Source organism: Polypterus senegalus, chromosome 7 (genome assembly GCF_016835505.1).
Source record: "Polypterus senegalus isolate Bchr_013 chromosome 7, ASM1683550v1, whole genome shotgun sequence".
NCBI lineage: Eukaryota > Metazoa > Chordata > Cladistia > Polypteriformes > Polypteridae > Polypterus > Polypterus senegalus.
The window spans coordinates 66,819,272-66,891,360 of record NC_053160.1 but is presented as its reverse complement, the minus strand read 5'-3'; the positions used below and the strand labels follow the sequence as shown (position 1 = coordinate 66,891,360).

General features: G+C 38.3%; 1 protein-coding gene across 1 annotated transcript; it reads right to left on the bottom strand.

The window, feature by feature from the left end:
* Nucleotides 1–32,352: 32,352 nt before the first annotated feature.
* On the bottom strand, nucleotides 32,353–32,694 carry LOC120532619 (40S ribosomal protein S28-like). The gene has a single exon (XM_039758779.1). The coding sequence runs from the start codon at nucleotides 32,690–32,692 to the stop codon at nucleotides 32,483–32,485; it is 210 nt and encodes a 69-aa protein (XP_039614713.1). The 5' UTR covers nucleotides 32,693–32,694; the 3' UTR covers nucleotides 32,353–32,482.
* Between the last annotated feature and the right edge of the window lie 39,395 nt (nucleotides 32,695–72,089).

Genomic DNA, 72,089 nt, shown 5'->3' with positions numbered 1-72,089 from the left:
TGCTTGTTTTTGCTTTCAATTTAGTGTTCTTCCTGTGCTGCACCAAACCACAGGTTACTTTTATTTAATAAGTTTAATAGATTTTCATTAATATAGATGAGGAGCTTCACTATGAGAGCTCCCCAATATTTATTGTCATGACAAAATGGAATTTATATACATGGCTCTTATTGTTTCTTATTATTCATTGGAATGACATCGTAAAAGAATATGGAGTAAAATAATTTTAGGGAATGTTAAACAGAAACTAACTAAATGACTAACCAACCACAAGCTAAATAACAGTAAGGTAAGACTAACTGATAGAAATGTCCCTACTTGAAAAGGAAATCACACTGCCACAGTACAGTACAATACTTTTCATCTCAGTCTTAAAGCAGGCTTCTTGCCTATAGGATTCAGACAAAAATGATGTCTTATATGTAACTAATGTATGACACATGCTTCTGTGCGACTGGCGCAAGCTCTGGCACAAGCAAGAGGACACAATTCAAATTATTTCTAAGGAGATATTATATTTTTTTCTAACATAACTATGGTGATGGGATTGTAATGAATCAAATAGCACTTCTCAAGTATGTGACAAGAATTGCAAGCATGATATGTGTCCTCTGGCTACGCTTGAGGCAGAGAGCTACAGAGATTAGAGAGATCAGGCTACCTGGCTAAATTTGTAGTGGCAGGCGGTAAAAGCGTTTGCATTTCTGAGGAAAAAAAAAAATCAGTCTATGTTATTCCTCTCCTACATTCAGCTAACAAAAAAGACTTCTGTCATTAAAAAAGTGATAAAATCAATTGAACTCCCTCAGCATTTCTAGATAGTTGATGTGCTTTTGTGTCGCATGCTTTTAAAAAAGGAAACACTAGACCTTGAGAGTGATTGGCCTTGGGCCACCAGATAAAGTCAGATTATTTGGCAAGTTAATTGCATTTTATAACAAAGACCTCAGGTGCTGAGCAAATGAATATCACTAGTCTTTCACAGAAGTACAGATATCCATCAAATTCATTTTCTGATCCCAGTCCAGTTTATAATGATAGTAATGGATGAAGCTCTGGGTGGGACAGCAGCTCATCAGAAAGCACTGTTGATACTAGCCCGTCATTTTGAAACTATTTAGAAATGCCATCCAACCTAACTTCTAATTTCTTACCTAAAAAATATTTGTTTTTGGGAGTACATGAAATTTTCTTTGTGCCTGACACTGTATAGTTGGTTTTTGGGTTGCTGGGAAGGGCTTTACAGCCTGGGAGTGTTTTAGTGAAACCTTTAATCATATGTGTACATGTATAACCTGAACCTTTCAGTTCCACCTGAAGGCTAGAGACCTCCTAAGTGATCCATTGGCTAATTTTTCTGTAAAGTTGTACATCTCGTTATTTTGGATTGTTGTCATCATTGTCATGAGTCCCATTGGTAACTTACTTACGATACAGTTTCACACTATGCACAATTTGCCCACCAAACAAAAATTGGAATTTTATGAATATTCATTTAAATTATAGTTTTCAGTGTTGAGTTTTTGAAGTTGATGTTGAAATACTTTTATTACTGTCATCTGGTATTTGTACTGCTCCTGCCTCTCCGGTCTCCCATGAGGGTCCATGGGTAGGTGGCCTTTAAAAGGAACAATATTTTAACTGCTGTCTCCTTCCTTTTTCGTGGCTCTTTCCATGCAGCTCCATGCACTCTCATTGGCCTCATCCACTGCCTGCTCATTCACACCTCTTTTTCTGATGAACGCCATTCACTTGGGGTCAATACTATCTGCACTCACTTTCCCAACTCTGTGAGTGGATCAGGGACATAGTCAGACTCTCAGATGGAATGGGTCTTTTTTTTTTCAAAAAACTTGCCATTTTTTTTGAGCTACCTTTCTTTATTTTCAATATATATATATTACATTTCCCTGGCTTTAGTGTTTCTTGTAAAAAGGTTAAAATAAGCGGAGATATAAGGTAGACCGAGATATTAAAAGAGAGACATTTATTTTGTATTATATTCAGTACATAGCTTTGTCTCTCGTTCTAATTCTTAAAACTGTAAAGTTAGTGTTTATTTCAAAGCCAATATTTTAGTTTTATACCTGAAGTAAATAATAAACCCTGTAAAATAACTGTAAAACAGTATTTAAAAATACGAAAACATTATACTTTCATAATTTCTGACACGTGAAGCAGGAGCAGCAAACAGAAAACCTAAACAATATTATAAATCATGAAGTCCACGTGTTGTTTCAGTGCTTCATCATGGTTGGCCAGTAATCTTATTAAAGACAGCAGGTTCCTTTGCTTTACAGATTCACTCCCTCTAAGACCTCTACACTGGTGGACACAGTAGAACATGGCCTCTGCCACTGAATTTAATAGATGTCTGCTCATTTTCTGTCCAAAGTGACTGTGACGAACTGTTTGGTTTTTCAGAATGCAGCTTGATAATAAGTTTTGTGTTCATGATTTCCAGTAACTTCAGGCATTTTTTGGTCACTTAACAAATGGAAAACTGATTAATACCACCATTTGCATGCTGTCACTTTCACTTGTAAAGAGAACATAGCAGACACAAAAGACAAGCCATCACGTTTTGTGCAGTACACCAACCAGGAACCATATGTATCAAACCAACTGAATCTGAATGCCCAGTTACATCCACCAAGAAAACATCTGGACATATGTAGTTTTCTGTTGGCTGGTTTTGATTACTCAGTAAATGTTATTTCTCACCATCATATATACATTGCACTCTTTGTACTAAACCCACCTGACTGTAAATCTAAACCATTTGGGTCACGAGGAGCTTCAGCTTTTTATCACAGATACTCAGATTCATTAGTGTTTGAATATATGATTAAGTGCCAAGTTGATGTGTAACCTTAATCTCAATCCTGTGCTATTCCCATTTATTCAATATTTAAAAATACACATTACAGCATTGATGTATTATAATCATCATCTCAAATAATACCTTTCTATTTCTATTTATTTTTATTCAACTTTCTCTGTAAGATAGCATTACATTGCAATCCAAGTGAGTTGCCTACAGCTGCTATGGCAAACAGTGTCAAAATATGAAATTAAAAAAACATTAATTATGAAATAAATAAGCACAGACAAAATTGCAGCAATATATATAAATGAATCATTAGCTTTTTAAAAAAATAGCAACTTTATATATAAAAGATGTATTAAATTGTGGAAAAAACTGCATGACTAAGTAAAAGTTGTCTAGTTATCACAGAGAGCTACAGTAGTATTTTTTTTTTTCCTGTAATGTACTTACATTTAATTTCACTTTTGCAGGTTTTACTTAAAAAAAATCATAGTGGGAGTTTTCTGAACAGCACATTTCAGAATTTCATGCCAGTGCAATTTATTTCTAGGGACCTCTTTTCATGCTGGATTTGTTGACTGTTTATCAATTATTTATTTTTATATTCATTGGTGCAGTTATTTATTTCATATTTTTTTATTTTACATTTCATTAGCTGCATTTTTATTAATTTAATTTTGGCGCAAACACCTTGCCATATGCTCCTGACCAATCGCAATTACCAGCCCTGACTCAGATATTGCAGAGTCAGACACACTATCAAATTTTAGTGAGTGACAAAGTCAAACAATATTGCAAATTATTACTAGATGTTAGTGGTTTTAGACTACTAGCAGTTTGGGGTATGCTGAATGACCTAACCAAATTCCCCCCAGCTATGCCCCTGTAGATCCAAGCTAGCAGCCATGGAACGAGGTCAGTGCAGATGAGAGGGTCTCACAAATGTTGTTCTTTAAGTGCTTGATCATTTCTCTCTCACACACACACACTAGGAATGGGACAGATACCAGTTTGTAAAATTAACTGCAGGAAGTTTCTTGATGGTTCTTACACTGCTTCATATTTTAGTTATGATTATAACTGTTGTCTGTTATAGTGTTTTTTATGTTGAAAAGCACTGTCAAACATTCACTAACAAACAAATAAGAACACATGCATATCATGAAAAGTAGGTATCTACCACTCTACCACTAACTATGGCAGTACGACTAAGTTTTAAGTACGGCTCTATTTTGATTTTTGGAAAAGTGTTGAGGGGAAACTGAAACTGAAGAAAGACTACCCTTTCCGCAGAAAGAAAGTTGCTGTGAAATGGGGAAACACATCAAATTTAATCAGTCATCTTTGACTCCATCAACTGCTATAAACAGCGACTTGAAGGTAAGGTAGCTGTTTAAATTGCTTATCACTTTATTGGTATGAAGCTTTAGAGTTACGTGCTCTAGTAAGTATTTGGCAGTATATGTATTGTCCTGTATGTGTTACCTGAGTGTCTGCACTGTTTAATGTAGAGGGTAATCCATCATATATATTTTGTTTATTCAAATCCCCTATATATATGTCTTAAAACAGGCTACGTTACATCAACCAAGAATTAAACTTTGATTAAAAACATTCACATAAACACGTACATTGGAACAGAGTGATCTGATTGAATAAGGTGGTTTCAATTTTAAATAACCTGTTATATCAGGACTTGAAATTCAATCTGGGTTGTGGGTATCCTGCAGAAGTATAGGAATTCGTGGTTTTAATGTGCAGCGTTCCTGCACATATTTATTTTGGTACACAATCTCCCTTGCTTGCAGCAAGAATATACAATGTGTTTTTTTTATTACTATTTTATAATTGTGCCTTATTTGTTACATTGGAATTACTTTAATTTACCATGGAGCGGCTGCTGCTTCACCACCTGAGGCCACAGGTCCGTCACGCCCTCGACCCTCTGCAGTTTGCATACCAGGAGAAGGTGGGAGCGGAGGATGCCATCATCTATATGCTACACCGATCCCTCTCCCACCTGGACAGAGGCAGTGGTGCTGTAAGAATTATGTTTTTGGACTTCTCTAGCGCCTTCAACACCATCCAACCTCTGCTCCTTAGGGATAAGCTGACTGAGATGGGAGTAGACTCATATCTTGTGGCATGGATTGTGGACTATCTTACAGACAGACCTCAGTATGCGCGTCTCGGGAACTACAGGTCTGACATTGTGGTCAGCAACACAGGAGCGCTGCAGGGGACTGTGCTTTCTGCGGTCCAGTTCAGCCTATATACATCAGACTTCCAATACAACTCGGAGTCCTGCCACGTGCAAAAGTTCGCTGATGACACTGCTATTGTGGGCTGCATCAAGTGTGGGCAGGAGGAGGAGTACAGGAAGCTAATCAAAGACTTTGTTAAATGGTGCGACTCAAACCACTTACACCTCAACACCAGCAAGACCAAGGAGCTGGTGGTGGATTTTAGGAGGCCCAGGCCCCTCATGGACCCTGTGATCATCAGAGGTGACTGTGTGCAGAGGGTGCAGACCTTTAAATGTCTGAGGGTGCAGCTGGATGACAAATTGGACTGGACTGCCAATACTGATGCTCTATATAAGAAAGGTCAGAGCCGACTATACTTTCTGAGAAGGTTGGCATCCTTCAACATCTGCAGTAAGATGCTGCAGATGTTCTATCAGACGGTTGTGGCGAGTGCCCTCTTCTACGCGGTGGTGTGCTGGGGTGGCAGCATAAAGAAGAAAGACGCCTCACGCCTGGACAAACTTGTTAAGAAGGCAAGCTCTATTGTAGGATTCAAGTTTGACAGTTTAACATCTGTGGCAGAGCGACGGGCATTAAGCAAACTCCTGTCAATCATGAATAATCCACTGCATCCACTGAACAGTGTCATCTCCAGGCAGAGGAGCAGCTTCAGTGACAGACTGAGGAGATCGTTCCTCCCCCACACTATGCGACTCTTCAATTCCACCCGGGGGAGTAAATGCTAACATTAATTTTATTTTAATTTTTTTCATTTTTTCATTTTATTACTATTTAATTTAATATTGTTTCTTTGTATCAGTATACTGCTGCTGGATTATGTGAATTTCCCCTTGGGATTAATAAAGTATCTATCTATCTATCTTTAATTTTTTTCATTGTTTATATTTTTTGTGTTTGCATGCATAGGATGTCACTACATGTTGCAGGAGTTGAAGACACAGCTGGCATGTGATGCACTCAGTTTAGACTGTGCCTTAAAAGAAACTCAAATAAAATTTATTAAAGTGAAGGCCAAAACCAGACAGAAGTACATACTTGTACTAAAATCAATACAAACATTCAAGAAATTGACTCTGTTTAGTGAATTTGCATTCAGTTTTTCTCCTTTTTATTTGATTTATTTTATTTAGCATTGCTGTTTTGTGGCTGCTTGTGACTAAACTTAGACAATCATAATCATCATGTCTTTAAATTGTTTGTGGTGGATTGACTGCCTTTAAACCAAAATCTAAAAAGCAAAATCAGTGAGACACACAAAAGATAAGCAATGTTCAAGGATAATGTTTGAAGAAAAAATTAACTGTAGCATGGTTAAGGCTGCCAATACTAAAACTCTGAAAAGAAGGAAATTTCAAGATAAAAATGAGAACTTTGTATAACGCCATTACCTGAGGTACCACATTTTACCTTTACTGCCTTTTGAGGTCTTTCAGAAATGGCCTTTGGACTTGCCAAATATGTATGGTAGTTTCAAAGCAAATATGTTCACTGGTAAGCTAGTAAAAATCGTATTCATTCTGAAACGCACTTACTCCAATTTGGAGGTGCATAGTGCAGGAGCCTATAATGGTAGCTCTGGATACAATGCAATAAAAGGGTCTGGATGGGGTACCAGCCAATCACAGGGTGTCCATTTATGTGCACACCCACACCAAGACTATCTAACCAAACCTACAAGGCTTTGAGAATTTGTGAGGTGCCTAAAAAACACCAGAGAGAAACAGGGAGAACATACAAACTCCATGCAAACAAAGCAAATGCTGGAATTAAACCTAATACTCTGCATCTGTAAAATGGCAGAGCTAATCAGTCTGCAGTACTGTGCCATCTGAGCTAATGATATGTTAACTATATTTTAACAAAGTATATAAAATGTCTTAAAATAAAAGCATTCAAACTTAAAGCCTTATGTTGTCTGCTCAATTGCCTTAAAGGACAAAAGACGCTGATGGAGAGGTGAGAAGTGATCTAAGGTGGGACGGATCTATGAGTTTTTTCATAGGCTCTGGTAATTCTAGTGTTAAAGCTCCAAATAATTTTACTGGTAAAATGGTATGAATGAAAACGTAAAAAAAAAATGTGATTTTTTCTCAGTATGTGTTATTTTACTTTCTTTGCGTTTTTTTACGTCTGTTTTTTGGCTAAATATGAGTGGAAATCACAACATGCAAAATTAAACAATTAACTTTTATTCCACCACAAAATCTGAACTGAAAATACATTTTAAGCTTAATACATAATAGAATATTAGCCATATATGTTGTTCAGTTGAAACCTGTGCAAGGTTGCGTGCTGCATGCCAGATGCTAAATGACTAAAAAAAACAGAATTTAAATGGAATAAGAAATGAAAATGAAAACCACAAAATGTACAGTGTCTATCGAATATATAATAAACACAAAACATTAGATGCTTTCTAGAGTGGTTGTTTTCATGCATTGAGTGGAGATTTACAGATAATCTCTGTATAAAAAGGGCATTTGGATAGACAATAGCATGGAAAAAAGCATCTCAACAACCATTGAAATCAAACGTATCTTGCTAAATTTAATTATGTATGTGTAATTAGTAGCTGTAAAGACAGAAGTGAAAACAAATTTCGGTGCGATTACAAGTCTCATATGTTTAAGTTACTTTTCACAGCCATCTACTCAAGCAGAAGAGAATCCTCTGATGAGATGGAAGGGCCACATATCAGAACTAGTTCATCTTACAAAGCTTACCAGGAAGATTTTATGGATTCTAGCAGCAAGTGTACCATCAGAAAGACTTTTCAGTGACATTTGGTACATTGTCTGTCCTCACGGGTTACAGATTAAACTGGACAAAGTAAATTTGTTGACATTTTACATTTTAATTTACAATGATGTAAAGTGAATAAATATAGGAGATCAAGCCAGAAGCATTTTATTTCTTTATGAATAGATATAAATCGTTGCTGCTTACTTGCTTACATATTTGTTATATTTGTGGTCTTTTAATGTTAACAATTGCATATCTGAGTGATTTATGAAGGTGTTTTGATATTTTTTAAAATCTGCATTTTGAACTTGTGGTTATTGCAAATGGCCACTTGAGAGAATAACCAAAGAGCACAGTGCTTGCTTTTCTATGTGGGTGCAGCAATGCGTTGTATCAGCGTGTGCTCCTAACCTCTCTCTCTCTTTCTGACCACGCGGTAATACCCTAACTATTCTATTCAACTATTTGCACTTTTTGTTGTTTTTGTATCTCACACCCTCATACACCTTTATCGTAAGAGCATCCCTTATCTACGATGGAGTGTAGAAAAAAAATATGAAGCTAGTTTTAAATTAAACATTGTTGAAGTAGCAAAAGAAATTGGTAACTGCGCTACTGCAACAAAATTTGATGCATCTAAGAAACTGGTGCGAGATTGGAGGAAGCAGGAAGATGTAAAAAAAAAAAAATTAAGTGTCGCATTTTTGAACGGGCGTGTAAGTTGAGGTTTGATTTTATGTTAGATTTTTTGGGTTTCAAGGCCCGGCTTATACGTGAGATATACGGTAGACTCAAATGTCCAAAGAATACATACTGTACATATATGCACATACATATATAAAATATATTTAATATGTGCATGTGTATCTGCCATGAACACTCATGGTGTCTTTGAATGCATGTTCAGTTTGGCTTGGATCGCTCCAGAGAGATCTGCATTAAAGTCTAACAAAGTAAATGTTCTGGTCTATCTAGCACAGAACTTGTGTAAAGGATTATGATAAACGGATGGGACTTTTGTTTTGATTAATTTTTATAAGTAGTTACAACTTGTAATCTTGTATTCATTTGTTATTTTTAGGCTATCATTTGTAATGAACTGTCTACTTGTGTTTGTTTAAATGAAAAAATTAACCTCATCAGTGCCTTACACCCCAACCCCAGCAGACAAAGCCATTATAATCGTGTGTATGTTGCCGTCAGAAATAATAATGGTGTTTTTACATACCCATGGGTGCTTTCTTTCAATTAAATCATACATCTCCATGTTGTCTGTTCTGTTTCATTATTAAAATATGCAATTTGCACACTTATACCCCAAGACAAGCAGCGTGTCATAGCTGAATTAGTCTGGTTTTATCAAATATCGCACCTAAGTCGAGCCACACGCAGTGAAAGACTCATTACTATTGGATAGGTGAAGTTCAGACCATTTTAATGATGTATTGTTGTCTGTGGTTGGTCATTTATACTACATGACACAGCTATGCGTGAATGGCAGCAAATATATTACGTATGTATTAGCTCATCTTTACACACTGTTACACATCGTTACACCCAAAGCTTATATCAGATTCTGAGCAAGGTTTTGACTTTATTGAGAATGGCATGTTTGATGAACGACTCGAAGGTGCACTTGATTTTTTAAGTACTGCTTAGCATGACTTTGAAGCATTGTGGCATGCAGTCTTACAGTTAAGGTATTATAGATTCTATTACCATACCCGACACTGTCTATTGCACATTCTCCCAATGTTAGTTTTCTGACCAGTGCTCTGTGAAGTGCAGCTTAGCATACAGGCAATGTTTCTTAGTGTAATATTGAGTAATTGTTATACTGTAGTTGTGCCTTTTGAAGTTTCACACAAGGACACCTCCACTCCCGCCAATCAAATGTCATTGTGTCATGCCTCTAATATCACTGTGTCGTGAGCATATGAGAAAAATAAAAAATTACAGTTTCAAATAGTGACTTGCTCACTGTAAAATCCAAACATATAAAGAGAGAGCGCCATGCGATAGTCTTCATCCTGTTTCTAATAGTGCTCACCCCATCCCTGACTCCCTCACCATGCAACCCCATGGGAAAGGAGAAATGAGTGCTATTACAAAAGGGAAATAAAACTAAACAGCGGCCAGGGGGTCAGGTTAGTTGGAAGGGAGCGGGATTAATCACAGGATTAAACAGTCGATCCCTTTGGCGGCTATGCAGGAAAAAAGTGGGGGCGGAATATACCGTGAACACATCTCATATGCTCATGAGCTGGCGACGGCCTCCTGTGATTCAAAAGTTGCTGAGAAACACTGGCTTAGTTGTATGTGTTTGTATGACTAGCTCTGTGCCCAGGGATGCCAGCATTATCCCAACCCCATTAACCCAGCACTAGAAAAAGGTAGCATAAAAATGTATGTATGTACTTAGCTTATTCAAGATATGATATGCAAGAAAGCAGCAAAGGCAACAACAACAAGAAAAATAAATAAATAAACTTTTTTGGGGCAACTGCAATAGATAGCAGGAGATGATGGGTGAATTCCAGAACAACATCCCCAGAAATAATTTCAAGGACTGGCATGACAGATGAGTTGTTAACTATATGTACTGTATATAATGACACATTATTTACTTATTGCTTCATAATTATATAGTGTTTCATTGTTTACTTGTTGTTTCATAATTATGTACAGTTTGTGTGTATTTCTAAAAAAATAAAATAAAAATATATAACTACAACTGGAATACTTGTTTTGAGAGACTATTTGTTTCCAAAATGGGACACCAGGGGCCTTGTGTATAAACGGCATGTACGCACAAAAAAGTTGCGTGCTCCTGTTTCCACACTCAAATCGCGTTTTATAAAGCCTAAAGTTGGCGTAAAGCCACGCACATTTCCGCTTTTGTCCATTCACCATGTTGTAGTGCGAATTCTACACACAGCGTTATGCATGAGGCCCCAGATGTTTCTGAACAGGAGGACACTTTGTATCAAACATTATAACTTTGCAATGCTTTGAGATATGATATCTAAACGTGGTATAATGATAGCTGAGATTGGGGCACTAAAGGAAGTTGATTCCAGGGTTGTGTATCATGAAATGTCTTGGTTATGTCCTATAAAATCCAGTTGTTTTGAGAGAAATCCCTAAAGCAACATTTTTTTGTTTTATTTGGTTGACTTGATATTTGTATAAACAAAGGTTTTAAATCATATAAATACTTTTTAAACTTTTAACTGTTGTACTTGCTACTTTTGAGCCATTTGTCACTCCTTTACTAAATAAACAGAGTAATACAGTAGCCGTTTAGTTTTGGGTATGTAATTTTGGCACAATAATGCCAAAGACCCCTTAGTGAATAAGGGGTTAAATACACTTCCTTTAATATTCACTGGTGTCCTTGAGTATGTGATTTGCTATTTAGTTGAAAGAATTCTGTTGATTCCTTTGAGAATTTTGAAGACCTGGATTAAGTTCCCACACAGACTCCTTTGCTTGAGACTAAAGAGTAAGATGATGTGGAATAAAATGGCCAAGAGGCCTAAATGTGAACGACATATTTGATATCACATATATGATGCATTCTTCAAATTGTGTTGCTGTTAAGTCTTACTGTCCTTCATCCTAGTCTGTCATTATGGTAAGTTCATGCATCTCAGAAATTGTGGTGCTTTTATGAAATCAGGTAGTCCTGATCTGTGATTGACCCAAGCCATTTACCAAATGTAAGGGGAGTGAATAGATGGGTGGGCAGGGCAGAATAGGTCAGAAAATATTTTAAGGGCTTTTCATTTCTTTCTGACAAAGTAGAGTACTAAATCCACAGGGGGTTGGTGGTGACCATGATTTCAAAGTAGGACGCACCACTCTTTTGATGCTTTTTGCCCTTAGCAGGAAGATTGATATACCAGACTGTGATGAAGAAGGTCAAATCAATTTCAGTAATGGGCCTGTAGAAAATGGCAATTCTCCAGATGTCTTTAAATGTCTCAGAAAGAACAGCTTTTGGTGAACTTTCTTGACTATAACAGATGTGTTGACCTCCCAAATTAGATTACTATAAATTGGTGTGCCTACGCACTCGAAACTGCCTACTGCTTTTACAGTCTGGCTGTTGATTAATAAAGGTCAAAGTGATCTTTTATTTTGGTTAAAGTTCCCCACCAACACTTTTGTTTCCTTGACAGTAGCAGTAATTCCAGATTCCGAAGGTGACATTGTTTGACTAGTTCTCTTACCTTATTCCTGTGGAAGTACTTGTCATAATTTGGAATAAACTTAAACATAAAACCTTTAAACTTATCGAATTTTGTACTATACATCAGACTTGAAAGGGCTACACATTTTGCAAAAAACCGGAGTTCATTCAGCCTTATTGGTTCTCTTTTCATGTACCAAAAGCAAAATTGTCTCAGTATCTCATCCTGATGAGTATCAAAATGGTCGAGTATGGGCTTTATCAACATTGCAGGGCACTTTGTTTCATCCTCCTCTTATCTTTCTGTTACCCTAGTGAAAGTCGTCTGTTAAGCTTTGCATATAACTTAGGAGCTCTCTGAGGCTTATAAGTAGACTGGCAGTCTCCTTTGATTTTCTCTATTTATAGATTATATTGCTTACTGTGTAATGGCGGCTTCATGTTCTTTTGCTTTATGCACCTTCTGAAAAGCAACAGCAATATCCAGTAAACAAGTGCATTTGCTTTTTACATATGGTCATTAACTGTTGGCAGACGTTACAACCTTTATTGAACAACCTAAGGAGTAACAGAGAACCAAATGCAAAACAAAAGTTACAGTTAAAGTTAAAGTATACAGTGTAAAAGAAGTAGTCTCAACACACGAGAAAAGGTTTGGTGCAGCCACCCGTATATTGTCCCTGGCTGCAGAAGTGTGAAGAGATAAGCAATGATGTGCTCTTGTTGAGTTCCAAAACTGAACTGACCGGTATTTGAAAAGATGGCAGCTTTATAAGCCATAACCGGAAGTGATGTCATCTAGGTCGGAACTGGAAGTGATGTCAGTCTGGGTGCTGGAACCGAAAGTGACGTTGTTGATGTTGAATCAGGCAGGTTTTCCCATATTTGGCCTGCAGAGATAAGAAAGGTAGGTTTAGTGCACCCCCGCCACCCCCTGGCCTGGCGAGAAATTACTTCTACTTGGTCCACTCAGCACCCACATGTGTGACAACAGTGATCGTGATTGGAATCCAAACATTGAAGTCATATTTGTCCCACATTTTATTCTCGCCTGTATGTGGGAATAGTTATTCTTTCATTTATTCTTTAATGAAATAAATTCATGATTTTAACAACTTTTACATGACTCTGTATACTTTATTAATGGATATTTTTTTCTTTGTCAAAAAAGAAACAAGGGTGATGGATTTATCCCTTCCAGCTCTAGTTAAGTTTCACAAGTGAATTCTGATTTCCGGTGGTTTTCAGGTTTTTATGTGATTGACCTAGAAGGGGTGGGCTTTCATTGGGGAAACAGAAGCTGCGTCACATTTCTTCTGCTTGTCAAGCATCTGAACTGCAAATGAAGATCGAGAAATGGTTAGTGACAGTGCCACCTTTCAGAGTGGTATAATATACAATACTAGGGGGGCAAGCCCCACTAGCGTCTTCGGTGCCCAGCCCCCAGTTGCAGCCAGTTTGCCACTTGTGTTGTGAAGAGGGGGACTGAACGGACCCCAAGGAGATATGGTTGCTCCTCCAAAACCTCCTCTTACATGGTGATACAATGGGAAACAAATACAGTTTTTTTTTACCTCCTCTTTGCCCATGCCGCATCATCTGCATCTCGCACGGTGCTTCAGACATTTAAAAGCCTCTACAGCAGCTGTCCTACACTTTGTCTTTTTTTTCTGGCCCCATTCATGGTTAAATCTCTTGGCACTCTTGGTTAATTCTTGTCTCGTGGGTCAATATGAGTTCTTGATATTTTTTAGTTTATTATTTAAAAACAGAATAAGAATTTGAAAATCTAACAACATCACATTAAAATTTAATAAATTCTGAAAAGAATGATACCAAACATATATATGTAGGTTTTAAAATGAGCCCAATTTAAAGCGTGACATAAAATCGTTCCACAAAATCGCAGCACTTTTAGGCTTATGATTATATATATAGAGAGCAGATCAGAGCCCTAAAGGTGTTTCCTATCTGTACATGCTTGACAATATATATATATTTAATTTAATGTATCTTTGTAAAACTAAGTTATCCATCCATTTCCTAACCCGCTGAATCCGAATAGGGTCATGGGGGTCTGCTGGAGCCAATCCCAGCCAACACAGGGCACAAGGCAGGAACCAATCCCAGGCAGGGTGCCAACCCACCGCAGGACACACACAAACACACCCACGGGCCAATTTAGAATCGCCAATCCACCTAACCTGCATGTCTTTGGATTGTGGGAGGAAACTGGAGCGCCTGGAGGAAACCCACGCAGACACGGGGAGAACATGCAAACTCCACGCAGGGAGGACCCGGGAAGTGAACCCGGATCTCCTAACTGCGAGGCAGCAGCGCTACCACTGCGCCACCGTGCCACCCAAACTAAGTTATTTGCATTCAAAATATGAAGTGTGATATATAAATAATGATAATAGTAATTTGAAAATCAAACTCCTAGGTGTATTTTTAAGTGATTTTTCTGACACAGATGGACTGTAAGCAGGAAGATGTAGATGGGTGCCAGCTGGTAAAATCCTCTGCTACAGTATGGCATCTATGTCCACTAGCATAGCTAGGTTTTGCATTTAGCATTCTTGACAAAGAGAAAGCTTTTTTTTTCGTTGTGGGTAAGTACCATTTTTTATGACAGGTTGTGGAATGCCACATGTGCGTAAACCACAATCCAGCGAGTGTGAAAAGCCAGTAAACTGAATAATTTGATGCAGTGTTTCTGCCCACACTGCCAAGTGAGAGACACTAGTAATAAAATGTGCATGTTTCTGTAGAAAGTAAGCATTTTACAGATTTAAAGGAAAAAAAGCGAAAAATTGAAAAGGTAGCTAAGATTTGTAATTTAAAGTGCACATAATTCCAGGCTGTACTGTAATTCCTTCGCTATGTGCTCTCACTTTCTCTAAAGATATGCTGCCATCTGTGGAGTCAGGAGGAATATGCATTTGGTGACCAACAGAATATTTTTATTTGCAGAGTACACACAGGGGTCAACAGACAATAAAAGTCTAATTGCTAGTTTTCTTGCAATTAATGATGGTATTCCAGAAAGAAAAAAAGCAAAATACACTTGACACTAGTGGTAAATATCTACAAACAAGCATCAATCACAGTGCATGAAACTAAGTAGTACATTTTTGTATAACCTAACCCTGCCAAATGGTTTGCATTACAAGAGGATCTAGGAGAAGAACTTCAGTGCTGCATCATTTCAGAATAGTACAGATTCAAGCAGTGGATTTAGAGGCAGTTCAAGTCATCATGCAAATCTCAGTTAATATCAAGTAGGTGGATCACTATGTTTTACTCTACATTATGGGGCCCTGAGTCTGTATGGAACTATCCAGGGTGCTTATGATGGTGTTAGAAGCAAATATTTAACTAGATCCTTGGAGTTGAAAGTGTTCATTTATAAATTTCTCTCTATTATAAAAAGAAATCCTGTCCTGGAAAGCAAAAGCAAGGCTACGATACGTGATCTTCTTGGAAGACATTTAAAAGACCCGCCCTACTTACAAGCAATATGAGAAGCGATCACAACGCGATCAGCAGAGACACAAAGGAAAAAGGACAGCGTTTGTAAAGACTTTAAAAAGATCGAAGGGCAGCGCGACAGCAGCCCTCCCCCTTCCCCCCTCCACACACGAGCAGCGTTATACATCCTGCAAGAAAGAATTTAACCACACCCGGGGTTATTGTTTTTACACCGTCACGCGAGATCAGGCAGTGAGCCATCATTTTAAAACAAGTCCACAGACATCTAACCTACCAGTTGTTGGACTGCATCTGTCAGGCAAGCATCATGTGCTCCCAGCTCTTAAAACAATGACAAGAGACAAGCAAAATGTGTAGCTCGCCAGCAGCAGGAAGACAGCAGATGATGCGACGGCATATCCTTAGCATGCTTTCAGCCGCACCTGACCTTCACAACGCGAGCAGCGTTACACGTCTGGTGAGGAAGAGATATCACGATGCACGGAGCCGAAAATAAAGGGCAAGTTTTTACAAAAGTTTTTAAAGTAAAAGTGAAACTAATGCATATGTAACAATTCCCAAGAAAATAACAATCTCTATTATATACACTCAAATAAAGGATTATTAGGAACACCATACTACTACAGTGTTTGACCCTTTTCGCCTTCAGAACTGCCTTAATTCTATGTGGCATTGATTCAACAATGTGCTGAAAGCATTCTTTAGAAATGTTGGCCCATATTGATAGGATAGCATCTTGCAGTTGATGGAGATTTGTGGGATGCACATCCAGGGCACGAAGCTCCCATTCCACCACATCCCAAAGATGCTCTATTGGGTTGAGATCTGGTGACTGTGGGGGCCATTTTAGTACAGTGAACTCATTGTCATGTTCAAGAAACCAATTTGAAATGATTTGAGCTTTGTGACATGGTGCATTATCCTGCTGGAAGTAGCCATCAGAGGATGGGTACATGGTGGTCATGAAGGGATGGACATGGTCAGAAACAATGCTCAGGTAGCCCGTGGCATTTAAACGATGTCCAATTGGCACTAAGGGGCCTAAAGTGTGCCAAGAAAACATCCCCCACACCATTACACCACCACCACCAGCCTGCACAGTGGTAACAAGGCATGATGGATCCATGTTCTCATTCTGTTTACGCCAAATTCTGACTCTACCATTTGAATGTCTCAACAGAAATTGAGACTCATCAGACCAGGCAACATTTTTCCAGTCTTCAACTGTCCAATTTTGGTAAGCTCGTGCAAATTGTAGCCTCTTTTTCCTTTTTGTAGTGGAGATGAGTGATACCCGGTGGGGTCTTCTGCTGTTGTAGCCCATCCGCCTCAAGGTTGTGCATGTTGTGGCTTCACAAATGCTTTGCTGCATACCTCGGTTGTAACGAGTGGTTATTTCAGTCAAAGTTTCTCTTCTATCAGCTTGAATCAGTCAGCCCATTCTCCTCTGACCTCTAGCATCAACAAGGCATTTTGCCCACAGGACTGCCGCATACTGGATGTTTTTCCCTTTTCACACCATTCTTTGTAAACCCTAGAAATGGTTGTGCGTGAAAATCCCAGTAACTGAGCAGATTGTGAAATACTCAGACCGGCCCGTCTGGCACCAACAACCATGCCATGCTCAAAATTGCTTAAATCACCTTTCTTTCCCATTCTGACATTCATTTTGGAGTTCAGGAGATTGTCTTGACCAGGACCACACCCCTAAATGCATTGAAGCAACTGCCATGTGATTGGTTGATTAGATAATTGCATTAATGATAAATTGAACAGGTGTTCCTAATAATCCTTTAGGTGAGTGTATTGTATATTGCCTGCCTAAGGTAAAGTCATCCCTGATGAAGGGTTACAGGAATTGTGGAAAGGGGGGTCCTTTCATCAGATTAGCGCTATTTCAGATGTGGAATGGCCAAATGGGAGAGGCAGCTTGATGAACAACAAATCCAAATCATATTATGTGATATCATCTAATGTGAAATTCTACTCTGTACTTCTAGAATTTTTATTTTTATACTGTATTGAGAATTTATTCTGTTCTATGATTTGTATTGAGCCCCTGCTTTTTGACACCCACTGCATGCCCAACCTACCTGGAAAGAGGTCTCTCTTTGAACTGCCATTCCCAAGGTTTCTTCAATTTTTTCCCTACAAGGGTTTTTTTGGGAGATTTTCCTGGTCTTCTTAGAGGGTCAAGGCTGGGGGGCTGTCAGGAGGCAGGGCCTGTTAAAGCCCATTGCGACACTTCTTGTTTGATTTTGGGGTATACAAAAAATAAATTTTATTGTATTGTATATCCGGTAAACCAAACATGGGGGTGGGTGAGCGAAGCAAGCAGGGGGCGGAGCCCCCTAGTAATTAAAAAAATAGGGTACCATATAGGCCTTTAACATGGTGCTTCAGCTGTCTCTCTCAGACACTCATTTTCTCCCCTGCAGAAGAGTTAAAAGGGGAAGGCCAAATTCAGAGAAAGGTGGTGCTCCCTCCTGTTTTACTTTGATTAAGTGTAGAACTCCATGTGACATCAATTTTCCCATGTAAGAATGTGGTGGGGCATGTAATGGTGGGTTGGTTTTGGTGCGTAATTTATTAGTGATTTAGGTTTTGTTACTGAGCCTGCTGGTTAAATGGTGCTGTCATGCACATGCCAATTAATCAGGCAATTTTCATTTAGCAGTGTGGTGAGTGCACAGTGTGGGGTTAGTAACACATGGATAAAAAGGAGCAGGGCAAGTTAAAGGGAAATAAAATCAGAAAATTGTGAGTGAAACAAAATGAAGGATTAAAGCAAGTGAGTGTGAGCTTGAGAGAAAGACAAGAGCAAAACAGGTTAGAGTAAGTTTTATGTAGGTTTTACCTTACCTTAACTTGTAATCCCAGTCCACCTTAAATCCCTTCACACCTCTCCATCAGCGTCTTTTGTTTTGTAAATGCGTCGATTAGCACAAACAGCAAGCAGCCTGTTGCCCCATCTCTAGCCTTGACAGAGCTCAGCTTGGGCAAAAAGTTCTCCAAGCTCAAGCCAAGGCTTCTTATCTGCGTTTGATGTGTCTGGGGTTGTATAGGGTAAATAATACAGTATATCGTTATTTGGAATACATGCATTTCATGCGTGTTCTGTGTCTACAAAGATCTGGGTAAGTGTAGGATGAAAGCAGAAACGTTTTCCATGTTATACTAATAATGATGAGAAGTGTATAATGTATGAAGACTTTAGTCCAAATATAAAATAAACACGTGTGCTTTTATTCAAGAATATAACCAAAGAAAAAAAAAGCATTTGATTTACATGTGGCTGTCAATGAGTTAAAAACTCAAGCTCAAATGTCAATTGACACAGAATCTACACATACTGTATTCTTGAATGGTGCAAAGGTAAGAACTGCTGCTTTATAACCTGAAGGTCCAGGGTTCGAGACCCGGTGCTTTGCGTTTTGAGTAGTGAGCTGCTATTATTATTTTAAAATATAATAAAAACATAAATTTGATTTCAGTCTGTAACACCTGGTATAAATTTTGACTACTTGTAAAAGTTAGTGCTTGTTTTTCTATTATTCAGTTTTATTATTCAGTTTTATTCTATCAGTGATATTCATGTGGTACAATGAACTTGCCCCTACCTCTCCGAGTTGATAGTATTTATCTCCATTTTTTTCACAAGAGCAGCACTGTGGCTGATGCCTGCTAATAACTGTTTGTTGTACTGGCAATCAAAGACACGATGTCCCATGACCGCTATCAGACTGAACAAAGGCAGGACTATAACAACAGACAGCTTCTTCACATTGTTTTCGCCGGCTCCAAAAGACGCTGATGGAGAGGTTTGAAGGGATTTAAGGTGGGAATTCTAGTGTTAAAGGAGTGTGAGAGAGAGAGCAGAGTGCAATTTAGCTGTGAGGAGCAGTCTGAATCTGATCATGTTACAGTGAAGGCAGATGGAGGCTGGTGGGATGAAAAGAATGGTCCAAAGGGACATATACAAAGGTGGAGCCATGTATGAAACTGGAAGAAGCTGTTGCCTTGGGAGGGCAAGTTGCCTGGAGTCTGACAAGAACTCCCAGTAGAGGCTGAGCTATAAGTAATGCTCCAGGCCAGAATCTATACATCCAAGGGGAATAGAAGATCATTTGTTTTAATTATTTTTAAATGCACCAATTTTACTTGATCTCCCTGAAGATAACCGACTGTTTTATGTGGCTCTCGTGATTTTAATAGAATAATTTTAACTTCTGTTTATTCATCCAGAGGCCCTGTGTTTAAGAACCACTATGAGCACACTAATTCTTTGTGGTTTTTAAATAAATAGTTTACACTTTTTTTGCACTTTAAATCTTGTCTGTCTCCTCACTTGTTGCTGGTTCTTCCTCGGTCTATAAACTACTAGATGCCCCACTAAGGGACAATGCCATGGCACAGGGCATCAGAAAGACCCTTGTAGTCAATGTAGTTGACATATTACTCATAGGCAAACAGCACTATTTACTAATTACAGTCAGAGAATGGAATTTTATTGTTTTTCAGCAATTACATTATTGCTAGAATATCGATTTTTACTGTATTATCATTTCATTTCTGTTTATTCTTATGAAGCACACTTCTACTTAATAGAGCAATGTCCTACCATGATACATTATTTAACATACAAAAAATATATGCTACAAAAATAAGTTGTGATATTCTGATTTTCATAATTTTACATATTTTGACAGATTTTGTTGTTTGTGGTTAAGTAACACAATATAGCACATAACATTCTTTCTTAAACAGTGTTTCTTAAACTTGGTTAATCCAGGTCAGGGTCAGTAGTAATATGTGACAGACACTTAATTTGAAATTGCCAGGTGCTAAGTAAGAGTCTGGGATTGTAAAACTGAGTGTACTGGTTTACCCTTGTGTGTGACAAGAAAAAAAAAATGATTTGTGCTTGCCTGTGGAGTAAGGAGATGCACTGCATGATGCTAGTAAAGGAAGCTAGATAATGTAGCTGTATGAGGTGCAAGTAAGAGTAGCTTGACAGCATATGGAAGTGCTCCATAGGAAGAGGTGGCAGCTGAGCATGTGTGATTGAGAAAGGCCTATCAGGTAGTGCACATGGCCGTGGAGAGTGGTGACACCCTGGTGGTGCTCCACCATTTGAGAGCCCAGAGGAAGTTCTGGAAAGGCGACTGGACCATGGATCCGTTCTGCATCAGGATCTGAGAACCCATAAATCAGAAGCTGAAATTGAAAGATTGAACACAGTGGTGCAAACCTGGTGGTGTGCGAGTGTATGGGTGATGTTGGACTGGTATCAACTGCAGACATCCATTGAGGATACTCAAAACAATACAAAGGCCACTGGGAGGAATGCTCCTATGTTGGTGTGGCGCATTTATTGGCTGAATTGTAGCAAACTCCTGCATGCTCCGTGATAAAGGAAGGAGGTGATTCAGAATCTGAGGTTAAGTCCTCAGATTTGTTATTGAGATGTAGGCGAGAACTTGGGGAGACAGACACTGCACTTTCTATAGGGAATTCCAGTTTGGCTGCTTCTGCAAAAGTTTTTGCGGCGCCCCTAGAAAATTCCACGGCGCACTGGTTGCCCGACAATGGTCTAGTGGGACTTGAGCATTTGTTTTGAAATTAACAAAGTATGACTTAAATTTGGCCATATTCTCACCTCATACCATTTGCTGTATCTCAGCATAAGTTTCTAGTGTAAGATGTAGAGACTTCATCTCAGTAATTACATTAAAAAAGTAAGGAATGAGAGGATTTAGTTGTTCAGGCAATAAGCCTATCCCCACAGAATGATCCAATTAGTGCTGAGTAATTTTGATTGGCAAAATTTGCCAAAGCTTTTTTTCACAGCAAATACGCTGTATTTGCCAGTGACATTGTTTGCCTAATATTTTCCTGGAAATTCACTTTGTGTCCAACTTAGGGAAACATTTTTTCAAGCTCCTCATGATGTTTTGCAACCTGACATCACAGAGCTGTAGTAGCCATGTGCAGAACATTTCACACATGTATACTAAGATCATTGCGGACTTTATCATTGCTGTGTTGCAAGCACACAAGGGAAAATAATACAGTGTCAGCTCTGAAATCACTTCCTAGCACCCCATGCACTGAACAGTGCTGTGTGAAATTTTTACCTGTCTCTTACTGCACTCAGTTCTTACATTTGTGGTGGTTTCAACCTCCTGGGCTCCTCAATTGTTGTATGTTGGTCATCAATGAACTTAAAAAGATAAAAATGTGCCCAGAAGGTGCAAAGGTTGATAAACACTGCCAGATTTCTATTCTGCATGTGTTTAAAAAAATCAACAAAAAGCGATATATAACACTAATCACTGTGGGCTGGCAACACATCACCGCATGGCTAATTATGCCTGCAAATTATCCATGTGCTTAGCAACAAACTCAGAACATGCCTTAAAGGATCCCACCCCTTCCCCTTCCTCTCATCAGAAAGCACAGGACTCTCTGTGAAGTAGTAAAAACAAAAGATTTACTACTGTTTACATTTTTTTAATTCTTGATGGAAGAAGAAAGTGTGGGGCATCTGCACAGGTACATTAAAAACAAAAAAGACATTCCTGCTGTCCCCACGTATTTCAAACAGTGGACCATTGCTCCATTTTAAACATCCTTTCCCATTGACTTCAATGTATTTCACTGAGTTTGGCGAAGTTCCTGCACATTTCTGTGATTTTGCCAAACTTGAAAAGAAGTAAATTCAGCAGAGTTCATTCATCACTAGTGCTAGCTGTGCAAGAGATGCTGTATCTTCTGCTGTGCCATCTGCAGTGCATTAGAGAGGTGTTATAAACAATATTTACAAGTGTTATGCTTTCCCTTTACTATTTTCTGTATTATTGCATATTGTACAGTGAATATTATCATATCTTTCTTTTTCAGTTTTATTAAGTACATAAATCACATCACATCGACAGTTGGAGCATTCACATTTATTACTGCATCACAGGCTGTTACAGAGAATTTTGTTCAGATGGTGATGGTGGTGCTGAAAAAGCATTTTATGGGTGCATTTTCTTCACCAGAGTCATCATTTACTGAGTTGTTTTTATAGGCACTACCATTAATTTTGAATTTTTAAAACCAAAGGACCATTTGTTCCGGTGTAGGCTGAAGTCAACCAATGGAAGTTGCACTGAGGCTGCTTGCAAGTGAACCTTATTTGGGTAGGCAAGTGGAGATTCTGTACAGAGGAACTGGACAAACCTTTAACACTCTCAGAATTATGAACACTATAAACTCACTGTAAAGTGGGAAAGCAGCAGGCCCTGATGACTACCCAGTGGGGTTTTATAAAAAAAAATTCAAATAAGTTAGTTCTACTATTATTAGCACTGCTTATAGAAGGTAGAGACAGCAAAATTCTACCTCAAATGTTTTGCCAAGCATTAATTACCATCTTTCCAAAGAAAAATAAGGACTTATTACAATGTGCATCATACAGACCTATTTCACTTGTAAATAATGATGTTAAAATAATATCCATAGTTCTTGGTAGAAGAATTGAGAAAGTGCTTCCTTCATAAGAATAAACTGGATTTATTAAAGGCAAACACTTAGCTTTGAATCTTCAATGGGAATACATATTTACTATGTTGCACAAATTTAGGTTTTGCCCAAACATATGTACATGGATAAAACTACTTTATACCAGTCCAGAAGCCTTAGTTTGCATTAACAACACTATTTCAAACGTGGGACTCAACAAGGATGTCCTGTACCAACACTGCTTTTTTTGCAATGGCCATTGATCACCATTGGACATTCTCTTTCAAAATGCATCAGAGATAAAGGGGATTACCAGAGAAGGACATGAACATTAAATATAATTTTATGCAGATGATATGGTATATATCAGACACACAAACTTCTGTACCAGTAGTCCTTAAAGAGCTAGCAGATCTTCAAAAGATATCTGGACTCAAAATTAAGTTGAATAAAAGTGTTTTTTTCCAGTGAACTCTCTACCACACAATATTAGACTGGACACTTACACATTTATTTTAGCAGATCAGTTTAAGTACCTTGGGGTAAACATCACAAGTACATATAAAGATCTTTTTCAATAAAATGTTGTTATCAGCATTGAAAAAAATTAAACAAGATGTGCACAAATGGTGTACCCTCAACCTCACATTAGCAGGGAGAATCAATACTGATAAGATGAATATCCTTTCCAAGCTTTTTTTTGTATTTCAGATCATCCCCGTATATGTTAAAAAAGCATTCTTTAATAAATTAGACATAATTGTAACCTAATTTATTTGTAATTCAAAACATCCACGCATCCAAAGGGTGAGTCTATAAAGACCTAAAGCAGAAGGGGGCACTACCTAACTTTCAGTTTTATTACTGGGCAGCAAAAGTACATGCTATAAAGCCATTGTATTTGAGACAAATCAATGAATATACACAAGCCTGTACAAAGGATTCAAACATTTAACTTAAAATCTTTTATCAAACACATTTATCTCATTTAAAATTCTCCAAATTGTACTAGACCATGATTCAACTTGTGAATGTTGCAATCTAGCTCCAGCCTCACCAAATTAACATAATTCTGGACAAAGGGCTTTGCTTATGGTTATTTATATTATTATATTTATTATATTATTATTATTTATTTATTATTTAAGTATTTATATTGGGGGAAAATGATATTCTCCCTTCTTTGTTCCTTTTAAACATTGGCTGTTCTGTCTATTTCTCGGGAGAGAGGAGGATGAATTCTGGTTTGTCAAGTTTGACTTGACTACAACCGTTCTACAAGTAGCAATTGATTGAGTGCATTTAAAGTTCTTGGGATGAAACTGTTTCTGAACCGCGAGGTCTGTACAGGAAAGGCTTTAAAACATTTTGCAGTGGCAGAGACAGCGTGTGCTTAATGCCGTATACCGATAATTCTCTTTCCGATCAGCTGCTGCTGTGATTCACACTCAGATAAAGTGATATAAATACTCCGAGTGCAGTGAGAGTAATATGGAAAAAGATGATCCGCTGTGGCAACTCCTAACGGGAGGAGCTGAAAGAAGAAGAAGAAGAAGAAGAAGAAGTGAGAGTAACAACGCTAAAGCAGTTATGGTATTTGGAGTACTATGGCTGTTCCCTGGACCATTATATTGTTACAAGTTAATTACAATCAGATGCATTACACTAATAAACAATATGCGGTTAGTTTCTGTGTATTTATAAAGCCGCGTCATGAAAATAATGAGTAATCACACAAGAACAGTACCATTGCTTTGACGCTGGGTGCCGCCAGTCTGCAAAACCGAGCGGAGAACTTGCGTACGACAAGGCATGAGGTACCGTGGAAAAGTGCGTGGCTTTACGCCAAGTGTAGGTTTTATACATCGCGATTTGAACGTGGAAAAGTTCTTACGCAACATTTCTGTACGTACGCACCGTTTATACATGAGGCCCCAGGGCTGTGAAGATGGCCTCCACATTGGTGGTGTATTGTACAAAGTTAATTTGTTTGTATGTTTCTTTTTATGTTAATAAATAAAGCCAACAAACTCTATTTACCTGATCAGTACTTACTTTCTTCTGGATGTTTGCATCAAAAGGTCATAGCAATATCATTCAAATAAAGATTGTTTAAAAATAAGTCACAACATCTGTATTACATTTCATATATAGGACTGTCCTGGAAAATATGGCATGATTGGTTAACCTATATTTACTTATTCACTTATTACATTTTTAAATATTTAATAAATATACTTTTCTACTTTTGACACAAATTATCCTAATTTGTGGCATGGTTGTGAAGTAGCTTGCTCCAAGAATTTGAAAAGCACTGTCTAAATGGTTTGAATTTCTTTGCCAGATGTATATGAGTTTGCATCCAGCTTAGAGAAGGTCCCTGACTGGCATCCAGTGCTGCTGCAGAGATTGGCTCTGCCTCCCATCACCATGAATTGAATTAGAAATAAATTGTTTAATGGGTAATATTCCATAATTCTAAACCCAGGTAGTTCATTCAAACAGAATAACCCCAAAGATCATCCATAATCAGGTGTCAAGAACCCCCACGTGAAGTCCTCTAAAGTGGGTTGCAAGTGTTCTTAGCCCTGTTATAAATTAGGGAAGGGACCCAAAACACCAGCAAATTGTTTAGAGTCAGATTTCCTTACCTCTGCAGAAGGGACGCTTTCAGCACACCATACTAATTCTCTTTCAAAGATGGGGGATACGCTGTGTTTTAATATGCTGCATATATATGCAATATATAATAACCCATCTTCTTGGAATGACATAGAAAAATAAGACAATTGTAGACTTTTAAACATTTGTGAATGGACAGAAGCACAGTATACTTTGCCTTTTATTTAGAATTACATTTACTTCTGTTATTCTGTGATTAATAGTTTTTGAAATTATTATTTAGACAAATGAGCCTCAACCTTCTCACTGCGACAAACAGTCTGTTTGTTCTATAAATGTTGACTCCTAATTTTATTTAAAAACTCATATATATTTATCTACTTTGTAAAATAATATTATGTGGCTATCTAGTTGTATGAAGGAAATGGATGCTTTGTTTTACTTTGCAAAATATTTATTTTTTTTAATTTAAAACTAACAGATAGCATTGGATATGACGGCCTAAGCAATAAAGGGAACACTTTCCACTTTCACAGAGTTGTATCCAGTTTTGTGAACTACAGATGTGGTTTTGTGTCTTTCAGAAAAAAAAAAATAAAAGAAAAAGAAAAAAAACACTTCAAGCAGGTAAAAAAATATTTTGTAAAGATGCATTTGATTACATAAAAAGAGTTTCATTAATTGGTCTATTGATATTCTTAAAATAACTAAATGTCCTAATATCTTAAGGGTTTTAATTTCCTTTATATTCCCTGCAGTTAAGGAGTTTTTTCCTTGTTTACATGTTTTTTACTCACTGAAGAAGCTATTTGGAATCTGATGTTGCATAAGAGTCTTACAAAAGAAGTTTTTAAGCCTGACACAGAAATACTTTTGTGTTGCTTGGATATTGGGTCTGTGCTGGTGATGGAAATTGGAATTTATACTGCAATCATAATATAAGAGGTAGAGGGTGGATGCATTTTAAAGATGACTAAAATGGATTATTTGCACCAAACATCAATTAATCCAACCCTTTTTCATTATACTGTCTTGGGGGAGCTACAGTAGATCATAATCTGGTACTTAAGAGAAATTACCCAGCAGTCCTGCATTGGATGAAAGTTTGTTGCAAGGTATACTACAGTCATATGCACTCACATACACATATCTCAAGGTACTCGTTAATCAGCACACACCATGGGGTATTGGAGTAAACCAGAATCCTTAGAGAACATCGGGCAGACTTGGGTAGAATGGTTAAGTTCCCCACAGATAATGGCTGAACTGTTTCACAATCCTGGTTGTATTCCTAACTGATCTGGACATCTTTTAAGAAATAACTGCATGATAGGACAACAAAACTTTTAGCTTGGTGTATTGAACAGTCTTTTCTTGTTTGTCAAACTTCTTGTGTTCTGATGATCATAATCACAGTAAAGCTAGGCCTATCCCAGGGCAGAATTGAGTTCTGGGCATACATACACTGCTTCAGAACAACTCAATATATAATGAGCAGTCAATTTAACATAAATGATACAAACACAATGAGAATGTGCAAACTACAAACAAAATGTGGCTCTGAATACAAGTGTTGTGAGGTGATCACTACAACATCAGTTTTACCACTTGCAAGCAATGTGTTGTAGTGTTTAAGGCACTGGGCTTTAAACCATAAAATTAATAGTTCAGTTGTCACTTCCAACGTATTGTGTGTCATTAAGTCACATTAACTGCCTATGCTCCCACTTTTAAAAAATAGGTATTTAAATATCAAACTGTACCCTGAACTTGTAAAATGCCATATAAATATACAAGAGTAACAGTAGCAATCTTCTTTTTTCTTCTGTAGCTATTCCCATGATTATTTGAGGTTTGCAATTTTATTTTGACTATTCTTCATAGAGGTTTCAGAGTGATTTTTAGGACCTGATGCCTTTCCTGATGCCAATCCTCCCTATTCATAATAATAATAATAATAATAATAAGAAGAAGAAGAAGAAGAAGAAGAATTTATTTCAATGAAGATTATATGTTAGGTCTGATTGTAAACATCTATGGGAAACTTTTTCATTAAGTGAAATGTTGTTGTTAAGGTGATGAATTAAGATCACCATTTGATATTTTCCTTGAGGCACAATCCATATTTCTGTTATGTTAATAACTGCTTTTCTTGTTATTAATTTATCATAGCTTTTAAGCTCAAGTCAGGAATTACTACAGAGGTAACTGCTAATTATTTCTGGGGTTAGGAATGCCCTCTCAATTTTTTGGGCTGTTTTCTATTATTCACCTCTTTGGCTCCAGGTGTCCCTACATTCCCTGTGGACCACCAGGGCGCATACAGCCCCCCTGACCCGACACAGACAGGCAGATACAAGTTTACCACAAATCACATGATTTATTTACAATTGGGAAGCCTTTCTTTTTCCCCACGGCACAGTCCCAAAACACCACAACATAATACAGCACAGTCCTTTAGACTCTTCCTTCTGTCCATCTCTTGGTTCGTCCCTCTGCCTCCAGTCCCTCTCAGGCAAGCTTCTTCCACCACCTCCCGATTCTGGCCTCCGGAATGGAGTGAGGCAGCTCCTTTTATTCAGGTCCTGCTCATCAGTATTACCTGGAATCACTCCCAGGTGTGGTGGACTTCCTCTATAGGGCTCTGTAGCTCCCCCTGGCAGCCCCCATGGAACCCAATAGGGCTGCACCACACACCAGCTCTCAACGTGCCCTGTGGGAATCTCTGATGCTACAGCCGCCCAGGATGACTGCCCTCTAGCATCCCAGGAGATATATTGCCTCACAGATGCTCCCCAGGTTCTTCCATTCCGTTGGCTCCCTGGCCAGATAACGGCCATTGCTGCCTGTCACACCCCCAAGATGCCAGTGCATAATAACATCCAGTTGGGCTCCTGCCCAGCCTATTGGCCCCCCTGGCATATCCTGTCAGGTTGGGAGATGTTGCCTATAACCGACTTCCATTCCTTACTGCCCCACTATTCTACCCTGTCCTCCAAAGTGACTATTTGAAGGGCAGTCATTAAAAATAGAGGGATGTTGACCCTTCGGGCTATAACAAAAAACTTTCTACTACTAGAGCCTATCCTTTTTTTTGACGTCTGGACCTGTCTTGTCTGCCCTACTTTCTCAATCCTAACTAGACACTCCTTTCATGTAGCAAAGATGTAGCAACAACAACAACATTTATTTATACACTGTATAGCAAATTTTCATACTAATAATATAGCTCAAAGTGCTTTACATGATGAAGAAAACGAAAAAAAAGACAAAGTAAGAATTAAAATAAGAGAACACTAATTAACATAGAATAAGAGTATGGTCCGATGGCCAGGGAGGACAGAAAAAACCAAAAAAACTCCAGACGGCTGGAGAAAAAATAAAATCTGCAGGGGTTCCAGGCTATGAGACCTCCCAGTCCCCTCTGGGCATTCTACCTAACATAAATAATCAGTCCTCATTGTATTCAGGGTTCTCATGGAAGGACTTGATGATGATGGTCACGTGGACTTCCATGTGCTTTGATTAGGTGGTGGTGGTGCAGATCTAGCAGAACCTAGAAAATATTTTACATCACAGTAAGCATTTTGCTTATTATAGTATTATAAAACATTTGACAAAAGAGAAACTTTTACTTTGTTTTATTTAACATAGATTCAGGTAAACTGAATTAATAATGCCTTGACTGTAGGTTGGGGCGGCACGGTGGTGCAGGGGTAGCGCTGCTACCTCACAATTAGGTGCTTGGTGTGTTTGTGTGTGTCCTGCTGTGGGTTGGCACCCTGCCCGGGACTTGTGCCCTGTGTTGGCTGGGATTGGCTCCAGCAGACCCCCGTTACCCTGTGTTTGGATTCAGCGGGTAGGAAAATGGATGGATGGACTGTAGGTTGGCACTCAGCCCTGCAATAGCAATTATTTAGCGTCCGTAAAGCTTCTGTAAATGTATGAATAATTTATGTTTTGTAAAAATATGACATGTCTGAAATAATGTAGGGTCTTCTAACCATAACATAAAATGCTAAGTAGCCAGCTGTAAAGAAGCATTGTTAAAACATGGCAGATAATGACTGCTGCTCAGTAGCAGATTTGCAATGTATTAGAGAACAGTTGTTGTCTGTAATTTTCATTTCCATGTTAAAGTATGGTTGGCTTTGACCATTATGCATGGTAGGAGAGTTTCAGAACATAGCCAAAGTAATTTTAATATAATGCTTATGTTACAGAACATAATGATGATAGACTTTTTGTACTCATCTTAAGCTCTTACTTATGTACTCATTTGTAGGAGTCTTGGAATTTCATTAAACAGACTCAGCATTTTTAAATGTATTCTCTAAACTCTTCTTACTGAGCATCATCTGTAATTTAACTCTAATTGGTAACTTGTAATGATAAGGCTTTATTCTCCAATGCCATAAAATTTTTTATGAATTAATTAGTTAATTGATCAATCAACCTCCAAAATCTTGAGCTTCAAAACCACATTTTTATTTAGTGTAGAATTAATATTTGTCTATTTCTTTCAAATCATTTCAAGTGGTGGAATCATGATAGTTGGTTCAGATTTGCTTTTTGACCTCAAATTTAATCCTTTTGTGTTGGATAACTGCTTGACTTTCTAAATGTGCCTGAATTGTATATGGAAGATCAACATAACATCAAAAAATGTGGTTATAGCTGGAAAGAAAAGTATTTTTTTTTCATCTTACTGTTAGATACCATTGCGTGGTTATCAAATTTGGGGTGGTAAATGCTGTAAAAGCAAGAGAATGAAAGGGAAAAAACAGACACATCAGGAAAAGATTTTAAAGGTGGAGTCCCAGTGCCAGTAGCTTAAGTAAAAAAGTTTAAAAAATAACTTTGACACTGATATGAATTTGTTGTCTTGTATATTCTCCTTGTAACTGTGGGGATATTTTTCCAAAAGGTCTTCCCGCTTTCCACAGATGTGTGTTAAGCTAATGGGCAATTTGAAATCACATTTGTTTGAGTGTAATTGTTCATATTTTTTGGGGGCCCTTTGATAGAGGGGCCTCCCAACTATGGTTGCTTCTTGCCTAGCACCTGATGCTACTGAATTAGGTTCCCAGTGACTCAGAATTAGGTTCAATGAGTTGGAGAATTTCATATAACATGTATTAAATGTAGATACTTGCTCAAACTTTACCTCCAATTTTATAGTTACAAAATGTAGTATCCGTGTATTTTTATGCTCTGTTGTAAGAGAGCTATTTTTAAACATGTCTTTGTGATAACATTTGGAAAAAGAGAATAAACCTGTGGTCAAAAGTCCAGAAAGGCAACTGTGATGGGATGGAAGGCAGAGGAGGGAGGGCAAAGGTTTTCCAAAAATAGCCCAGACAGCAGGCTGGCTGCAGATGTGTCAGTGTTTATCAGAGGAATGGACCATCTGTTTCTGAGGAGGTCAAGGTTTTTCCAGCATGCATATGAATCATAGATTTTCAGTGCTGAGCACTGAACACAAGAGTTACAGATAATTGGAGCAATGATGTCAAATGATAAAAAAATCCACAAGAAAAATAGAAAAATACGTAACTTGACTTGTTTTGTTTTTCTCTCCATGTAATGACTAGCCAAAATAAATTCTGCATATTATAACATGCTTGCAATGAATCAGGCTGAAACTGTCTACATCAATTTAGACAATACAATGCTGACAACAAAAGGTGACCATTCAGTCCACCATGCTCATTTGGTTTGCTAATAGCTAAGATGTCCCAGTATCTGGTCCAGCTGCATGCTAACAGTTGAAACGATTTCCCCTTTCCTTTCATGACTTAATGGTTTGTTTCAAATTCCCACAACTCTTTGTGTCAAGAAGTGCTTAAATCACTTACGCCCCTTAATTTCCACTGATGTCCTTAAGTATACAATTCACTGTTTAGCTGAAAGTGTTTGGATGGATCATGTTTACATGTTTTACAGATTTTGAAAAGATAGCGCTCCACATACCATTCTCTGCTTCAGACTTAGCAGGCCTTAATTCCGTGAGCCTCTTGGAGTAGGACATGACCTTTGTTCCTGGGATGCACTGGATTGTTTTTATGTGCACATCCTCTAGAGATTATATGCAGTATCAAAGAAATGCAAACAACACTTCATGTGTGGGTCTTTCCTGTGTATTATTGAGTCTGAGCATACAATCTCATGATTTTGTTTCAACCATTCTTAAAGTATAACTCATCTTTTATTTTGTATTTTTCATTGCTTCTGCCTATTGCTTAGACCAGTGTTTCCCAAACCCGGTCCTGGGGACCCCCTGTGGCTGCAGGTTTTTGTTCCAACCAGATTCCTAATCAGTGACAACACCTGATAACACTGATCTCATTTAATTTAATGAATTAGCTGGGATTATTTTCCTTTTATTCTACATTCAGAAAAGCACAGCAGCATCATTTTTACATTTATAAGACATTTACAACAACAACAACAACATTTATTTATATAGCACATTTTCATACAAACAGTAGCTCAAAGTGCTTTACATATTAAAGAATAGAAAAATGAAAGACACAATTATAAAACAAAATACATCAACATTAATTAACATCGAATAAGAGTAAGGTTCAATGGCCAGGGGGGACAGAAAAACAAAAACTCCAGACGGCTGGAGAAAAAATAAAATCTGTAGGGATTCCAGACCATGAGACCACCTAGTACCCTCTGGGCAAAAATTTAGAAACCTATTAGATCCAATCATTTATTAAGTTCAAAAACTGTACAATTGTGTTTTGCAACATTTTGTCAGTAACACGGGAGTTTGGGAGCAGGTAAATATCGGCAGTCTGAGACACCCATAATCTTTTAGTGTAACCTCCTGGCTTCTCTTTCAGACTCTAATAGAGTAAGCACATCACCTTCACGCACAGGACCCTTTACATTGCGAATGATTGATCGATTGCTATCATCCATGAACTCAACGCGAACCTGTGTACATTGCCCCTGTGAGCCTGTTCTTCCAAGGACTTTGGTTACTTTTACGAGCTTGATAGGCTGCACACGGCTGGCTTTCATAATGGCGGCCCGATAGAGAAAGATTTAGATTTAGAAATATTTCTGCTTTTGCTATAGATTTAAATGCTTAACTCTCTTTTGTTGATTTCATTATATTTTGCCCTTTCTTTGTGCAGTTTTCCCCCTTCGTTGTATCTTATTGATCACAATTAAAAATGAGCAGAGCAGACACCCAGGCAAACAACACTGAACAATCAAAGGCTGCAACTACTTTAGCGTCAGACCCACTAATTAGTAAATAATGGATTAATTAAACAATTAGAACACCTTGAAAAGTAGAATGAAAATCAAGATGAAAATAATTAAAAAAAAAAAAAAAGAATATATTATTCCCATATAACTGCTTGGTACATTTTAATATTTTTTTTTTAGCAAACTTAGTTTCCTAATTTCTATATTAACACATCACTTAATTAGCCCAGGAGTTCAATTAATAACAGAAGCTGGTTGGAACAAAAACGTGCAGCCACAGTGTGCATCCAGGACCGAGGTTGGGAAACACTGGCTTAGGCAATACTAAAAAGTGAAATAATTTTCTTATTCATTTAATTAAATTCAGGTCCATTGGTTATCACTGCTGACTTACGGATCTGGGGCCTCATGCATAACGCCATGCGTAGAATTTGCACTATAACATGACATACGGACAAAAGCGGAAATGTGCTTACGCACAAAAAAATCCAGATGCATTAACTTGCCAACTTCCACGTTCTTCCGCTACATAAATCCCGGTCAGTGTGAAAAGTAACGCACGTGCACATGCCTGCTGTCCCGCCCCGTCTCCTCCCAGAATAATGCCTCTTTGAATATGCAAATCAATATAAATAGCCCTTCAGATCAGCCTTCTGTGAAAAGACAATGGCAAAAGTACGAGGGAAAATAGAAGAATTTCAGCGAATACCAAGTGGAGGCAAGGTAAAACGTATTATTTGTTAATTTAAACAGTGGTATAAACATGGTTTACACTGGTATTTATTGCCATGGTAAACAAAGTGACATCATCAGTGGCGCCGGAACCGGAAGTAAGGTCATCAGTGACACCAGCACTCTGCTGGATTTCCAATGGGTGATTTGCAAGGGATTGAGAGAGACAGTCAGTGCACCTCACCGCCCCCCTGGTCTGGTGTGGAATAACTATCATTCAGGCCCTTTAGCTGTCTCCCAATCGTATGTATAGCCATAAACATGCCTCGGAAACGTGAGAGAAATGTTTTGTTAAATCAAAACCTTTGCTCCTTCAAAGAGAATGTGATTAGTAAGTTTTAAGACATTGGTTTTGACATTGGAGCTGGTGTCCCATGAATCGCATGTTAGGCCACAACAACTGTCACACTATTTTTTAATAATTTATAAAGAATACTTCACTTCCGGATGACTGAGCTTCTCACCCTATCTTTTTAAGGGAAAGCCCAGACACCCTGCGGAGGAAACTCATTTCAGCCGCTTGTATTCGCGATCTCGTAGATCGTAGATCGACTGGTAAATTGAGAGCTTTGCCTTACGGCTCAGCTCCTTTTTCACCAAGACAGACCGATGCAGAGCCCACATCACTGTGGATGCCGCACCGATCTGCCTGTCGATCTCACGCTCCATTCTTCCCTCACTCGTGAACAAGACCCCGAGATACTTGAGCTCCTCCACTTGGGGCAGGATCTCTCCCCCAACCCTGAGAGGGCACTCCACCCTTTTCCGGCTGAGGACCATGCTCTCGGATTTGGAGGTGCTGATTCTCATCCCAGCCGCTTCACACTCAGCTGCGAACCGATCCAGAGAGAGCTGAAGATCACGGCCTGATGAAGCAAACAGGACAACATCATCTGCAAAAAGCAGTGACCCAATCCTGAGTCCACCAAAAAGGACCCCTTCAACACCAAGGCTGCGCCCAGAAATTCTGTCCATAAAAGTTATGAACAGAATCGGTGACAAAGGGCAGCCCTGGCGGAGTCCAACTCTCACTGGAAACAGGCTCGACTTACTGCCGGCAATGCGGACCAAGCTCTGACATCGGTTGTACAGAGACCGAACAGCTCTTATCAGGGGTCCGGTACCCCATACTCCCGGAGCACCCCCACAGGATTCCCCGAGGGACACGGTCGAATGCCTTTTCCAAGTCCACAAAACACATGTAGACCGGTCGGGCAAACTCCCATGCACCCTCCAAGACTCTGCTAAGGGTGAAGAGCTGGTCCACTATTCCGCGACCAGGACGAAAACCACACTGTTCCTCCTGAATCCGAGGTTCGACTATCCGACGGACCCTCGTCTCCAGAACCCCCGAATAGACTTTCCCAGGGAGGCTGAGGAGTGTGATCCCTCTATAGTTGGAACACACCCTCTGGTCCCCCTTTTTAAAGAGGGGGACCACCACCCCGGTCTGCCAATCCAGAGGCACTGTCCCCGATGTCCATGCGATGTTGCAGAGACGTGCCAACCAAGACAGTCCTACAACATCCAGAGCCTTAAGGAACTCCGGGCGTATCTCATCCACCCCCGGGGCCCTGCCACCTAGGAGTTTTTTGACCACCTCGGTGACTTCAGTCCCAGAGATGGGAGAGCCCACCTCAGAGTCCCCAGGCTCTGCTTCCTCATTGGAAGGCATGTTAGGGAGGGGCTCAGAGTAGAGCCGCTGCTCCTCCGCATCGAGAGGAGTCAGATGAGGTGGCTCGGGCATCTGATCAGGATGCCTCCTGGACGCCTCCCTGGTGAGGTGTTCCGGGCACGTCCAACCGGGAGGAGTCCCCGGGGAAGACCCAGGACATGCTGGAGGGACTATGTCTCCCAGCTGGCCTGGGAACGCCTTGGGATTCTCCCGGAAGAGCTGGAAGAAGTGGCCGGGGAGAGGGAAGTCTGTGCCTCTCTGCTTAAGCTGCTGCCCCCGCGACCCGACCTCAGATAAGCGGAAGAGGATGGATGGATGGATGGACTTCACTTCAGAATGCAAATTAATATGTACCGTGATTGTGTAGAAATAACATTGACTTGAAGAATACTGAACATATTCTTTAAATTGTCCTCTAAAGGCTCCATGCAAATTATGGACACTGTGTCATTTTTTTCTCCATTTCATTGCAATTTTTTGGGTAAGGGTGTCAGTGGCAACAGATTGAGGTGGTTAGATAAAACCTGCCTAATCTTAGCAACAATTTCTTGGTGCTCCTAGGCCTACTTATTTCTAAAATCACTTCATTATGTCCTGAGTCTCCCTTGAGTTACCATTCCAGGGGTCGTGACTACTACCTTTTGTGGGACGTGCTTGGTGTTGACACTTATTAAATGGCTTTAGCTGGCTTCTAACAGTCCAGAGGAGTAGCAGCTCCTCAAATCTTTTTTGAATGGTGTAGGCCATCCTGTTACTAGACTCTTGCTGTTAACCACCATCCTTCAGGCATTGTTTCTGTCCTAAGTGAGGTTTGATTAGATTGATTAAAAAAATATTAGGAATATAATTTTGGATTGCTCTTTGTCTTGACCCTCTTACTATTCTCATGCAGGCAAAACTAAAAATTATATTTCTCCTTGAATACATAGAATGCTCAGTATTTAATTTAAAGATTCTGAGCATCAAAGGTCATTTTGAAATACTTATTCTGGTTTTGTTTAGCTTTTGACTTGTGTATTTGTTATTTTTTATTATGTTATCCAATGTTCTTCAAACAACATCGTTCTAATGGCCATTGATTCTCACAAACATGTGCTAATATTGTTTCTTTGTATCAGTATACTGCTGCTGGATTATGTGAATTTCCCCTTGGGATTAATAAAGTATCTATCTATCTATCTATCTATCTATCTATCTATCTATCTATCTATCTATCTATCTATCTATCTATCTAAAATCACTACTCGTTAAGAGTGAAGAACATAGAGTAGCATCTAAACTAAAAACATACGTAGATTAGTTAAAGGAATCAATGCATAAGTGGTGAAATCACTGGACCATGGTGCCTTATTTAAACACGAGCCACATTGAAAAAGTACTCTAGACTCCATGATAAACCTCATGTAGACAGTAAGCCTTGCTAATATTAAGTCCCTACAATTTTATATAGTCAACATCACATTCCCACTGTAACAGGTTTCCACATAAATTTAAATTTTCTTGCTTAAAGCAATTTTTGGTCTCTTCTTGTTTTTCAAAAACAGATAAAAGTTGTGTTCAGTTCTAGACTAGCTAATAACATTATTAATTAGATATTGAATTACAAGTATAACACAGATTGTCTTTATATGTCGGGAAAATCTGAGACAACAAATGCTTTATGGTAAAATTTGCTTTAGTAAAGATAGTACCAATAGTGTTTGTTTTCATTTCATGATGCTACCTAATGCTGAATGAAACACCGTATTTCTCCCTTGGTTACTCATACTTCCCAAAATATAACAATTAAGTAAGGCTGGAAACATTACTACAGGAAAAAAACGTACACCCATTTTCTTGTTCTCCAAGCAGTATTAGTCACAGGACAGAAATGAACTGTAGATGAGGTGCAAGTTCATTGAAGTGAACGCAAGGAAAATGTACCAACCAAATAGTTACATATCCCGAGACCTAAAAAGTGTCCTCTACCTTCAAGTATGACATTAATGTCTGATGTTGAAGATGTTTACTCTTGCTTGCCAAACGTCTTGCTTTTTTGTTCTAATGTTGTCTCTCCCAATCAAATATTTAAAAATGACGTATATTGGATTTAGTAAGATGGAACATGTGCTGTAGCAGCTAATGATTTACATTACTTTAGGCTGCTTTTTAAAAATACATTTATTTGTCTCCATTATGTCATATTACGCCTGTAGCCTGAGGCATATAACTCATGGGCCAGCACTAGATTCCACAGAATGGCATGTTGAAAAATAGTGAAACAATTTATTAACATTGAATGACTTATAAATTTAACAAATACCATTGATGAATCATAAGAACCAATCCATTAATTGAAAAGTCGCCTGATCATGGTACCCAGGACACACTTAATGAGATTTGATAAATGATTTGGCTTGGGTCTTTGAATTGATGGAGGAAGCCTACATGAACACAGGGAGTCCATGCAAGCTAAAACCAGGAGGCACTGACCTGGGGTTCCAGAACTATGAAATGACAGTACTACTTGTTGTGCCCGTGCCACCCTATTAAATAACTTTAATTAATTTACTCCACCTGTTAAATCCAGTATGAATTATATCTGTTACTTTTCTTCCATTACAGTTACTATATTATTATATTTATTCCATTATATAGCTGCTGATGGCAATACTTGTCTATTTTCATGCTATTTCTTTTTCATTCATGCTCTGGATTACAACTAAAATAAAACCATTTCTGATAACAAGTAGACATAAACTTACTAAAATATGTCAGTATATAGTTCAGTGATGTTTCAATATTCTCTATTAATGTGTTGTCACAAAAGCCACAAAGAGCCATAGCAAGGTTTGGGGCAGTCACCCGTATATTTGGTTTCCTGGCTGCAAATTGTAGTTTAAATGATAACACATAACTGAGGGAATAGGGAAAAGGTGGAGGCTTTTAAAGGGGAAGACAGGAAGTGAGATCAAAGGGGTCGGGCTCATGAAGGTCTTCAGGCATAAGTTCGAGCCCGGATGTGACATCACAGGGACCGGAGCCGGCAAGGTTTTCTTCCATAGGCTCGGTCCTGGAAGTGACGTCAAGAGGGCCAGGTGGAATCTCCTGTGAATGGTCTGCAGGAAAGGGAGGAATAGTCAGTGCACTCTGCCACATCCCAGTATGACTCGGAACTGCCCTTACTCAAGCCCTTTAGCTGCCTCCCATGCGCATGTGTGTGACAGTGTGCAGAAAATATTTTTTCAGGCATGTAACACTGATATCAAGCACTCTAATATCAGGATACAAATAAGTGTCTCTCCTGAATGGACAAACACATGGAAGCACACTACTAAGTCATGCTTTCAGTTGGAGTGATATTTGGCCATTTCTGTGTTATTCTTGACATTCCTTACACAAAAAATAATACTAGTGTGGGCTACTGTAAAATGTGTTTCAGAAAAAAATATTTTAAGTACAGTTTTTGGAAAACCAGGCCAACCCCACAATTCTTTCTAAACAGATGTCGACTGCTGACATAAAGCAAGAGGAAGAGGCTTAAAACTAACATTTAAAAGAACATTTTTAAACAATTATTTGGATAAACAAGCTGAATCAAAGACACGTCCCACTTAAGGTCTCTTTATCTTAAAATACCACTGTGTGACCTTCCAGCCTAAGATTTCAACTTTGGCTATATAGCAGTTCTGGAAGAAAGTAAAAAAAATTTACTGAATTATGCTTTATTGGTTCACCTGTGTCCACACTTTTGTTAGTTATTTATTACTCTTATCCCGAGGCTTTGCAAGCTATTTATTGTTAAAGACTGGAGGAAAAGCACTGAAGTTCAAAATTTACATTTGGATGAGAAATGTTAAAAATAACCTCAGAATCTTAAACAATGTTAAACTAATTGAAAGTATCTTCTGTGTCATGAATCACTTGTAGGAACTCATGTGTACATTGTGCTTGAAAGTTTGTGAACCCTTTAGAATTTTCTATATTTCTGCATAAATATGACCGAAAACATCATCAGATTTTCATTTAAGTCCTAAAAGTAGATAAAGAGAAACCAGTTAAACAAATGAGACAAAAATATTATACTTGTTCATTTATTTATTAAGGAAAATGATCGAATATTACATATTTGTGAGTGGCAAAAGTATGTGAACCTTTGTTTTCAGTATCTGGTGTGACCCCCCTTTGCAGCAATAACTGCAACTAAACGTTTCTGGTAACTTTTGATCATTCCTGCACACCAGCTTGGAGGAATTTTAGCCCATTCCTCTGTACAGAACAGCTTCAACTCTGGGTTGTTGGTGGGTTTCCTCACATTAACTGCTCGCTTCAGGTCCTTCCACAACATTTCAATTGGATTAAGATCAGGACTTCGACTTGGCCATTCCAAAACATTAGCTTTATTCTTCTTTAACCTTTCTTTGGTAGAACGACTTGTGTGGTTAGGGCTGTTGTCTTGCTGCATGACCCACCTTCTCTTGAGATTCAGTTCATGGACAGATGTCCTGACATTTTCCTTTAGAATCTATACTAATAAAAGGCAAAGCCCTCACTGACTCACTCACTCACTCACTCATCACTAATTCTCCAACTTCTCGTGTAGGTAGAAGGCTGAAATTTGGCAGCTTACTTATAAAAGTTGGGCAGGTTTCTTTTCGAAATTCTACGCATAATGGTCATAACTGGAATGTATTTTCTTCCATATACAGTAATAGAATGCAGCTCGATAGCCGTGGGAGGCGGAGTTTCGTATTAAAGCATTTAACCAATCACATTTCAGCCATCATTTGTTGACAGGCAGAGAGGCTTTCACAATCTGTTGTGGAGGCACTCTAACACAGAATAAATGTCAATTAACCTATTGCTTCAACCAATCAGATTTTGAGTTGGTGTCAGTAGGGCTCTCTAGCAGGCGTACGGCAACGTCACCGTATTCAGACCCATTGATTGGATAGAATCCGATATGAGGAACTCTACGAGGCCACTGAACGCACTGCAAATGCTCCGAGCGAAAGACCGTCGTGTGCACTACGGCCAACTCCATGGCAGGATTCTGGACAATATTATTTGCCAGACACAGACCAGATTTCAAGACCATAAAAACCTGATGTTTGTCACGCTCCTCGAGCCCAAGAAGTTTTCGGGAATACAAGAAAAATTTCACGCATGCAGCCTTCTCCAGTTTAACACACGCTTTTTGATCTGTCTCAGGTAAAAACAGAACTGACTGTAATGTATGCCATGGATGATTTTGCAGGAGAATTTCCCACTGATCTCCTTGACTTCCTTCATCAGAAAAATCTGAATGAGAGCATGGGGCAGCTGTTCACATTGGTATATTTGGCGGTGAGCATTCCTGTGTACACTGCTTCTGTCGAGCGGACATTTTCAACCCTAAAGCGAAATCAAACTTATGCCAGAAATACCATAGGACAGTTTTAGCATTAGCTTCGATGGCGATAGAAAGTGAGGTTTTGATGGAACGGAAGCGCACGGATAATCCGTACGACAGAGTAATTGAACTGTTTTTGAGGAAAGAGAGGACGATGGATTTTGTTTACAAATAATCTGAATTTTTGGTGAGTAAAATGTTGTGATTTTCCTAAATAATATTGCAAGTTTATGAGTTATTATTGATGTTTTTTTATGTGTTTCGCGGCTGTGGCTGCAGTAGAAAGGGACTTGTTAAGGCAATTATTGTGGCTACAGGAGTTTATATATATATATACACACCCCGATCTACATACTGTCAAATAAAAGAACCACACGCTGTGGCGCAACATGAGAGGCGTCGCCTCTAGCACTGATGTCCGAGGTTCGATTCCCGAGAGGGGATGCAGTGAGTGTATACGCCTGATGAGCCCAGAATTAGGGCGAAACACGTACCACGTACTGTTTGCATTATTTGACAGTAAAATTATTTCAATATATTTAATATATATATATATCAGCGCTTCCCGATTCATTTTCCCCTCGCACCCCCTTGGTTTGAGAAGAAGTGTAAAAAAATATGAGGTTAACGCAGAAAAACAGATCACCAATTGAAGCTTTATGAATAATGGATACTTTATTCGCCATCAATAATTGTTTTGGTAAAGCCATACTCGGTGTAATCCTCCTTCCATGTTCTAATTTTTTCGCGACTAGCCATGATTAGATGAACGGTAAAAAAGTAAGAGCGAAGCGAGGGTGACTTATTCAGGCAGGCAGGTGACAGCTCAATAGCTCGAATTTGGATATAAGTAGGTTCTATTTAGTTGACAGAAATATCTTTGGTAGGAATGTAAGTTGAATTTAGTCTTTAAATTTCTATGGTGAAGAAAAATGTATGCAATGACGACTAAATTTAACTTACATTCCTACCAAACATATTTCTGTCGACTAAATAAAAATTACTTATATTTAAAATTTAAATAGAACTTGAACAAATACGAATAGTTCATAATACCCATGCAGCACTAAGTGCACGTAAGAGCAGGAGTCATCCGTTTTAACAAGCAGCATATTGCACTGATACGAAATAGCCTGCCCATTTAATTATTTAGGAATGGATAGATAAATTAAGATTTTGTACAAATAATGTTTTTCATTTTTCTTCCTTGATAGATTCTGCCACCACCAGCAACAGCTGCTCGCACCCCAAAGGAGATATAGATATATATATATATATATATATATATATATATATATATGTGTATATATATATATATATATATATATATATATATATATATATATATATATATATATATATATATATGTGTGTGTGTATATATGTAGATATGTATGTATATATGTATGTGTTTGTGTATATATATATTGTGGACTTGACCCGGACACAGACAGGCGGACATGTTGTTCATCACCACCACACGTTTATTTACACAACTAATATTTACAAATATAAAGTCCAGTGCACAAACCCCAACTCAATCCTGGCCACTCAATGCCTTTCTTCGGGCCGCCTCCACACTCTCTTCTGCCTCGTCCTGCTTCCACCCGACTCCAGTTCTGAATGAAGGGAGACGGCCCCTTTTATATTCTCCCGGATGAGGAAACAGGTCCCTGGCGGGGACCACGGGCCCCTACAGGGTGGGGCTTCCATGCCCTCAACCCGTGGCCCCCAGAGCAACCAGGAAGGCGGCCCCCACGTGATCCAGGGTGGGCACAGACCCACATCCGGTCCCTCACGGCGTCCTGGCTGGGTCGTTGCCCCTGGCATCCCTGACAGTACCCCACAGCCAGCGAAGACCACTTGGGAGGAGCGACACGTCCCGCGAGGGCAGCACACCCCCGAAGTGGGTCCTACTCCAGGACATCCAGGGTCCGGTCACGTTCTCCTAACAGGAATAGGGGCGGAGACGCGGCCTGAGCACCAGCCACCTTGGTGCCCTCCTGTGCCTCGCACAGGTTGCGCTCCCCCCTCTTACCGGCACCCCGGGGCCCTTTTGTTCGGCACCTCCTCCGAGGCCCCTTTGTTTGGAGTCACTCATTCTGCCTCGTCCTGCTTCTACCCGACTCCAGCTCTGAATGAAGGGAAGACGGCCCCTTTTATATTCTCCCAGATGAGCTCCAGGTGGTTCCCGGCATTCCCTTGTTGGCCACGCCCCAGCGTGGCGGAAGTGCCGGCTGTTCTCCCGGCAGCTCTCCGGGTATCCTCTTAATTCTTCCCTCCAGCACTTCCTGGTGTGGCGGAAGTGCTGAGGTAACAGGTCCCCAAGCCATTGGGGCGCCTCCTGGCGGTGACCACGGGCCCCTACAGGTTCTCTGATATAATTCAGAATTCACTGTTCCATCAATGAAGGCAAACTGTCCTGGCCCAGATGCAGCAAAATAGGCCCAAACCATGATACTAACACCACCATGTTTCACAGATGGGATAAGGTTCTTATGCTGGAATGCAGTGTTTTCCTTTCTCCAAACATAACGCTTTTCATTTAAACCAAAAAGTTCTATTTTGGTCTCATCTGTCCACAAAACATTCTTCCAATAGCCTTCTGGTTTGTCCATGTGATCTTTAGCAAACTGCAGACGAGCAGCAATTTTTTTTTGGAGAGCAGTGGCTTTCTCCTTGCAACCCTGCCATGCACACCATTGTTGTTCAGTGTTCTCCTGATGGTGGACTCATGAACATGAACATTAGCCAATGTGAGAGAGGCCTTCAGCTGCTTAGAAGTTACCCTGGGGTCCTTTGTGACCTTGCTGACTATTACACGACTTGCTCTTGGAGTGATCTTTGTTGGTCGACCACTCCTGGGGATGGTAACAATGGCCTTGAATTTCCTCCATTTGTACACAATCTGTCTGACTGTGGATTGGTGAAGTCCAAACTCTTTAGAGATGGATTTGTAACCTTTTCCAACCTCATAAGCATCAACAACTCTTTTTCTGAGGTCCTCAGAAATCTCCTTTGTTCGTGCCATGATACACTTCTACAAACATGTGTTGTGAAGAGCAGACTTTGATAGATCCCTGTTCTTTAAATAACACAGGGTGCCCACTCACACCTGATTGTCATCCCATTGATTGAAAACACACCAGATACTGAAAGCAAAGGTTCACATACTTTTGCCACTCACAAATATGTAATATTCAATCATTTTCCTTAATAAATAAATGACCAAGTATAATATTTTTGTCTCATTTGTTTAACTGGTTTCTCTTTATCTACTTTTAGGACTTGAGTGAAAATCTGATGATGTTTTAGGTCATATTTATGCAGAAATATAGAAAATTCGAAAGGGTTCATAAACTTTCAAGCACAACTGTATTTTGGACCATAATTTAGATTCTCGATTTATTCATTTTTGCCTTAATTGCTAAGAACATTTAACTTTTACCACTCTTTTTCCAAAATTTTCTACCTACACTGCTCTCAAAAAAGATATTTTTTATGTTACTTACTTGATATAAGTTGTAATGGTAGCCAAGACAAAAAATTTTATTTCATGTTTTCATGGAGAAAGGACAAAGCAAAGTTTCTAGCGGATTGGGTTCCAATAGTGACCAACTTGGGCAAGGGCAAACGATCTGAAAATCAGCCATGGAATAAAAAAATGTCACATTAGTTAGTCACATTAGTCATTTATCCAGTTGTATACTCAAAAGGAGCAAAACACATGCTTTTTTTTCTAAAATATTTTAAAATAGTCACTTCTGGAATAAACAGCAGAAATCATAAACAGAAAACTAAAGCATTATGGGAAAGACTTTTTGAAATGAAAGCAGGACTATTGATAAATGAATGATGGAGTGATATAGGTTTTCTCCACTCCTTGAGCTTGATTTTCTTGATCTGTTCTTGCATGGTCAACTACCCCTACTGTATAAGAATCAACAGTAATCTCCTGTCTTAGATAATAATGTATCACATCATTACACTTGTTATCTTGGCAGTAACAAAATGTTATTAAATAATACCACGCATACTATCAGTCTGTCATTTGTAATGAATGTTATACCAGTAGAATGACATTTGTTATTTTCCTTTTTACAAGACTTTGTAGTTCTTGACTGCAGTACTCAATGCAATCCAACAATTGACACTTTCGTGTGTCAGTGTTTTAACAGAAAACCGAATCTCTGCTCCTTTAGTGTCAACCAGCACACATCAACATTTTTCCAGGTCCACTGGAGAAATTTGCGTCATTAACCTGATATTAAAAATGAATGGTGATACGGAGGATTATAATCAGTGAACACAATACCTCATTATACACAGAATTTCCTGTTTTTTCCTTCAGTGGGAACTTATGAGTATTTTTTAATTTATCTGGGTGATAAAGAATTTGATTGCTTTTTCCTGTTTTTTTCTTTAGTTACTGATTCCACCTGTAAATTTAGATGTAAGCTGCACACCCATCTTTAGAATGTTGTATCAGAAAACATGATGAAACCGTTTAAGATCTGCTCATGCTCATCTGTTTTTAATTATCTCTATTCATGCATTCAATAAGAAAGTTGATCACTTTCAAAAAATGCTGAGATATATATACATATTGTCACACACGTGTGCATGGAAGGCCAAAGAGCTCAAAGGGATATAATTCCATGCCAGATCAGGGGATGGCAGAGTGCACTGATCCTTACTCTTTATCATCAGCAGACCGACCATGGGAAATTTTGGCAGGGTCAGATGATGTCATTTTCCTGTTCCGGCCCCGATGATGTCACTTCCTGTTCTGGCCCTGATGCCATCACTTTCCGGTTCTGACCCTGATGATGTTACTTCCGGTCCGGGGGCCATCGATGTCACTTCCGGTTCTGGGCCCAATTGCGTCACTTCCACCACCTGACTTTAAAGCAGCCATGTTTCCCTATCTGTTTGTTCTTGTTCTGGGTTGAAGTCTGTAAATTTTGAAGCATAACCTTTGCTTTTGGCGGCCAATTTATATGGGCAGCTGCCCCCAAACGTCTTTCAGTGTTCGTTTGAATCCTTTCACAATATATACTGTATATATATATATACACACACATTTAAAAGATTATCCCCGTTAGCATGTTCATGAAAACTGCACAAAACCAGCACCTGGTTATTTCTTTTTAGTTTTTCTTTTATCTTCTTTCTTTTTTATTGTGTTGAAAACAGTACACTTTACTGTAAATCTGCTCAGCTCAGGACTGCAAAGCACCACAAGAGGGTGCTCAGAATATTAGTGGTACACACCTCTCTTCTTTTAATGTCATAAATGTCACAAAGTGACTTAGAATAGCAAGCAGTATTATGAAAGACCTCAGGCATCCTGCACACTCTCTACTCTATTCTTGCAAACAGTACAGGGCCATAGGAACTCCCACCACACTTCAGGGAAAATGTTTATCCTCAGGTCATACGAGTACTCAGCAACTACTTATACTCATAAACTATACGAGGGTACCAAATGTATATTCCTCATATTTATCATTTACTGCACGATGTTGTACTCTTTTTCAGCTTTCTATTTTTTGTCCTTGCTGCTGTCACTAACCTGTGGGAAGCATGTGAGTAAGAACTATGTGACAATAAACTTAAACAGTAAACTTTGCAATTACCACTGAGTCTGAATGACTTTTGAACATTTTGTAATTCAACTCATCAAACCAGTGTTTTCACTAAAGAACAGAACACAATAAAGTTTGCATATCAATGATTTTGTAGGTACACATTGGGGATGGGTGATTGTTGCATATTTCATATACTGTATTGGTTTGGGGACTTTGAAAAAAGAGGCCATAAATGTTTAGATTGAATGTGCTTGATTTCTTCACATGTTAAACTTTAGCCTAATTAAACCATTTTGCTCTGAAAGTAGTAGTTTTGGCTTCAGTATGGAAGCATTGACTTTAAAAACATCTTTTTACAAGGAACATGTCAAAGCTTTTAATGATTTGTTACAAGCGGATTACAGAAGTAATATGCAGGACAGCAACATGAATTTTGTTGCAGCACCACTGTCACTCCAAGAAAGAAGAAAAGACAACCATTCTCCCGGGTTCACTTCCCGGGTCCTCCCTGCATGGAGTTTGCATGTTCTCCCCATGTCTCCGTGGGTTTCCTCCCACAGTCCAAAGACATGCAGGTTAGGTGGATTGGCGATTCTAAATTGGCCCTAATGTGTGCTTGGTGTGTGTTTGTGTGTGTCCTGTGGTGGGCTGGTGCCCTGCCTGGGGTTTGTTTCCTGCCTTGCGCCCTGTGTTGGCTGGAATTGGCACCAACAGACCCCTGTGACCCTATAGTTAGGATATAGCGGGTTGGATAATGGATGGATGGACAACCATTCTGTGTTGACCAATGTAAACACAATCAGAAAACTTGTGCTACCTGATTTTTCGCCCTGCAGTTGGTTTACGAATGGGAATTTAGTGAGAAGGTGTTGCTTGAAGCTGAGTAAAAGTGAGATAACAGACTGATTATAACTTATTAAAGATATTTTCAGCACATGAAAACTCACAGCACAAATTACATAATGGAATGTTCATAGTGACTCCCAGGAATATGAGAGAGACTCGGCGCACACCCACAATTCAGTGCAGTTTATTATTTCTAAGCACATTTCTACCTATGAACCCAGCATGTTATGCAGTTAATTACAAATATAATACAAATATATATGAAATACAACAGAAGCACAAAACATTTTAAACATTAAAGAGAAACATCATGCAATTCATGCAAAAATATTCACTAACTTTAGGTAGGTTAAAGTCCACATTTTAACTATAATGGGTCAGGTCTATAGACAAATGATGACAATTTCAAATAGAAATGATCAGAAAACAGGTATTTATATGTGATGATAAATCCACTTCAATACTGGATAGTAGATCATTCTTAGTTTCAGTGTCCTGTAGCTAAATGCTGTGTTTCTTATCCTATTTTTATTTAACTCTGAAATATTAAAGGAGTGAAGGCACTAATAAGTTCCACAGAATAAGTCATTAAATAAATTTATGACTTTATATGTGAAAAGAAGGAGGTGATTTAAGAGCTGAGTGTAAAAAGAGTTGTAGGTTTTGTAGTTATAATGCTTACTGTTGTCTTTAAATTTAATGGTAAAGTTGTAAGTTGGCATCTGCAACAGCCTGACCATAAAGCATTACAATAGTTAAACTGACAAATGATTAAATTATGTTTTCAAGTTACTGCAGCTAAAGACACCACCTTAATTTTAAAGTATTTTTATACGTAACACTTAAACTGACCAGGAGTTATAAGTTGTGTGTCAACTACATCACTAAATACAGAGCATGTCTACTGTTGACAACATGTAACACTTGAACCTATAGCCACAGTTTCTGGTGACACCATTCTCTGATTGTTACTGGAGAATACCCTTCTATGATCAGAGGCACTATTTTTTAAATGACATCCTCACATCTCACATCCAAATCAGAGTGCCCTTTCCTTGATCTGATTTGTTTCTCTTACTCCTCATTGTTCATTCCATCTTTTTGATCTGGGTGCCCTCTCTTTGGATCCTTGCGTAACATATTGCCTCATGAACACTGGGCATTTTAATCCTATGGTCCTGCCTCTTTCTGCATACAATTCACAATGAAGAAATCTTAAATTTATGAGAGACCTGGTCACCTTTTGAGCCATTCATGAATTTTTCAGAATTCTAGACAATCACTCCTCCTCCGGTGCCCTAGGCCATTCAGCCATTGTTTGACAACAGTAAATATTAAAACACCTTTGAATGCTTCTGATTGACTGCATGTAGAAACATGCTGTTCCAGCAATCCTAAAACCACTCCTCAGTTTGCATGTTTCCTTCTGAAATCCTGCTTTGGCATTTCTCTGTGGGTGTATTTTGATTGTCAAGAGCAATAAAAAAAAGCACTTTGTTAATCATGAAAGCCTTTACATGCTTAGCCTAATCCATGAGTTCCACAAGCAAATTCAATGTTTTCTGCTCACAAAGTGAATTTATACGTACCTGAACAGAGCACAATACTGCATTGTGTGATGCAGCTGCTGGGTCAATATCTGCAAGTCGAAACAAAATCAGCCTGCTTTTGATGACTCCTACATATAAATATTTAATAACATTAAACAGGTCATTTACACCTATTACATTATATCAACCTCTAAATTATAGACAGACAGATAGACAGATAGATATACACACACTATAGTCCGAACAAATACCAGAAAGACAAAGAAGGAAGAAAATGAATAAGAACTTCTGACTTTGCAGTCACATTGAGGCATTATGCAAGCATATTGCTGTTGGCATAAGGGAGCTTAAGTAGCATCACTTGACACACCTACTGAATAATTAGTTGGCACAGGATGTGGAGCATTGTCCATAATGGTTTTAATTCTCTCCTTTGCTACAACCTCAGTTGGGGTCTACAGTATGTCCTATAACTGGGCTTGCCCTTTTAATTAACTTATTGATTCGATGTGCATCTCTTGAACTGGTGTTACCAGCCCAGCACACCACAGCATAGAAAATCACACCATCCATCTGAGTTACAGAAGATGTGAAGGATGTCACTACCCACCTTAAAGTCATGCAGTCTCCTAAGACACAAGAGCCTGCTCTGCCTTTCTTATATAGTTTCTCTGTTGTATGAGACCAGTCCAACCTGTCATTAATGCATACCCCCAAGTAAATGTAGGAGTGCACCACCTCCACATCCACCACTGAATAGTGACCGGACATAGAGGCTTTTTGGTACATCAATAACCAGTTCCTTGTAGTTGCAGGCATTTCTCTTTGCACCAGTAACAAAGTTCTTCACCTATACTAGAGTTTAAGAACAAGATACTTTCATTTTGATACTTTTTATGTATATTTAGAAAAGTTTTTTTGAATATACATGTAGTACAGCATAATTTAATAACACCTTTTTCAAATTAAACTGCAAAACTAGCTAGCTGACTGACCAATATGACAATAATTCTCAAATACCATTTGAAAAGTTAATATATTGTTAACCTCTGATATTGCAATCATAAAATATGAACAAAAGTTATTCTTTCCCAGATAATGAATTAATCTGAGCCTTGGCCTAAAGCATACACCCTGTCACAGCAAGGACAGAAAATACAGAAGAGACATTGAAGGGACATATTTACGTATGTGATTAGACAGTCTTATTTTATTGAAGGTAAACTAGCCAAGATTAAAAGTTAAATTCTAATTTTTATAAAGACTAGTTAATATTGTTATAAAGAGGATGGAATAGTTATATACTGTTTACTGCTGTTGCCCCACTGATTGAAAATCGTTGGTTCATATCCTGAGACTGCTCAACATTTGGTTGGAGTTCTCTCCTCATTACTTTCTCGTATACAAAGTATAGGTAAAGTATTGTAATCGTCCAAAGATTTGATGTTGAGATTTTGATGAATCTCAGCGTTTTAGACATCCCTGACATTCTCGTATACTAAGAATAGAGAAAGCATTGGAATCCTCAGAAAATTCCATTTCGAGATTTTGATGAATCTTGTCTTTTTAGGCCTCCCTGTGTCTGAAAATACCATTTTTGGAATTGTGTCTGTATGTCTCTGTTTGTGTGTGTGTGTGTGTGTGTGAAAACAAGATAACTTGAGTACGCTTTCACTTAGGTTAACCGAATTTTGCATGAAACTATTAGGTGTAAAACGTAGATTTCTATTAACTTTTACCACTTTTAAAGTGGTACTTTACCTTTTATTCATGCAGCTGCAGAGCCCAATTTATTCAACTTTCCTTTTATAATAATTGTTAAATATATTATTAATTTGATTTGACTTTGACTTTGATTGTTGATGGTTCTTTAATGTACATAATATAAATATATAATTGTCTTGCAGTTTACTCCTCAAATATCCATCCCCATATCTGAGTATACGAGAAAGTCTAGGGGAGACCATTCGCGACTTTGTCTACATGTGTTTTAACAAAAGTACTTGGTATTCCCTTATACTTCCTGAGAATATGAAGTTAAGATCAATTGTTAATGCTGAATGGTTCCTGCCTTGTGCCCTGTGTTGGCTGGGATTGGCTCCAGCAGACCCCTGTGACCCTGTATTCGGATTCAGCGGGTTAGTGGATGGATGGTTATTTACTACCTTATTCTTAGTGACGACGAAAATGGGTCTGGCCTCCACACCTCTAATTTGGAATTTACAGGTTTTGGGAATGTATGGTAATTTGGAACAGCATGCAATACATTTATGTTTTTGGTTGAGACTATAACATTGTGAAAGATTCAGCCTGGACACAGACAGACACGGACTCTGACTGTTCCGAAACACACACGTTTATTGCACAATTCTTCACCTGCACAACACACAGTGCACAAACCACCAATAATAATAGCTCACAGTCCTTTCTTCACTCTCTATTGCCGCCTCTAATCCACTCCTCACAAACTCTGTCCTCTTCCACCTTACTCCGGCTCATCCAATGGAGTAAGGCGGCCCCTTTAGTAATGCACCCGGGTGTGTTCCAGGTGCTTCCTGATGGCCTTCCTGCAGCAATTCCTGGAGTGGCGGAAGCGCTACAGTCCATGGCTCTCGAACTATCCAGCCGTCCCCGGCCACGGTCCTCCACAGGCTTCAGCTTTCCAGGGCGGCTGCCCTCTTGCGTCCTGGGGAAGATACTGCCCCTCTCCCAGTTCTTCCCTTCTCCAGTTAAAGGCAAGGTCCCCAGTCATCTATTAAAATGTTAATACTACATGTTAAATTCAGAAATATATGCTATCAATATTTAGCATTTAGTAGTGTCTCCTGTGGGAGAACTGAATTGTGGTGACTAGTACTAGTAATTCTGCCTCACAACTGTAGTGCTGGGTTTAAATCCTGGGTTGAGCATTGTATGCATGCAATGTATCTGTTCCCCTTATCTGCATGTGTTTTCTGCTTGTACTGCAGTACCCTAAGACATCAGTCATTCAGTCTGACTGGCTGTATAAAATGGCATTGAGTAGGTGTGCTCTACAATGGCTTGACGCACAAAAACTGCAAAAAGAAATCCCATCAGTATCATTTTACATTTTCTTCTAGAATTGCAAATGTCCCTGTGGTTAATTTTGCACATAAAAAAGAAATTGCTTAACACTGTATGTCTGTGAACACATTAAAGTGACTCCAGGCTCAATATGGAATATCTCAGTACTGAACCCCACACCACAAGGCCTAAGATACTGATGGTTGTACACTTACTCCTTTTTTGTATGCATTGCAAAGTACAAAACAATTTACACTTTTGTTGTGTGAAAAAATATGACTCAAGAAGTTTTTATTTTTGACCAGTTTAGATCTCAATTCTCCTCATGACCATATTTGTATGGTTCATTCTTTCAAAATAGTCTGATTATGTTCAAATTACTCAGGCAGTTTTATCTACATACAAAATATTTTTTACAAAATGTTTCAAGCATAGTTTCCTTTTTAAGGGTATTATTAAAAGCTGAATTTGAAAAAATATATTCTGATCTTTCATTACTTGATCATTTTAATATTTTATAGATGGGTAGGTAGATTTACATACATCTGTCTTTGCAAGCTTTTCAGATATTATCACGTATGACAGCATGTTTATTGACAACTGCCAAATATCATTCATTCAGAAACAATTAAGTTGTAGCCATTGGTAAAATTACACTTTTAATTTAAGATTTCTGGGCAAAGAATTTGACAAATCGATGCAGAGTGGTCTAGTTCAGAAAAACAAGGATGTAGAGTCAGTCCCCAGCAGTATTTTGTTTTTTGACCCAGAGAATGCAATATACAGTAATGTGAAAATATAATTACCCCCTCTCTCAGTTTTGTGGTTTTGCATATTAGAATGTAATTGCCAAAAAAGTCATCTTGTGTTTATCAGTTGCTGAAATTAGGTAAATCTAAACTTTGGGTGTCAAACAACACACAGCAGATGTTATTTTTTCAATTTATTTAAAAAAACAACAAGATGCAGAAGCCATGCATGAAAGTAAGTACAACCTTACTGCATCCATGTCAGTTAAGAATGTAATTAAAGCCAATAGTCACAAATCAAATTTGATGGTTGATTGGTTGATGATCTATAACCACTGCCAACTGTATATAAAAGCAAAATCTGTGGTAGTCTACTGTTAATTTCAATAAAAAAATGATAATGTTGATGTATGAGCATATTCTGTATTGTGACCTAGAATGAAAAATAGGTCTAGTCCAAAAAAAAAGAAAAAAAAGAATAATGATAAGCAAGGACCAGAAATTGAAAATGTAAAGGGCAAGTCAAATGAAAATCTGTCAAATAGAAAAGGGCCTAAACCAGGAAGTAAATGTAGAAAGCAAACAAAAACCAAATGCATGATATAAAATTTGTAGGTCAAAAGAAAACAGAAACATTACCTAACTATAACTAAAATTTCTGTTTCTTAACTATAATCATAAGTCTTAGTGTAATGGTCTTATTATCTAAAAGCATGTATACAATTTCATGTGCGCTGTCGTCTTATCATCATGACATCACATACAAAGTAGTATTGAATCATATGTTAGGTAACCAGCGCTGTTGCAAGAAACAATATGGTTGCAACCATGCAATGAATTTACAAAATTGTGTTTCAAAAAGACTAGTAATAATAATAATAATAATAAAGAAGTAAACAATAATCAGAATATTATAAAAATTGAAAATTACAAAATAGTGTATAAACCCTTCTAATCATAAGACTTAGTTGCAGAGCTGAAAGTTTCTTGAGGCTGAGTGCAATTGCAAAAATATTGCTAATTACTTTTGCCAAGAGGGTCCCAATGAACAATGCTGTAATGTTCCAACTGCCCCACCTCACAAGACTTCATAATTACTACAAAGGTCAATTCATTCCATCTTCATGTTATATCTAGAATCCTATCTTTCTTCACCTTAGACGGTTTTTCTTAGGATCAACCTGAAGATATCTATCATTGTTAAACTGCACCTTCCTTCAAGGTTTTAAAGGGTAAATTATAGTAATTAAAAAATGCGATCGCGTAGAGTGGTTCTCTATTCTAAGACAAAGAGTCTTGCAAATTTGCCAGAACTTATTAATTCAGAGTTTTTAAAAAAGAATACAAGTATAAAAAATTTGGGCATGAGCATCAGTAGACTTTGTGCCCTTGGAAACCAAACTATTCTGTAATATTTCAGTAATTATTTACTGCTCTGATGCTAATCATTCTGATCATAAAATAGGTCATTACGATAGCAACTGATGAGAAGAATTCATAATTAATTGCAGAATTATAGTATTTAAGGGTTCCTCAACAGTACCTCTTTCTCTTGCACGATTTGGCTCAAAAACTAATCAACACATCATCATTTCATAACAGGCTTAAGTTTCAAGTTTGGTATTTTTCTGTCCAGCTGTTTTAGCTCTAGACCATCCTAAAGAAACTGTGACACATGCACACACAGACACACACAGAGACAGAGACACACCCATCATCAAGGTATCAAAGTTTTCAAGTTTAAGGGAAGCCTAAAACTTCAACATCCATCAAAAACCAGAGATCGAAATTTATGGACGAATCTAAAGCTTTCTCTCCTTCCCCATAGACGATAGATTATAGTAAGGGAGGACGCAAAGCAAAAATACTACTAGGAACCAGATTGTTTCATGAAGACAGGCAGATGAGAATGAGTTTCCTTTGCTTGGCTTTTAAAGGTTCTTTATAGTCATGTGGAGTTCTTGACTTCTTGTATTTTAATAGTGGGATGTGAGAATATGACAGAAAATGTAATTATGCATTAACATCAGTATAAGTCTTCCAATCTATTATTCCACCCAAGCCCAAGTCTCCCAACTCCCACTTACTGCCAGTCTCTACTCACGCTCATAATAAGCATTCTCCAGCCCGTTCTGGGTGCAGCAGTATCTGGTCACCCTATTGCTCAGTGGCATTAATATAACAGACCTCAAAGTCAGTGATTTAGGATGGAAAGAGAAGTGGAATCCAATGTATGAATCTAAACTATAACTATTTTTTTTCTGATAGTGATATTCAAATAAACTAGTCTGCATTATTGTAGGGGTATCTTAAGTCAAATAAACCCATCAGATACAATCAGATTTCAGTTATAGACTGCAGAAAAGTAAAAAAAAGCCATTGTTTGGGTGGTCCCAATTAGATGAAATAGTTAATTGTTCCCTCAAAATTATGGAAGCTCATTTCCATCATAAGAAATGAATTTTCACAATATATTTTTCCTCATTTACTGTGTAACTATGTTATTTTGTAATTTAATATAGCCTACTACTGTGTAGGGCAGGGGTTGGCAGCCTTTCAGTGGTGTCGTGCCGAACCTACAGTATGTTACAATATTATTCCGGTAACCAACATAATTCTACCAATTTTGTTATATACAGTATAGTATCAAAATTGGTCCGGTTATAATGGGCATACTTTTGAAACCCATTATATACCGGATCTTATATTATTGGTCATTCAATATTTTAAAATATACATAGGATCATATGTAGAAAGAATGTTTTGTCAATTTTTTTATTTTTAACACATCCTTCTATATAAAAGCGGTCAGGCGCGGAGTTTCAAACACACCCCGTCCATTTTGCAATGCACGTTGGGATTTATAGTTTTGTTTTTCCAGGTAAAAGATGATTTTCTACTCTACTCTATGCGATATCTTCTTCTTCTTTCTTACTATATAAAAGCAGTCGGGATTGTCCTTCCGTCCCGTGAGTGGAAAGCGTAGCGGTATTCCGCTTATCACGGACTTACTACTTGCAGCTTGCGGTACGAAGCGACATGATGTGAGCAGAGTTCTAGTGCTCCCATCGTTCCCTTGCTTTTGTGTGTGATGCGCTGGAAAAATAGACAAAATTTGTTTCTGGAAATAATTAATGTTGATGGAGTACAAATGCCTCACCGCGTAGTAAATATCATGGGGGTTCAAAAGGGCGACCTCAATATAGAAAAAAAGTTTAAATTTCATCACAAAAATAACAGAAACTACGAGTATTAAAGTAATACCGCTCAAATGCAATATAACCAAATGAATGAGTTTGTATAAAATATCAAATTGATCTACATATTGAATTGCCTTAAGAAGTGGTCAACTTAAAAGTCGGTCGCCTTAAAAGGCGGGTCAGCCTAGTTTATTAAAAACTAGCAAAATACCCGTGCTTCGCAGTGGCAAAGTACTGCATTAAAATTTTTATTAAGAAGAAAATTAAACCTTTTTAAACTGAGGGAAAATATGCCAATAATTATTTGTTAAGGATCTCTTTGTATACCATGTTGTCAGTTCGGCCCTCCGGTTGTAACATGACCAAGCTGTGCGCTGAGCTTACTCTTTAATCGGTTTCAGTTTCATGGTTTGTTTCAATTACGACAGTATTTGCAGGATTTGTTGTGTTGAAGTGACATTCGGCATCTGTCAAGCGCTGTAAGCACACAACCGGTTTCATCGATAAAATCACATCCAGCTTTTGAGAGTTTAAACATTCATAAACATCAAAGTGTGCACTACTGAAATCATCACCTGTGAATCTAAGATGTTTAAGAGGCATTGGCGGTTGTCGAAAGGTGTAAAATATTTGGCCATTTCGGTACACTTGAAAGCGAAAACCAAACAATTCAGTGGCAGCCATCAACTGACATGCAGAACCATAGGTGAAGGGCTTAATCATTTCACTCTTCTAGTGCTCCTGTGTAGTATAAGTATCTCCTGTACCGTCATCAGTCCACACCTTGAACCTGTCCCAGTCGTTCAATACATAAGACACAATGTTCCTCCGCATATCAAGAGTGAGCCTGATATGGCCGTGCAATATGATCATCTCAATAGACATGGTAATGGGGGTTGGAATGATAAAGGAAATGGGTACCTGAGCAATGTAAAGTAAGTGTAAAATACCTACACAATAACTATAATTGTAATAAACAAATAAAACAGCGGAGAAGCCGTGGATTAAACAAAAAGGCTGTAGTTATCAGTAGGGAGATGTGAATCCCGTGGCGAAGCAAGGAAGGGAATGTAGAGACCAGAGCGATGGACGGCCTTACATAGGCAGGCAGCCAACAATGTGGGAGGCGTTGGGATGGGGACCCAACGCCGCCTCAAACGGCGACGAACTGCAGGCTATGTACGTATATATGTACATAAGTAGGATTCAGTTAGCGTTGGGAACCGGTGTACCAAATTTCTTGAAGATGGGCCCATAAGTAACAAAGACTGTTGAAAAGTTCAATATGGCGGCCGACAGTGGCATCATACCACCGAAATAAGTAAGTACATTGGTTTCGGTTAGCTCAGGGAAGCCGCCTACCAAATTTCGAGAAGATGGGGCCATAAATAAAAAAGTTCAACATGGCATACGTTGTTGACCGTTATGACCGTTACGCGTAGAATTTCGAAATGAAACCTGCTTAACTGTTGTAAGTAAGCTGTAAGGAATGAGCCTGCCAAATTTCAGCCTTCTACCTACACGGGAATTTGGAGAATTAGTGACGTTGGAAAGTTCAATATGGCGGCTGACAGTGGCATCATACCACTGAAATAAGTATGTACATTGGTTTCGGTTAGCGCAGGGAAGCCACCTACCAAATTTCGTGAAGATGGGGCCATGAATAAGAAAGTTCAATATGGCGGATGTGGTTGACCGTTATGACCATTACGCATAGAATTTCAAAATGAAACCTACTTAACTTTTGTAAGTAAGCTGTAAGGAATGGGCCTGCCAAATTTCAGCCTTCTACCTACACGGGAAGTTGGAGATTTATTGACGTTTGGAAAATGCAATATAGTGGTCGACAGTGGCGTCATACCACCGAAATAAGTACGTACATTGGTTTTGGTTAGCGCAGGGAAGCCACCTACCAAATTTAGTGAAGATGGGGTCTGCCTTCTACCTACACGGGAAGTTTGAAAATTGGTGACGTTGGAAAGTTCAATATGGCAGCCGACAGTGGCGTCATACCATCGAAATAAGTAAGTACAGCGGTTTTGGTTAGCGCAGGGAAGCCGCCTACCAAATTTTGTGAAGATGGCGGACGTTGTCGACCGTTATGACCGTTAAGTGTAGAATTTCGAAATGAAACCTGCTTAACTTTTGTAAGTATGCTGTAAGGAATAAGCCTGCAAAATTTCAGCTTTCTACCTACATGGGAAGTTGGAGAATTAGTGATGAGTCAGTGAGTGAGTCAGTTAGTCAGTCAGTGAGGACTTTGCCTTTTATTATTATAGATTTTAGTACAAATTATAAATTACAATTTTTTTCAATACAAAATACATAGTTTGAATAAGAAAAAAATATCAAGAATTTTAATATGATTAATCATTCTTTATTATTAATCAGAGCTATTAATTCTTTAATGCGAAGCAATTGTATAACTACATTCAGTGGCTTTATTTTTGGTTCCAATTACTTGACTAAAACAAGTAGTTTGTTTCTTAAAGCCAGAAACAGCCCTTTTTTTAGCTTTACTTTTCTTTTCAGAGTTTTTAAACGAGGACTGATTTTTAGTTTGATAATGTCTTTGTACACTTGACGTACGACACACAACACTTTCACAGCATAACGTACACACAGCACCATCCTTTTGTTGTACAAATACATATTCATTCATCCAAGAGTCTTGAAAAAAGAGCGAACATCAAGTTTTTGTCTTTTATGAGTCATTTTAGGGCAGTATATTACTTAATAAAAACAAGAGGTTTGTTTTAATGTACCACAGCCTGCACTGAACACTTGGTTTCCCTTTACTTGTGAGTTGCATTCGCAAAACATAGGTGACAGCACAAATGTGTGCGCTGTGATTAAAATAGAATTTTTTTACTATACTGTATTTCAATTCAATCAGAGTTCCATTGAAAATCGTTCCTCGTGCCACGCGTGCCGTAGGTTGCCGACCCCTGATGTAGGGAAGCATTAATTTTATGACTGGTTTCCTATTCAGGATTCGTTTCAGCCTCACATCTGTTATATTTAGCCCCTGCAATCCTCAATTGATTTAAGTAGGCTAGAAAAAATTGAATTGATTCAGTTTCCAATAATGAAATAAATATTTTGCACTTATGAGATTATTTATTAATACTCATTCTCTAAATCTGCCTATTCTAATGGAGACCAACGCCTTTTCCAGCTGCATTAGGCATAATTAGGAACCAACCCTGAACATGACAGGACACACTCACATAAATACGCATACTCACTTACTGTAGATAGGGCTAGTTGAAAGTTACTAATCAACCTAACCTAACCTTTATGAAATGGGAATACACTAGGTTGTTTGGTACAAAACTCTTGTGGACATGGCCTCTGATGTGATATCACAATCATGATATTGATCCTAGTTACAGAATGCAGTAAACATCTGTATAGCAAAATGCTATCATCTCTAACAATAAAGTATAAATATAACATTTTCCAACATGCTTAATCCAATTTTGGATTGGGAAAGTGGATCTCGAGCTTATCCCAACCTAGCGAAGTGAGGCAGACCTTTGTAGGTTTGATTTTTGTTAGCCAAAATTGGGTCACTTTTTGCTTTAGTTTAGTTTACTTTAGTTTGCTCACCAAAAATGTCAGTGCTGATGTTGTCTACTGTGGTGGGTTGGTGCCCTGCCCGGGGTTTGTTTCCTGCCTTGTGCCCTGTGTTGGCTGGGAATGGCTCCAGCAGACCCCCGTGACCCTGTCGTTAGGAAATAGTGGGTTGGATAATGGATGGATGGATGATGTTGTCTATATTGACACAGTACAATTATAATCTTTCTATTTCAAACTTTATAAAGCATACATAACTACATACATTCTCAAAACAGTTTAATCCAATTCCCAGACATCATTTTAAAATGTACCTTTTCATTTACTCTGCCTGATTCCTACTTTGAAATCTTTGGCTTGTTTGTCCTAAAGTTACAGTTAAGTAGTTTTAATGGTCCTTTATTACTTACCAGAAAATGATAATCTGCCATTTAGATGGCTGTCAAATTTTTACATGACCTTCAAGTTTCAAAAGGTGCTCTAGGGGCGTATTAATGAATAAAGAGATTTTAAGATGTTCTTACCAGACTGACCCTAGTGAACTATTCTGACTCATCCGAATCTTCAAATTGTCCAGCTGCACTTTGTTACTTGGCTGCTGCTTCCTACCCAATGTGTTTTTTCTTCCATTTTGTCCAGTAAAAGAAACCTTTGCTGTGCCCATGGTCTAAAGTTGCAATGAGCAAGAGCAGGGGCAGTTATTTAGTATTTTTCAAATGGCGAATACGACTATTTTTGGTGACTTCTGATATAATACTGTATATGATTATTAAAATAAAAATGCTTGTTTTGTTGTAATTTGAAAGGTCTTAATATTTTTGCTTAAGGGAATTCCAGATGCATCTTTAACATTTTTCCTGGTGAGCGTAATGTTAATCATGTCCAGATGACCAGCAAAGACAATAATCACAGGAAACCCCAGCGTAGGTCTTGCACCAGCTTGATGAAGTCACCAGTCGAGCCTTGTGCTTGCTTTCCACCAGATTTGTTTGTGTCTCGATAACTGGTTTCCTGAAGATTTCTCTAACAATTTATTACAATGTAAAAGGGATGCTTTGACTGCTTGTGCCTATCTTGATGGTATTTTTCTGTTTTTGTTTTTTTAAGTCAGGCATACTTGCTAACTTTTTTGTTAGTTGTTTGTTCTTATTTTATTGTATTCTATCAGTGGGCAAAGGAAGTGATAGCTATGGTAAATAGTAAATGACCTGCATCTTATCTACTGGAGAGGCAGAAGAATAAAGGAATCATTACTGCGATTAAATTCCAGAAAGTATTATAAATACACATGTACGTTTATATTGATGTCCAGAGAAGGACATTTGGTGATCAAAAATTTATGTTCTGTTAGATTTTCCTAAATGTATGGAGAAATTGATATTAAAAAAAAATGTTGACTGAATGTACTACATAAGACTGCAGTTTTAAATATATGAGCCAATATTTGCATATTGGTTGAAAAAAGTGTCAAACTGTGAATTAAAAAACTATTTCAGGTGAAATAGTATACTTTTAACTTTATCTTTGCAGTTTTGTGAACCTGTCATCAAGGTACCATATAGATTCCAAATTACATATTCCCAATAAAGTGTATCTTGTTTCTGTGTGATTCACAAGAAACACAGACCTCCAAAGAGTAACAATCTTGTTCAGCATAGCATATGTCAGCAACTACAAAAGTATGACCTCTTGGTCAAAAGTTAACTTGCATACTTGTACTTGTAAGTTGCTTGCATACTTACAGTGTGTGAAGCTTGCATGTTCTCTGCATATCTGTGTGAGTTGTTTCTTTAACATCTGCAAATAACTGGAGTTTGGGTTAGTTGTCAACTCTAAATTGGCCACATTGAGAATGACGGTGGGTGTGTGCCTTGTGATGGACTGACACCTTATGCAGGACCTGTTCCTGCCTTGTGCCAAACGCTGCTGATATAGACTACAATCCATCACAACTGGGATTGGGATTAAGTGGGTATGGGAATTGTTTGTCTTGTTATTTATTTGCAGGCAGAATGCCCATAATGTTCCATTCCCTCCTCCTTTAAAGTGATAGTACTGGAGGTACCACTACTGTAGTCATAAATATGTATTCTGCTTGCTTTGATTTAATGCCAATCAGTTTTATTTATTATATCTGTTAAAAAACAACATGTCAGCCTATAAAAGACTTGGGGCCAGTCCAGGGATTTTTCCTGCCTCTTGCCTAGGGCTTCTGGAATTGTCTGTCATTCACCGGTAACCCTGAGAATGTTTGTATGTATATGTATATACTGTATGTATACCATATACACAGTAAATATCATATGGATTACAGCTGATGTTGAAAATCACATAGTTGTTGGCTAGGGCTTGGGAATCTGTTTCATTTACTAAAATGCTAAGGGCTAAGTTTCAACAATGAGTTTGCTTACTTACACTCAGCCAGATATGTTAAGCGAAAACCTTTTTATCTGAGCAGTGCAGAAAAGCATCAGAATTTGAATTGCATTAATATTATTAGTTAATTAATAAAATAAAAATATGCTTGAAACAGGACTCTTTTGGCATATATACACTAGCTATTAGTGGCAGTGAAAATTACAAGGGAAAGGTGCTATATAAATAAAATGTATCTTCTTATATAATACGCTACAGTGGCTGTCCGTTTGTCTGTCCAGGATTTTAAATCACCTGTAGCTCGCAAACCATTTGGTACTATTTGTTACACATTTACCACATGACCTCTACCGTCCGCTTTCGGGGTGATGATTTTTATTACTCTTTTTATTTTATTGTACTGTAGAGTCAACTCTTGGCAGCAGGCAGCAGGGTGGTACATGCGTATGGGCACTGTTCTCACTCCTATCACCTTCGCCGTCACTTCCACTACCTCTTCATATCTTAAATCATTCTTGTATATGTCAGCTTAAGTGAAAATTAAAAAAAAAATGTATTAAGTAAATTGCAAAACAAACACTGACTTAATCAGTTTTAACGTGAAAAGATGCAGATGAAAGAAGAGAAGAAGCGGGTCGCTAGGGTGGAGAAAAGAGCTGCTCAGGAAGCAGTAAGCGCATCAGCCTCTGAGCAAACGAATGCTAAACGTACAGAGAAAGAGGATGAAAACTATTAGAAAAGTGAATTCACTGCACGTTATTGTGCAGTCTGCCGTTACTGGTTATTATTATAATGTTAATAAATCAACTGTGAAGGAAAGAGGTTCACTTAAGCTTAGAATATTCATAGTAAAAATATATTTAAATAGAGGTTTAAAGTAGTTCTTAGTCCTATTTGTACTTTTATGTCTCTTGAAATGTTTCATTAGTATTAATATTTCTGCTTTTGTCCTCATGGTGCATCAGTAAAGCATGAAGTGCTTATGATTTGCGCACAGATGCAGCCTCAAATGAAAGTGATACTTAAAAAGACAGGATTTTCTGTTCATAAAAAAATGACGTGATAAAAGAGAGAAGTGGAACTGGGACACTTCTCATACCTGTAATTCATATATGAAACGCAGACAAAAATTCCTTGTGATTAATTAAACACATTAACACACTTGTTCTTGTAGTCCACCCAACCTGTTGTGTGCCTTTTTGATCATTGAATGCAGAAGACATAAAGTCGCCGTCCATCTCTTTTATATACACTGAGTCACTGTAACAATTTTCATATTTCACAAATGAGTAACTGAATTTGCTGTACTGTGCATTATAGTGATCTTTAAGTATTTCCTCTTCATTATATTTTTTAATTATCAGAAGCCTTTATTCACACCAACTTTAAACTTCAGCTACTATATCGAAAAACGTTTAAAACAATTCCCAAGTAGTATACTGTAGGCTATAGTCTAGAAAAAAGCAGCTTGTTAAAGGTTTAAAGAATGCACCAACACGATTTGGCAACTTTGCAGTGTGGGGTACCAGTTGACAGCTGAGGGTGGGAGCCAGTGGTCAAGGAATAACAGACAGTATTAAATCAAACTAAACAGTTCTCTTTCAGCCTTTACAGATTCAGCAAACATATAATACAGGTAACCGTAATAATTATGCTTCATTACACCCTTGTTTTTGAAATTTAGTGTCATTTTGTTTCCAAGCCAGCAATCTTCTAAACATTTGTGTTGATTGAGGAAGGTGAATGTGCTTTTCTGAACCCGAAAATGCCCTTTAAAACTGAGATTTCTAAGCCATTTTTGCAGCTATTTTCCATTATGATTAACTTAGAAAGGTTTGTTTGCTACAATAGATTCTTAAAGGCTTTTAAATAAAACAAGAGCAAATCATGGATCCCAGATTCAGCAGTGAAGTGGAATAAGATCAGGAACAAAACAGTACTTTTAGATTGCTAGAGAAGTCTTTAAAAGCTGTTCTTAGTTTATTCAATGTTGATCACAAATAGAGGAGTGGGACAGAAATATCTGTCTACCTTATTAATGAAGACACAAGCTTGGAATTCAGAATTACAAAAACACTAGTCATGGAAGAGATGTGCCAAATGTAGCAGTACTGCAAAGTGTGCCTGGAGTATGATGCCAGAATTAGTGCAAGTTAAAATAAAGGACTGCACTTTTTAATCAAATGTCAGGTTTTGTCTTACAATGAGAAATTTTTCAAATACATCGTAAATATGTTTGAATAGTAGGATTGAAGTGAACAGCAGATGGGAATCTCTAGGAGGTGAACTTTGAACACATCATTGATAATTCTCTATATACGCCAGTGTAAAATATTATTGATGATAATATCATTGTTTCAAATGGAGATGTTATTTTAAAATTTCAATCCAAAGTTTTGCCTCACATCAAAAGAAGCAGATACTTGCCCGTGTGCATTTCAATGAAGATTTTTTTCACTTAGATTTGTACTTTTAATTTAAATATGTGAATAAATAGCAATGTTAGTAATTTACTGCAAAGAAAGTTACAACATTTGCTCATCATCTGTGGACAACAGTAAAAATTACAGTTGTGCATTGTGGTGACAAATGAAAAGGTCTGGAGTGGACTCCTAATACTGAACTGAAATAATTTATTTTTCCATGGCAGTTATTACAAGTTACAGTCATATGAAAAAGTTTGGGAACCCCTCTCAGCCTGCATAATAATTTACTCAACTTTCAGCAAAACAGATAACAGTGGTATGTCTTTCATTTCCTAGGAACATCGGAGTACTGGAGTGTTTTCCGAACAAAGATTTTTAGTGAAGCAGTATTTAGTTGTATGAAATTAAATCAAATGTGAAAAACTGGCTGTGCAAACATTTGGGTCCCCTTGTAATTTTGCTGATTTGAATGCATGTAACTGCTCAATGCTGATTACTTGCAACACCAAATTGGTTGGATTAGCTCGTTAAGCCTTGAACTCCATAGACAGGTGTGTCCATCATGAGAAAAGGTATTTAAGGTGGTCAATTGCAAGTTGTGCTTCCTTTTGACTCTCCTCTGAAGAGTGACAGCATGGGATCCTCAAGGAAACTCTCAAAAGATCTGAAAACAAAGATTGTTCAGTATCATGGTTTAGGGGAAGGCTACAGAAAGCTGTCTCAGAGGAATGTAATCAGGAAATGGAAGGCCACAGGCACAGTTGCTGTTAAACCCAGCAGGTCTGGCAGGCCAAGAAAAATAAAGGAGCGGCATATGCGCAGGAGTGTGAGAATGGTTACAGACAACCCACATATCACCTCCAAAGACCTGCAAGAACATCTTTCTGCAGATGGTGTATCTGTACATCGTTCTACAATTCAGCGCAATTTGCACAAAGGACATCTCTATGGCAGGGTGATGAGAAAGAAGCCCTTTCTGCACTCACACCACAAACAGAGTCACTTGTATGCAAATGCTCATTTTGACAAGCCAGATTCATTTTGGAACAAAGTGCTTTGGACTGATGAGACAAAAATTAAGTTATTTGGTCATAACAAAAAGCGCTTTGCATGGCGGAAGAAGAAGAACACTACATTCCAAGAAAAACACCTGCTACCTACTGTCAAATTTGGTGGAGGTTCCATCATGCTGTGGGGCTGTGTGGCTAGTTCAGGGACTAGGGCCCTTGTTAAAGTTGATGGTCGGAATGAATTCAACCCAATATCAACAAATTCTTCAGGATAATGTTCAAGCATGAGTCACAAAATTCAAGTTACGCAGGGGTCGGATATTCCAACAAGACAATGACCCAAAACACAGTTTGAAATCTACAAAGGCATTCATGCAGAGGGAGAAGTACAATGTTCTGTAATGGCTGTCATAGTCCCCTGACTTGAATATCATCGAAGATCTATGGGATGATTTGAAGTCTGTGCTCGGCAGCCATCAAATTTAACTGAACTGGAGAGATTTTGTATGGACGAATGGTCAAAAATACCTCCATCCAGAATCCTGACACTCATCAAAGGCTATAGGAGGTGTCTAGAGGCTGTTATATTTGCAAAAGGAGGCTCAACTAAGTATTGATGTAATATCTTTGTTCGGGTGCCCAAATTTATGCACCTGTCTAATTTTGTTATGATGCATATTGCATATTTTCTGTTAATCCAATAAACTTAATGTCATAGCTGAAATGCTACTGTTTCCATAAGGCATGTCATATATTAAAAGGAAGTTGCTACTTTGGAAGCTAAGCCAATGATAAACAAAAATCCAAAGAATTAAGAAGGGTTCCCAAGCTTTTTCTTATGACTATAAAGATAAACAGCTGGAAATGTTGGCATGTTTTAATATAACATAACCTGTGGCACCATGTCAAGGATTTCTTCATGTAAGAATTTGATTTGTGTAAACAACTTAATTTAACATAGCAAGGAAAATAACTGATTATCTAAACACCTAATAACCATGTTTATCATTTGATACTTTTTCATAGGTTCTTGCATTGGTACAATGTTTGTTGTATTTCATCTTGCCATTGCATAAGTTATGTATGTTCTTAGGATATCACAAGATAGAATCGATGACCTCTAATTTTCAAAAAGTCATGCTGAAATTCTCATTAATGTGATACCACAAATATTTAAGCTTGTGTGTCTTTCCAGCCATATCTAAAATACAGTGGGACAAAATTGCATTACTTAAGACCTGATAATGTTCAAAAAGGGAAAGGGAAAACCACAAAAAAAAAAACAAACATATATATATATGTTGACATTAAGAGACAGATTGTTGTCCCCACACCAGCTCACTTAATGTTCCACCTCTTCTCTGTAAGATGTCTCATCTTTATTACTGATGAGTACCCACTACTGTTGTATCAACAACAAATTTAATGAGTTAGTTTGTGCTGGGCAGTACAGTCATGTGTTAGAGTAAAGAGCAATGGACTGAGAACCTATTGACATTATTTTCTAAGATTGGCTCTTACAGTCATAGTGCCAATACGTACTGCTATTGACAAGAAGTTCAAGATCCAATTACAAAGTGAGGTGTTCATTTCAGGCATAGACAATTTCACTATTAGCTGCTGTGGGATGATTGTATCAAAGACTGAACTGAAGTCAATAAACAAAATCCTGGCATAGCTGTTCTTTTTCTCCAGGTGGGATAGGATGGTGTGGAGAGCAAGTGTGATTGTGTCATCTGTGGACTGATTGACACGATCACGAACTGTAAGGGGTCTAGTGGTGGGAGGCTAGCTTTAAAGTCACCCATGACTAGTCGTTCGAAGCACTTCATTATGACAGAGCTCAGTGCCACAGGCTCATAGTCATTGAGACAGGTTACAGTTGTTTTCTTGGACAATGGAATGGTAGGGGTAGTCTTAAGCTCTGTAGGTACAACAGACTGCTAAAGAGAGATGTTAAAGATGTCTGTAAAAACATCTGCTAACAATAAAATGTGAAGCATATTGGTGTAGGAAGAAAGAAAGTTGCAGTGTACAAATTCAGTTCATCAAGGACAGGCACCCCTTCAAGGACTCTTTCAATGTGGCCAAGAAGTATCTGAAGACACTTGTTTGGTGATAGCTGTTATGTTTTGCAAATGTGGGAATTGTAACTAGCTTATATTTTGTTTTGAGCTTTTAACTTGTGGAATTCAATTTTGTACTGTTGTCCTGCAACACTTAATCCCAGACAGTCCCCATACTGATATTACTCAATTATTTTGACTTCTTTTGTAAGTCACTTTAAATAAAAATGTCTGTTAAGCAAATAATGTAAATGGAAATGATTATGGTTAACGTTAACTGGATCAAGCGGGTTCAATAATGGATTAATGGGCGGTGTAAGCTCTTTAAATCTAATTCAAGTGAAGATCATTGGAGAAAATGGGAAATCCTACACAATCCTGGAAGAATCATCATTAGAATTATAGATAGTAATACATTTAAACTAAGATAGTTTAAATTACAAATGTTAGAAATAGCAAATTTCAGAGCAGAGGCAGAATGACAGACTGAGCCCTGAAATATAAAACAGGAAATAGGGGTTAGTTCTTCTACTATAAATAATGAAGGTTGAGAATAAAAAAGAAAACAACAGCAAAAAACTACACATTCATTTTGATGAAGCATACACCATTTGGGAGTCAAGCTGATGTCTGGTCAATTGTTCATAAGCTTTGTGACTTTCTCTTGTTCTTGGCCTCTACATATACAGAGCATGGCCATCCTTCCCTAACCCAATCTGGGCAATATACTGAAGAAGTCTTTCCCAGGTCTGAAGTATAGATGGTGGCGTCTAGCATCATCCACTTGGCCTAACACTAAACATTTACAGTCTTGCACCCAATGATGGTGAAATAGGCTTCAGTGACTTTGCATTAGATTAACTGACTTTGATAATAGTTGGAAGGATAGACAATATGGTATTTAAATGTTGGTTACAAGCCTCAAATCCAAAATAAAATTGTAGAGAACTCTGTTGACTTTATTGTTATTTCTTTAGTTAATGAAGTGAGTTTGAGATTAGCATTGAAATACAACAGGTATATTGTGTATTGTGATTTGTTTTAAAGACACTTAAGACGCCAATGCATTCAAACGCACTTGGATTCCCAATTTATAAAAGCAGAAGCAGAGAGAGCATTTGGTGTGACGGAAGACAGCTTAGGCAATGAGGACTATGACTAATCATATATTCGGCCAACGCCTTTACCAAAGGTGATTTACAAGATGACAAAATTTTTAATTGTGTTAGTTAGCATTGGAGCACAGGCAGGTTAAGGGAAATATTCACAGTCATAAATAATTCAAAAGCAGAAATTTTGCTGAAAACCTTGTTCTTTAAAGTCTGGTGGCACAGCCAATATACCACATTAACCATTGAAAGCTCACCCAGGAGAAGTTAATGAAATAATACTTACCATGTAGGACTAAAAAAACAAATCTTATCAACCATGGGCCTGTTGACCAAGAACTAATAATTTGAAATGCTTTGAATATAAAGGGGCAGAGCAGCGGTTGGTCATACAGTCTATAGTAATCAGATTGCAAAACTGTATATGAATTTCCTGGTCAGTTAGCCTCCTCAGAGTCTTGGAATGCTATAGTACGTGGCCACCGAAGGGACCAGCATTGTTTTTGAATCCTGCACCCAGTTCTTTTCTTTGTGAAGTTTGTATGTTTTCCCCATGTCTGTATGCTGTAATTAATGATATTAAATTGAGCCTGTGTGAGATGTGTGATGGATTAGTACCCAGTACAGAGATGGTTACTGCCCTGCACCTGATTCTACCATAATGGGCTTTAGCAACCTACAACCAGCCACTCTAAATTAAATTATGCAATGTTGTATTATATCATCCTTAAGATATTTCTGGGCTAGTTTAACTGGTAACTCTACATTTGCTGCAAAATGACTAAAATGGACTGGCACTCCATCCTGGGTTTGTTCCTACCTAATGTTCTTGGCATAGGCATTGGCTCCTTGTGATCCTCAGCCAGATAGACAGGTTAGAGAATGGAAAGATGAAGTTGAAGCCACTGTGATGTTAATATGTTAATAAGTTTTAATTTGAAATTTAAAAATTGCAGTTTGTATTCTGAAAAGAATTCTTTATTTTTTTAATTCATTAATTTATTTGTATGATGAAGTCAGATCAAAGTCTTCATGACAAAACCACAAATTAAATTTACAGTACTGTGCAAACTAAATTTTATAGCTTACATTGCAGGTGGCTGCCTGCTAGATAAGCTCAAGCAGCACGGTTTTAATCTGAATTGTAGTTTGTTTATAATTAATCACCTTATATAAATGAATATTACTTGAAATTGTTACTAAGTTATTTACAAAAAAAAAAACATAAGTTTTTATTACTGTTACCAAGAGAGTATGAGCTAATACTGTTTTTGGAACTCAGTGGCGTCAGCAGGTGGCACTGCAGGGTTTAGAGAAGTCGGTGTAAAGAGAATTGTTCTCTGCAGAAATGTGAGTAACTGATGTTTATATTTACTGGACAGATGTTAAATGGGAGATGGCTTTTCACTCCGTTAATTTGTAAATAGTGCTTCTCGTGCAAACAAAATTAAGAAAGTACATATTATTTTAAGTATATTCTGTATGCTTAGCAACTGACACATTGTGTGTCTTCGAAGCTTAGTTGGAGAGTCTGTATTACATTATACATTATGTTTAAGTACAGTTAGATTTTGTCTTGCATTTCCATGCCCAGTGTCTCTTAGTGGTACCTGAAAACACAGACAATAAAGTGTTTTCTTCCTTTTGAATGCTTAATTATTTTCCCAGTTACAAGGCCCTCAGTAACTACTCAGAGCTAAAAAAAGGTAAAATTAAGTATACCCTTGGCTATGGCCGTTTGTAGCCTTTTTGAACCGAAGTTGTTTTGAATATTGAGACAAATTAGTGTCATGTGTAGGTCCCCCAATCCTGTACTGGCTACAGTGCAGTAAACCTCTACTTTGATCTTTTCTTATGCCATTAAATGACCCTGCTTTTATCTATCATTTCTGCAACTCTTCTCTTGCACATTTTTGGTGATTTGTATATGTAATCTCTTATTGAGCAGTGCAGATGAAATCAGACATGACATTTACACATTCGTGTCCCAAGGTGAGTCATGTGACTTCCATATGTTTGTAGCCTTGTTTAAGTATTTACTTCTAACTTAGATTCTGAGTAAAATAAGCTGTAGTAAGCTAGTTATTTACAGCCATTTATGTGCACATTTATGTTGGCATTCCAAGCCTGTAAATGGTGAAATGTGTTTTATGCAAAGACAGTGAATTGATTGTTCTTCTGAACTCCACTTGTTAAATACATGTCCATGTGGAACCTGAGCCTCTCCTTGCATCATCAAGCGAAAGGCAGAAATGCCATGGCATGCCAGACAAGTAGTGAATACAAATCCATTTGACCTTAGACAGGTCCTTAGTAAATCTCAGGGTCCTTAAACAGACCTCCACCCATGAATACCTTTACTTAAGTTTTGTGGTCAATGAAACAATGAGTGTATCCCATAGCAGCCCAACCATCCATCCATCCATCCATCGATCACCATGTGGTAGAAATGTGGGTGTAAAATATGGATTCAACCCTGGATGAGATTTCACTCACTTACACGGCACACTCCCTTACATACAGTATATCCAACTTAGAGCTGACACTTACTTTGGCTTGCGTGACTTTGTGCTATGGGTGGAAAACCCACATTAGGTTAAGATCAGATTAGAGTAGATTAGATAAACTATATTAATCCCATGGATGTAGTGAGAAGTCAAGTAAAATGACACCTTTTATTGGCTAGTGTGGAGCTGACCCGTACACAGACAGGCGGACATGTTGTTCATCACCACCACACGTTTATTTTACACAGACTATTTACAATAATGGTCACTCAGACCCAGTCAAATGTGCACAATACCCCAACAATCTCAGTCCTGGCCACAATGCCTTCTTCTCGGGCCGCCGCCGCCTCCACTCTCCACTCTCCTCTCTCCTCTCTCCTCTCTCCTCTCTCCTCTCTCCTCCCTTGCTTCGTCCTTCCTCCTCCCGACTCCGGCCCTGAATGAATGGAGACGGCCCCTTTTATATGGTTCCCAGATAAGCACCAGGTGTTCCCGGCATTCCTCCTCTGGCCACGCCCCAGCGTGGCGGAAGTGCCGGCTGTCCTCCCGGCTGCTCTCCGGGCGCCGTTCTAAATCTTCCCCCCAGCACTTCCTGGTGTGACGGAAGTGCTGGGGTAACAGGTCCCCAAGGCATTGGGGCGCCTCCTGGCGGTGACCACGGACCCCTACAGGGTGGAGCTTCCATGCCCTGTACCCGTGGCCCCCAGAGCAACCAGGAAGGCGACCCCCACGTGACCCAGGGTGGGCGCAGACCCACATCCAGTCCCTCATGGCGTCCCGGCCGGGTCATGGCCCCTGGCATCCCTGACACTAGCTAAAAAAGATTACAATATGCAAGCTTTCCAGGCAACTCAGGCCCCGTCTTCAAATTCAGATGCATACAGCAACAGAAACATAATATGAAAAAGATAAAGACTCACAGGTCAAATAATACAGCCAATCAATCAATAAGTAAATAAATAAGTAAATAAAAGTAAACTAAATGAGTACATTTAGTGGAAGCATTGAATTGCCTGATAGGATAGGATAGCATAGACTGAATAAACCCCCACAGAAAGTCACCAGACCATGGATTTAAACCCAGACAGGATGCCATTGTATGGTAGGCTGCACTGATGCACATACACCCATGCTCTATTTAAGTGGTTCATATAAAATAGCTAAGCTAACACACTTCTTTTTAATTTAAGAGAAAACCCAACTACCTGGAAAACCCTCTGCAAGGATATAGAAACTGCAAATGAACAGTGAATGGCCCACAGTAAAACTCCATTGAACTGTGATGCAGCACTGGTTCTCACGTCATCAGTGTATTACACTGTATAATATTAAATGATTAAAATTACAAATCTGGTTATATTGTGCAGGATCGT

Coding starts and splice junctions, on each gene's coding strand:
- LOC120532619 (XM_039758779.1), bottom strand. CDS start 32,692: ATGAAAGCCAGCCGTGTGCAGCCTATCAAGCTCGTAAAAGTAACCAAA.